The 72,089-nt window shown below is 35.3% G+C and overlaps 2 protein-coding genes across 3 annotated transcripts; both read right to left on the reverse strand.

Annotated features, from left to right (window-relative positions):
• Window positions 1–9,156: 9,156 nt before the first annotated feature.
• Window positions 9,157–12,177, reverse strand: RLK4 (receptor-like protein kinase 4). The gene has a single exon (XM_006827467.4). It carries the CDS (start codon window positions 12,149–12,151, stop codon window positions 9,779–9,781), a length of 2,373 nt encoding a protein of 790 aa, XP_006827530.1. The 5' UTR covers window positions 12,152–12,177; the 3' UTR covers window positions 9,157–9,778.
• A 14,493-nt stretch (window positions 12,178–26,670) lies between these two features.
• LOC18422967 (putative E3 ubiquitin-protein ligase RHB1A) lies at window positions 26,671–47,024 on the reverse strand. 2 transcript variants are annotated; one of them, XM_011626442.3, is made up of 6 exons: window positions 46,923–47,024; window positions 42,579–42,705; window positions 41,589–41,645; window positions 39,416–39,827; window positions 38,556–38,665; window positions 26,671–27,148 (listed from the first exon to the last, which is right to left on the reverse strand). In XM_011626442.3, the coding sequence occupies exons 2-6, from the start codon at window positions 42,642–42,644 to the stop codon at window positions 27,116–27,118; spliced, it is 678 nt and encodes a 225-aa protein (XP_011624744.1). In that variant the 5' UTR covers window positions 42,645–42,705; window positions 46,923–47,024; the 3' UTR covers window positions 26,671–27,115. The 2 variants fall into 2 exon arrangements, with proteins under 2 accessions (XP_011624744.1, XP_011624750.1); XM_011626448.3 differs by lacking the exon at window positions 41,589–41,645.
• Between the last annotated feature and the right edge of the window lie 25,065 nt (window positions 47,025–72,089).

Genomic DNA, 72,089 nt, shown 5'->3' on the forward strand with positions numbered 1-72,089 from the left:
TCCATAATGATAGGGCAATCGACTTTGCATCAAAATTCCCGGATATCTTCAAAGATAAAACTGAACTACAAAGTTCCTCGGATGACTAAATTATATTTCTAATTTCTATAAAAATCTGGCTTTAGATGCAAAACCTTTATTTCAGATATTAACAAAGAATCCTCCTGATTGGACTAATGAACATACAATCGTTGTTGAAAAATTAAAATTGAAGGCTAAAAAATTACCTTTTTTTATATGGCTACTATTTCAACATGGCTTTTTTCCCTGTGATCATTTTCAATAATAATCAGCGGTATATAAGTTGTCTCAAGAAACAGAGTTCTATCTGTATTTTGATTTTTTGTACTTAAAGGGGATTGTTGGAGAGATATATCAATCTCCTAAGCCTTCTTTCTTATTAAAGCTTTCGGAATAGATGACGATGCCGGGCTTTTTCTCGAGCTAGAACTATGTGGAGCCAGATTTTTTCTCGAGCTATTATGTTGGGCCAAAGCTTTGCCTTGGTTAAGAACTATATCCATTGGCTGATGTTGACTTCTCTTTCCCTCCCTATAAAAATTTTCGAGTCAAAAAGTCATGAAGATAGTTATATTTGTTATATATATATATAAACACTACAAAACGCCCATAGGTGAAGTTCTGCAGTACTTTACCTCCGGCTTTATCACCGTTCAAAGTTTATCACAAAATCATAGATGTCTGATAGTGTTTGAATTTTAATATTTTTTTTACAAATCATAATGATGTAAATTTTGTAGGTGTATGAACCTTAGTGAGATGCACATGAATAAAATAAAAAACAAATAATTTGAATGATAAAAATTATGTAAAATACCCCTATAAAGTCTCAAGGGCAATTTTATCAAGTTATTTTATTACTAATATTTTTTTAATATTTTATTTTGGTGAGACTTGATCATATGTACACACGACCCAAATTTTAAATAAATTTGTTTAGTACAACAATTATAAAAATTCAAATACTACAAAAAATTGTGACTTTGCCTAACCTAAAAATTCAAATACTACAGAAAACTATGATAGAAATTATCTAAAATACCCTTATAAAGTCTTCTCAATGCCTATAGGGGAAATAAACAGTGATTTTGCCTATCCTTATCATCATCCAAAATTCATCGCATGGTCACGACTGTCTGGAAGTAATTCATTTATTCATTTTTTTTTTTTACGAATCGAAATGATCTGAAAATTCAAGTGTGCGTACATCTTAGTGATGAGCACCTAATAAAAATATAAAAAAAATAATTCGTGAAAAATAAATTAACCAAAATACCCCTGAATAGGTTATTTTGGTCAATTATTTTCATGTCAAATATTTTTTTGATATTTTCATAGATTCACCTATTTTTTATGAACACACGCTCCAAAGTTTAGATTATTCCCGTTTGTAGAAAAAGAATGAAAAATAAAACACTACCGAATAATTGTGAATGTGCGATAAAATTTGGACAGTGAAGAGGATAGGCGAAATCATTATTTATTTTTTCCCATAGAACATTGGAAAGAATTTTCATATATATATATATATATATATATATATATATATATATATACATGAAGATACTATAAAATACCGATAGGCGAAAATGAACAGTAATTTCGCCTACCCTCATCACCATCCAAACTTCATCGCACGGTCACAATTGTCTAGTAGCATTTTAATTCTTAGTTTATTTCTACAAATTTAAATTACTTGAAATTTGGACCATGTGTACATCTTAGTAAAGCGCACCTAATAAAAATATGAAAAAAATAATTTGTAAAATATAAATTGATCAAAATACCCTCAAAAATTTATGAGGGTATTTTTATCAATTTATATTTTGAGAATTATTTTTTTAATATTTTTGTTAGGTGCACCTCACTAAGATTTATACACGCTCCAAATTTTAGATTATTCTAATTGGTAAAAAAAAATGAATATTTAAACAGTACTGGACAATTGTGACTGTGCGATGAAGTTTGGATGGTGATGAGGGTAAACGAAATCACTGTTTATTTTTGCTTATAAGCATTTTGTAGAATATATATATATATATATATATATATATATATATATTTATAGGGGAATGATTTCATGCAATGGTTGTATAGTAATATAATGCAACCATCTTTAAAAACTATTTTAGAGACATTTGTTTGACGTGAATTTTTAAATGTACACTTTTTTCATTTTGAAGAACAATCAGTAAAAGAAAATTTTGAAAAAATGCTCTAGAAAGTTTTCATTCTAGCCCAATTACTATAAGCCGTCCATTTTTTTGAGATTGTTAGATATAGGCCTTAGAAGGATTTTTTATTCCCAAAATTTTTTACATTGCGTTATCATCATTGGATAATAATGCTAAAAAAGGAAAAAGTGATTTTTAATTTGTTAATGCCTAGATCTTGAAATTCACCAAATGGATGGCCGAGATTCATTGTTGGAGATGCGCCTTAATTGGATTGTTTAAGGTTGCAACCTTATAGAAACCGCAACCTTATATATAAATAAATAAATAAATAAATAATATATATATATATATATATGAAAAATTTATAAAGAGCCGAGGCTCTAAACAATCAAATTAGAGCCTACTTCAAACTAGAAGAGGTTGTTTTGATACTCAAATTGATCATCTCAACATCAAGATGCATTGACATGAGAAAAAAATAAAATTTCAAGTTTTGGAAATAGGGTATTTTATAACGTATTTTTAGACCGTCAATTTTTAATATTTTTAAGTTTTCATGGATATATCGATCTACACTATTTTTTAAGTTTTAAAGTTTATAAAGAAAGATGAAAAAATATTTTTAGTCTATCACAAAGATTTTCAATATTGAAACCACATTTTTTGATACTATTTGAAGGTAGGCTCTAATTTGATAGTTTAGAGCCTACGCTCTATACAAACCACACCTATATATATAAGACTCAGTTTCTGTGCGGCTTGCTAATAAATGTATTTTTAGATTGATTTTTTTACTTAATTTTTAAGGACATGTAATATCTAACATGGAGATCATGAATATGAAAAAATAAATATATGTTAAAAACTAGAAATAATAATTCTAGTAATAAAACATTTGGACCGTTAGTTTCTATTGTTTTTAGATAAAACACCTACTTGCATCCAACTTTAGAATGGATGTTTTGCACTTGTTTAAAGTTACGTTGCCCAGCCTGCATGAGACAATTTTCGATATAGGAAAAGTCTTCCCAATGCCTATAGGAGAAAATGATAAGTGATTTTGCCTATGCTCATCACCGTCTAAAGTTCATCGCATGATCATGATTATCCGGTAGTGTTTCAATTTTTAATTTTTTATATAAATCAGAATAATCTAAAATTTGAAGAGTATGTACATTTTAGTGAGGCACATCTAATAAATATATGAAAAAAATATTTCACAAAATATAAGTTGACCAAAATACCCCCATAAATTTTCAAGGGTATTTTTGTCAATTTATATTTTACGAATTATTACTTTTATATTTTTATTAGAATCTCCTATTTTTTATGAAGACACGTTCCATATCTCAGATCATTTCAATTTGTAAAAAAAATTAAAATTGAAACACTAACGGACAATTGTAACTGTACAATGAACTTTAGATGGTAATGAACATAGTCGAAATCACTGTTTATTTTAGCCTATAACGTTGCGTAGTGTATATATATATATATATATATATATATATATATATATATATATATATATATATATATATATATATATATATTGCTTTTTTCCGTACAAGCCTGGTTCTCACACACAGCTTCTAAAATAATCTCTACGTGTTTCAAATGCTCCTCCCAGGAGTTGTCATAGAACATGATGAATTCATCCAAATAAGACCCTTTCATCAGCCGCATAAAGGTTGCAGGTGTGTTGGTCAGACCGAATGGCACCATTCATATATGGCGCACACACATACACGCACTAAAAAACATTAGTTGAATTTTAGGAGTTTTTCTTTATAGAACGAGAAAGTGAATGGAAAATATTGGTGGTGTTCCAAATATGAATTTTCTCTACAATTTTTAATTTTAGAATAGTGGATTGTATATACACACGCATAAAAGGTTAGTCCATTTTAATTTGTCCGTCTTTTCATTTCCAAGACTTTCCCGGGGAGATTATGAAACAACGTTTTTTAACCAAACCTGCTACCACGTATACTCCGTCAAGAGCATAGTTTATTTCTACTTCCTGGATTAGAAGACTATTTGAGAGGATTCTTTCAATCTGAAATTTGACAATCACTTAAGAATTATTAGATAACTATTCTCAAAAAAAAAAAATTTGAAATTTGAGATTTCTAACACTTGGATCTCAACATCTAAAAATTGAAAGGTCTCTATTCAATTTTGAGATATTGTTTTTTTCAAGTGCATAGAGGGTAAAGTTAGGAAATATTTAAGATCCTAAAATTAATTCCAATTGCGGGTTTATCCGACGGAGTATATGGATATGCTACTCCCACAATAGTTTATTATCTTTGGCAATAAAAATAATAATAATAATAATAATCCACTATTCTGCAATTAAAATTTTAAAGAATTCATACTTGGAACATCAATCATATCTTCCTTTCACTTTTCTCGTTTTAAAAAGCATACTCAAAAAAAAAAAAAACATTCCGTTAATTATTTTAGAGGACTCGAAAAAGCTATTTGGATAAGTTTTCTCGAGATTTCGTTGGGTTATTTTTCACTTTCATAGCGTTTGCCGAAATTTAGACTAAAAGTTGGGCTATTTTTCACTTGAGCCCAGGCTCTAAATAATCAAAGTAAAGCCAACCTTCAAATAGTATCGAGAAATGTGGTTTTAATACTGAAAATCTTTATAATAGCCTTAAATTATATTTTCATATTTAACTATAAAAATTTAAAGCTTCAAAAAATAATGTAGATCGAGCATATATAAGAAAACTTGAAAATCTTGAAAATTATCGGTTCAAAAATGCGTTACAAGATGTACTATTTCTAAAACTTGAAATCTATTTTTTTCTCATGTTCATGCATCCTTATGTTGAGATGGTCAATTAGATAATATTTGGACATCAAAACAACCACTTCTGCTGAAATTTTTGATGTGGGCTCTAATTTGATTGTTTTGAGCATCAAGGCTATGTAAACTTTTTCCTTTTTACCAACCCACGTTTCTATGTTATTGAGCACGCGGATCAATCACATAGTCATCTTTTACCTACTTTCCATTTCCCTTCCCTCCCAGCCTTTTTTTTCTTCTTTGTTAATTTATTTATTTATTTTTTGATAATTAATAGGGATAATGAGCCCCTACCCGTTTTTCAAATTGTCAGTGATTTTTTTAATGTATTAAGTGATAATAGAAGTCTAGACTTTAATTGATGTACAAATAGTACTACCATCATGACCTCAACCCCATCTTTCTTCACTAAGTAAGAGCATATGGGAGAGGGGCAATGGATTCAAACTTTTAAGATTTTCTACTCTGCAAGAGTATACCATCCATTTACTCCCTTGGGTATAGCAAATGCTAAGAATATGTTTAGATATCAAATTTTTGGGATGCAATATATGCAACCCATAAACTTATCTCAATACAAAAGTTATCCAAAATAAGCTCTCTATATACCACAAAAAAAAAAGGGAAATTATTCCCGTACACCTATTTCAAGGTTCCATTTCCTAACAGACCAAGAGTTTGAAATTATTTTTTGTCGTATAGAAATCCCACATAGTATATCTTCTAACCCCATAAATCCCATAAATCAACTTTGTTCCTTTTGGCCGTCATTTTTATCCCAAATAAAATAAAAAGTATGCTTGTATCGTTTCCTGTCTAAACGACACTCTCTATAATGAGATTCTCTCTCTCCCCCTCTATTTCTCCCCCAAAGCTCTCTCTCTTTCTCTAGCCCATCTCTCTTGCAACCCTTTCCTAGAGAGGGAAAAACTCGTTATAGGGAGGGTTTATAAAGGAATAGACATGAGCATCCTTATTACTTTTGTTTGGGTTAAAAAATAGTGGTCAAAAGGGTAAACTTTGGTCTAGGGGGTTAGACTGATTATCTGAGAATCTCTATGCCTCAATAAATTTTCAAACCCTTACTCTATTGAGAAATGAAACCTTAAAATAGGATGTATAGAGATATTTTTTCAAAAAACAAAACAAAAAACCTAAGATTGAATAAAGACTATCCAATTTTTTCAGAGAACTAAGTGTCGCAAAACTTACAATGCAAAATTTTTCTTGGGAAATTATAAAAAGTATCCCTTTTTTTAGGTTCTTGGAAAAAAACCCCAAATCTTTTAAAACAGCATTCATTTCCGTATCGTTTTTTTTTTTTTTTGAAATGTTAGGAGTATTTCATTAAGGTAATAAAAGTACTACAAAACAAACAAAACATGAAAAAAAAGGAAAGGAAGAAGAATAAAGAAAAAAAAGAGAGAGAAAATATTAGGGTTAAGGATGAAGCATAATATGGTTGGCAAGGCATGGGCATCCGCATTGAAAACCACGACGGACATAGTAGAAATAGACCTCGGGCGACAATAATGGCGTCCATGATTGAGCTGAGTTTCCAATATGTGCAATCTGGATTGCAACACCATTTGATGACGTTAGTTGAGTCCCCCTCAATGAGAACCTTGTTATGTACTGGATCAAGCCTTAGCACACTAAGGCTCATAGTTCAGTTTCGTTGATCGCAAAAGCATGCAAGGATTTGAAATAAGATCAAAGAACCTCAATACTGTTATTCCTAAGTATTCGGGTGTACACTACCATCAAAATTAAGCTTAACTCAACCCTCCAGCGGGCTGACCAAGAGTAAATACAATAAGGCCGAAGCTTTTTAAATACAATGAGGCCGAAGCTTTTTAATGAACATAAGCTCTCTAAAATGGGTAAAGAACAATTCTTTAGGAACCGACTTGAGGGGAAGAAAAGTATATCCCTTGTCATCACTGTTTGTGATTTTGTAACTAAAATGCCAACCTTCACGGTAATGTTAGGCCATGAAGGTTGTAAGAGATCTGTGATGGCTTTACCACCATTGATGTGTATTGAAACCATCATGGTAATGTTGTACCGTGATGCTTTATGTTGTTCACAGTCCACTTAGCACCGTCAGGATCATAAAAACCAATACCCTTGTACTTTTCAGGCATATTTCTAAATTCCTTTATCATGCCTCGCTGTCACTCTTACTCTAAATAATAATTGAGTTATCGTGTTTGTACAAGTACGACGAAACAACCATCATGGTCGAAAAATTATAGTGAAGGGGTAATTTAAGCGTAAAAATTACTGTGATGATATATAAGCTTAAAAAAAAATAAAACTAGGGAAAATATCATTCGGACCTCTAATTATCCATTTTATTTCTAATTATCCATCTTATTTCACTGTAGACCCTCCTCTTATTTTTCTTTAAAGCCGCGTAAAAAAAATCTTCGAGTACTTTACCTTATCAAAAACATCATTTCTTCTCTCTCACATTTATTCACTTTTGACAACAAAAACTAGTTTCAACAAATTGTTTTATTTCATCTCAATCCTAAAACCTTTTTAACCCTATTTTACACTTTTTAAGAAAGCTTTTGAATTGAAATAAAAAAAAACACTTTGTTAAAGCTAATTTTTTTTTAACTAAAAGTGAATAAACGTGGAAAAGAAGAGATGAAAGGATACGGTAAAATACTTGAAAGTTTTTTATACCGCTTGAAAGAAAAATAGAATGAACGTCTACCGTAAAATATGATGAGATATTAAGAGGCTGCACAAAATTTTCCCAAAAAACTATTGTGGTTCTAGTAGGAGCATGATGCTCTTAAACTACTTTAAAATAACCTTAACTATACTCTTACTACCGTGAGGGGGTAATTTAAGCGTAAAAATGCAAATGGTATATGGTCAGTGACCATATGGAGTAGAAATGAGGTCTTAAAAGATTTGAAAAAAAAACAAATTCCAATAATTTACAAAAGGTAAATATTTTTGATAATTTTCCTTTTTTATTTTGAAATTAATCATCTAATAATTCTTATGTGATATTCAAAATTTTAGACTAAAATAATAATCCTAAATAGGTATTTTTCATGAGGAAATAAACACATACTATGCTCCCGAGGGAGCGTATTATAAGTGCTCTGTAAAGATTAGCCAACCACGCCCAAAATTAACCCTATCAAAAGAAATAGAGATCACTTCATAACTCATCAAAATTGCAATTCAAGCTTTGAAAAACCTCATAAATCGATCATCTCATCTTGAACATTATGGTTGTGAAAAAAAAAAAAAGATTTCAAAATCTACAAAAATAAATCATCTAAACCAATGTTGTCATATTTGCTTCACTTTTTCGATTTGGTGAAAAAAATGAAACAAATTTTTGCTTTGGCCAATTTAATAGAAGATTTCAGGCTTTTTTTAAATTTAATATAAATAAATTAAATATTTATATAATATATATATATATATATATATATATATATATATAAATAATGAAAAAAATAAAACAAAATAAAACATAAAATAAAATACTTTTATAGAACTATTTCTATGCTGGCCACAGCAAACCAGAAGAAGACCCGAGTCATATCCCAAATCTGGCCAAAAAACCCGAAGCGGCCCGAATCTAACCAGAACAACAGCACCCGGCTTCACTTCTATTCGGTTTATGCCCAAAATCCGAAGGCTTCGACTTCTTCAACCAAAGCGAAGCAAATTTTATAGCATTGGTCTAAACTATCCATTTGCCCTAAAAATAAGTGTTCACCATTATTTTAGTTTCAAATTTCATTGTGATGTTGAAAATTGATTTCAGAGCTATCATGAAATTATGTTGCCGAAAGTACTTCACGAAGACTCTGGGTTAGGCTTTATTTTGTTTTCATAAAACCTATGCCTTGTAGAAACTTCATCAAATAAAAAAAAAACAAGTCTAGAAAAACTACAAAGTCTACTTACGCACTGACGAAACTAACTTCTTCCTTATTTTTCTTTCTTTCTCCTTCTCATCTTTCTCTTTCTTCTCTGGTTGCCTTTGTAATTTTTCATTCCCTCTTTCTTCTCTGGTTGCCTTTGTAATTTTTCATTTTCCCAATGAAATTACTGTTTAAAAAAAAAAAAGAAAAAAAAAAAAAGAGCAAAGTCTACTTCAATCGAGTTTACATCTTTCTTAAAGATAAAGAACTTTACTCCACCCACAAAAAATAAAAGAAAAAAAAGGAAGAAATTTGGAACTACTAACAAAATCCCTCCTATCGAATCTTACACGAATGAAAAACAACAAAAGGAAATCCCTTCTTACAACATATTACAAATAAATCAAACTTGCTGAAAGCCTTCCACCCATTCTTAGAATGGGAGATGGCGGCAAAATAAAGCGCAGGTCTTTCCTCCTTTACGCCATGGACAATCCACCCAAAAACCATATTCTTTTTTTTCTCAACGCTCTCTCTCTCTCTCTCTCTAAACAACATCATCTCTCTCTCTCTAAAAAAACATCATCTCTCTCTCTCCATCCATGTTTTCAGTCACAATATTAAGATGGGTGGCTTGGATTTCTCTCTTTCCAGCAATCACATTTAGCTTTCTCTCTCTAGAATCTCTCCCCCTTCCTCTTTCTCTCTCTAGGATGGGTCTCTCCCTCCCTGGTTCTATCTCTCCACCAATTACACGGATCTCTCTCTCTAAAATCTCTCTTTCTCTCTCTAGGATTGGTCTCCCTTCTCTCGCCACCACTATCCCAGCACCATTTTCTCTCTCTCTCTCTCTACACAGAGCATGAGGATTCTGACCCTGGACTCCCCCTCACCACCTCCTCCTCCGCCACCAGCGCCTTAAGCGACCGCGGCTGAGGCGGCACCCTCACCTCCACTGTCCCCTGCACCATCTTCACCACGTCCCCCATCGCCGGCCTCTCTTTCTCCTCATCTTGTATACACCACACCGCCACCCTACACAACCGCTCTGCCTCCGCCCTATCAAACACCGACCCCAGCCTTCCATCCACCACCGCTCCCTCCTCCCCCTCAGCCACCCTCTCCGACGCCCATGCCGGAAAACACCACTCCTTTGCTGGCAAACTCACTGGAAAATCACTCTGCAAATTCCGACGACCTGAAACTATCTCCAAAAGCGTCATGCCGTAGCTGTAAACGTCGGCTTTTGAAGTAATGGGAAGACCAGCTATCCACTCCGGTGCTAAATAGCCTCTGGTTCCTCTTGTTGTGGTGGCCACTCTGCTGAATTCTCGACCTAAAAGCTTCGCCATGCCAAAATCTGAGACCTTTGCGGTGAAATCATGGTCCAAAAGGATGTTCTCTGGTTTGATATCACAGTGAATTACGGTGTCTCTGCACTCTTCATGGAGATAGGCAATTCCTCTCGCTGAACCTAAAGCTATTTTGAATCTGGTTTCCCAGTCTAGGGTTTTGGTTGACTCTTGATTGAAATAAGAGCTTAATGGACCATTCACCATGAAATCATAGACCAGAAGGCGATTCAAGTTTTCAGAGCAAAAACCTCGAAGTCGAACTAGATTAACGTGTTGCAGGGTTCCGATGGTGAGGATTTCATTGATGAATTCTTTCTCGCCTGAAACTCCTGGTTTCTCTAAGCGTTTTACTGCGACTTGGGAAGAATCGGGCAAAACACCCCTGAAAACCACACCAAAACCGCCATGGCCAAGCTTCTCTGAGAACCCTCGAGTTGCAGTATCGAGTTCTTTGTAAGAGAAAACCCTAAGACCTGAGGCTGAGATATCAGCCATTCTTCTCCTTTTTGAGCGCCTCCTCTTCCAAATAATGGCTTGTAAAATCAAAGCTCCGGCCATAACTAAAGATAGAGCACAGAGACCTGCTATCAAAGTACGACTGGTTTTTCGGCAGTTTTCACCGGAAGTTATATAGAAATCCTGCGAAACCTTGACGGAAAGTACCTTTCCCGGCGACCCCGAGGTCAGGTTCTTCACATTGAAAAACCCTCCGTATAAATTTTCACAAAAAGCAATGTCTTCACTGTACGTGAAACCCAAGCAAGAACAATTTCTCAAACAACTTTCCCGGCAAGTTTTCGGGTCGCCAGAGAATGACACAGTGGCCTTTGAGCTGAAAGCCATTAACCCCATGTCAACAAACTTATCGTTTTCACTACATTCAAAAGAGTGGTCGCGTATGCAACCGTCACTGTAATCACCGGAATCCCAGCCGGAAATTTTTTCCGGCGAGAATCCCGCCATACAGCTGCAGGTTTTCCGGCCACTTGGGTCGATGCAAAACCCATTTTTCCCACAAATTCCATAAACATCACAGTGGTTCTCTGGTCTAGACCAAAACATATACCAGTTATTGATTTGAGAAGACCATGTTTGCTGCTTCATCACGCCTGAAAAATCAATGTAAAATCGGCTAAATGGCCGGAGATTTGGATCTGGCTCTGTATACACAAAGTAAGCATTAGGTGTGTATGCATTCATAAACCTGAAATCGTAGATATACTTCACTGTCATTTCTGGTATGCCGGAAAATGAATTACGATTCCATTTTCCGGAGGTCCAGTAAACCTCTCTATCTTCATACAAGAGAACAAACTGGCCGTATTCTAGCGGCTTTAGCCGGAAAATATATTTTCCAGCAGCCGGATTGGTGGGGCTTTCCCAGCTTACTAAGCTATGATTCACCGTAAAATTCATTTCAGGAAGCCATGAATCAGTAGGGTAATCGAAGCTTTGCCAAACCAGTTCCCTCTTTCTATTAAACAGAACCAGGTTTCCTGTATCAAAGAGCCCCGTCCTCGAAGCTTTGTCATGATTTGTTGTGGCCCAAATCGAGTTATTACCCGAATCAAAGATTGTAAGCTTCCCGGCCATCAGTTTTACAGTTGCAGAGCTTGGGTCTTTAATGGGGTTTTCTCTGTTCGCTACCCAAACGTAGGTTTTGATAGGGATCGCGCCGTACCAGATACCCAAGTACCAGAGCGAACCACCATTGGGGCTGAAGAAGCCGAGCTCGAAGGTCCCGTTCCTGCTCTTTAATGTCGAATTTCCGGCGATTATGGCGCCGGAAAGCGCAGAAACAGTTGAAAAATAGAAGAAAAGGTGGAAAAATCCGGCTAAAATTTCAGAGATGGAGGTTTTAGACGCCATAGGTGACTGGAAAAAAGAAGCTATTTTTCTTGGATTAGACCGCCCTTAATGTGCAGCACTGGTGATTCGAAAACGACGAAAGGCGAGCAATTTTTATGGGAAAGAAAAGACGGCCGCTTTTTGAAAAGCGGGAGTAAATTTTGGTGTAATGCTTTATCCCGGTAAAACTGACGAGAGTACCCTTACGAACGGCAGTCATGGTCGGTGGTATATGCGATTCGGAGGTACGTGGCCCGGTCCCCGTCCTTTCAAAACTAGGGTCTGGGTGGGTTATGAAATGTGAGGATTCGGTAAGGACTTAAAAAAATTACGGTCTACCAACAACAGACAATGGTAAAAGGCTGGCAATGATCTAACCAGGACTAATCGAACCCGATCTGTACCTGTAGTTATAGGTTATTTGATGGCAATCTTGTGTTTTAAAAGTCATACTACAGCCAATTTGAGTACATGGAAATCTAATACGTAACAATAAAAAGATATTATTCGAGATTTTTTCAAAAATCACGAAATCTATTAAGCATTCACAAAATCCATTTTGCCGTAAGAGGGGTGAAAGAAGTAAAAAATCTATTAACAGATTGACGAAGAATATTTGGAAATCTTTCGCGTGTCTCTCAGATCTATCCCCACTTGGAAAAATATTTCTCTCTTAAATATACACTCTCTCACGCATACATTATAATAGAAAGTGAAAATAGGGGATATAAAAAAGAGAATTTAAATTGATTTCAACAGCGGTAAGAGGACAATTTTTTACTACAATCATAATAAAAAAATTTCTATATCATTTTATCATCAATTTGGGTTGTAGTTCTCATCTGACTCACCTATAAAAACAAAAAATTTTAATAATTGGTAGGTGAAAGTAAGGAGAAATATAAATCGATTTGAAGAGTGGTAGAATTGGGTTGTAATTCTCATCTGACTCTCATATAAAAACAAATTTTTTTAATAATTGGTAGATGAGAATAAGGAGAAATCTAAATTGATTTGAACAGTGGTAGAATTTGACGAGGGATAATTTTCTAGTGCAATCATAATAAAAAAATATCCTACATCCCTATATTCCCAATTTGAGTTGTAGCCCGTCATCAGCTATCACATAAAAACAAAAATAACAAAAATAATAATGATTAATCAATGAGAAATTACACAATACAATCGTAATAAAAAATTTCACTGAGAGATTAATAAAAACCTCAATTAAAATAAGATACCTCTTTAGTCTCCTCCAATGCTTCAAAATTTTCTACTGTAATTATCAAACCTTCTAGTTTACTAATAAAACTTCTTCCCATTTTTTAACTTTGTATCATAAAGATTTTGATTTTGGTATCATAAATTTATTGCTTATTTGAAATTATATATAGAGAGACATTTATATAAAAATTAAATATAAATAAGAGTTATCACAATAAAATCATGTTATTCCAATCATATTATTTCAATGACCAATCATATTGAAACCAAAGTCTAATCATGTTAGCCAAACATAACCACATTTTTCATATGTGAATGGTAATGCATTTCTCATATTTGTTCTAGACATAGCCAAACAGTAGCAATGTATTTTCCAAGTTGCATCTAAATACTACAGTGACAATCTATTTTCAGGTAATGTATTACGCAGTAATGTATTAGGCCCGTAATATATTTCACAGACAATATATTTCGAAATATCCAAACGACGTGTTCATATTGTCACAATATTGGTAACTATTAGGGTATTATTAGCCTAAAAAAAAAAAGCTCACAATCATAGGATATATCATTAAAAAAAAATATAGGACAAAAAAAAAAAGAAAAACTCGTAGCCATGGGGTGGCAATAGATCGGATAGCCCCAATGACTAGACTCGAAACTTGACAGATCTAGGTATGGGTCCAAATTTTGGATGGACCCATTGCTACCCCTAGTTGGGCTGGTGTGATTGAGCCTCTACTATTCTTTTTTCTTTTGTTTTTTCATTTATTTTATTTTGAATTTTTTCAAACCCTGCCCGGTCTTGATCGGTCTAGGATCAGCCTTGGGCAAAGGCCTTCTTAGTCCGATCAGGGCACGCCAAGCCTATGGTCGGTCGACCTACTGACTTTCATACGAAACTTGTTTTCCGTGCTTGGTAAGGAAAGAGCTGAATCGCTTTCATTGCATGTAACCGGTGGTTTAAAAATCACCGAGTCGGCACGGAATCGGCCGATTCGAACCGGGAGTTAGTCATCCCGTGTCAATTTTCGAATCGACCGATTCCGTGCCGACTCTTTTGTAAAATTGGGAATCGCCTGATTCTAGAGAAGAACCGGCGATTCTATATAGTAAATCGCTGAATGACGTCATGACTCGCCCAGTTCTGTGCATGCGCATGACGTCATGAGTCACAAGGGGCATTTTTGTAAATTTTTGAGTTACAATGAAAATTTATAATGAGCACCCATTGTCAAAAACACGTACTCCATCACAAACCCACACTGCTACGTGCGTTTCGCACACGACTAACTTTGGTAGCAGAAGACTATTTGTCCTTACCAAATTTGTTATGTGGATTCGATGTATGACAATTGCGCCAAGGTAATAGCTCAGAAAGAAGTATGATATACTTATTCAGTGACTTCTTTATATCACAACTTAACATTTGACATGATGGTTAGAGTGTTGTTTTAGTACGTTGGACGTCGTATAATCAATTCTTGCCCAGGTGGCCATCATTCCTTCACAAGCAAATTAATTTTTCCAAAATAATTTTTTTTACAAAAAAAATAGAGTTTTTTTTTAAACAAAAATATTTTTTGTTAAAAAAAAATATAAGGTTCTTGTCAAAAAACAAAAAGGTAATACAAAAAAAAAAAATTTCTTGCAAAAAAATAAACGCTTATTGTAAAAAAAATATAAGGTTCTTGTAAAAAAAAAAAAAAAGTAATACAACAAAATTTCTTTTTCTTGTCAAAAAATAAAAGTTTATTGTAAAAAAATATAAGGTTCTTGTAAAAAAAAAAGAAAAAGGTTATACAACAAGTATTCCTTGTAAAAAAAAAAAAAGGTCCTTGTTAAAATAAAAAAAAAAAAATATATGATGAGCATTTCTTGTAAATAAATAAATAAAAAGTTACTGTTATAAGAAATAAAAGGTTTTTGTCAAAAAAAAAGATCAAAGGTAATACAACAAATAATTATTGTAAAAAAATAAGAGGTTGGATTTGTTATTATTTGTGTATTAAAATAATTATAAAATGTAAACCAACAAGTTCAATTTTAGTATATAATGTACTCCACCGATTCGAGATTGTGGTGGCCATTTTTTATCAATTAAAATCATTCTTTATTATAGTCCATCTATGATTATATATTTCATCCGTGATAATTCTATGATTTTTCTTTTGTGTGATGTAAATTTAATAGTCAAAATAAGTTAATACAGAGAAAAAATATTTCAATGTTCACATATTGATGAAAAAATACAAATTAATAACGTAGTACCCCGATTTCTTATCAGCAAGTGATAATTTGCCCTTTGTAGTAATCATTATTGTTTATTAATGGCTGTTTCGATTTTGAAATATATTTTTATGGAGTCTTTTTAATTCAAGTATACTATTTGTGTTGTAGAGCTTTCTCTCTTGTTTTGTTATCGGATCAGATCTATGCGTTTTGACCATTTAACAAGCCATCATAATTATGTGTCCGGTAAAACTTTGATTTTGAGAAGGATGCATGTTTTGTAAAACTTTGATTTTGAGAAGTACGCATGTTTTGTTTGTTTTATTTCTTGTTGAATTTGCAGTTTTGCAAGTAACTTGTAAGATGAGAAGACATCAGTTTTTGGGGTTTCAATATCGAAGGCCATTAGAGTATTTTATGTACCCAGATATACCGTAAATTTATTATGGTATTTTGAGTAACGTGAGTATATTGTGACATCTTAAAACGTCAAATATATCACGGTACCGTGATGTCATGATGCCTTTATATATATGACTCTCGTAAAAGTTATTTTAGTCAAAAAAAATACAAAAAAAGTAATAAATAAATAAAATAAAATGCTATGGGTGGGTATAAAAAAGTATAACGTTTTTTTTTCTGATAAGTCAAATATTCAAGTATATTTCTGATAATTTCCTATTTTATTATCAAAATTTAAATTTATACATTTGAAACTTTACCCTTAAATTTGACAATTTTTTAGTGAGTCTTCTATTTTAATTTTACTTTTTTATGCATCAAATTTGGCTCTAGAATTTATAAAAAATATCAAAGATGTGTTTTAAAATAAATAAATTGGTAAAAATACCCCTAAATTTTTAAATTTTGTAGGATATTTTGTTTATTTTTATTCCACGTAATTAAATTTATGCATCAAATTTAGCTCAAAAATTTATAAAAAAATATTAAAGACGTCTTTTAAAATATATAAAATGATAAAAATACCCCTAAAATTTTAAATTTTGTAGGATATTTTGATATTTTTATTCACATAATTAAATTTTTACTGTTTTTTCCAAGGGCATTATAGTAAGAAGTATGGGTTTCCAAAACTAAAGATTAATGCGATACCCAAAAAAAAAACAAGTTAAAATACAATATCCAATATAAAATATATAGGACTGTTTTAAATTTCAAAAATAAAAGGGACTTTTCTGCTAAGTCCTAGGGAACACAAAACTAATGAAAACTTTCAACAAAAAAAAAAAAAAAAAAGAAAGAAAGAAAGAAAGTGAAACACGAAAAAATGGTGAGAAGAAGGAAAAAAAATAACTTCCTAAAATTAGTTTTATTTCATACAAATATATATTTAATTTGAATTCAAAAATTGAGATAAACAAAAACAAAACAAAAAAAAACAAATTCCCATGATTTCATCTATAGGGCTGAGGACCTTAAAACTTTTCCTTAACTCGTCCTTAACGAGGGTAAAAGACGTGGGTCTTAGAGGGAAACTGGTATTAGAGGGCATTAGAGGGAAACTTCTCTCTAAGATGGACTCTGTTGAGGCTTTGAAGAATCGTTTTGTGCGTATTAGAGCGAAACTATTATCCCTTGACCCTTAGAGGCCGGATTCTCATCAATCATACCTACAAAAATGTAGCATGTGGATCAGACTATTGGGTGTTCTTGCCTATGCTTGGTCATTCCAAATTTTTCATAAACTCGCTAACAAATGTGGTGAGTTCTGTGATGTTGACAAGTCTTCTTTCACTGTGGCTGATCTTAGATCTGTAAGAGTTCGCATCTAGAAATTGGAAGGTGCATACATCCCAAAAATATTGACCTTGCGAGTGGGTCAAGAATTTTTCTCCATTTATGTGATGCAAGAAACTATTGAGAGAGGCCCTTTTCATTCAGGACTGCAGAAGGTTGACAATGACCCTAATGGAAAATCTGGGTGGAAGGAGGTCGTACACTGTCGTAAGCCTAGGCCAAAAAATTGGAATTCCGGCCAGCAGTGGGTAGGTCCTCGCAATTTCGGTAAGTAGCAAAGGAAACTTCAAAATTTTATAATTCGTAAGCGTTGGGTGCATGTGGGGCGTTTTACGAATAATACGGCGGGCTTGGAGAAATCTGTTATTGACCGTGGTGCAGGACCAAAAAAGTGACCGAGGGTCTATCAAAGATACGTTCGTAAGTTTCTAGGAAAGTTTCCAAAAAGGATGAAGGTGTAGGTATGGGAGTTTTATCGAGCTGCCTAAACAAGCAGTTTTCCTTGGGATGGACGCAATCTACGGCGGTTAGACACCTGGAGCTCCTTGATATTGCTAAGAAGGGGGGCGATCGGTTCATGGAGGTGAAGGTGGTCAATTATGAGAGGTTTGCCTCTCATCCCTTAAGTTCAAAGAAGGTGCTCCTCCAACATCTCAAATCTTTGGCATCACAGTGGAAGATGCAAAAGAAGGTGATAGTTATCCAATTGATACTTGCGATTCTGGCCACCATGTATCCTCTGTGGCATCGACGTTCGGCAAGGAAGACCCGAGCTATGAAGATGTTGCATTTCAATCCTCTGTTGGTTAACCCGCTAGCTTTGGTGGTTATAGATGATATTGAACCAATTGCTATGGCGGAGGATGGTGATGTTGAAGACCATGTGCTGAACTTATCAGATAATGTTGATGTGCCTCAGGAAGAAGAGCAGGAGTGGTGTCGAGAATGGAGGTAGTGGACATGGCCCCACTCTTTGTGATGCGTGAGGAACGTCCCCTACTTCTACATCTCTCTAAGACAGTGCCTGGTTCAGTGCCAGAAGAGAATCAAGACGGAGAGCCGTAGGGGATGGACTCGGCATCTACGGGGGATGGTAGGGTTGATCAAGTAGAGAAGTTAGAGGGGTCGATAGTTCATGACAATGGCATGGACTTCGATTTACCCATAGGGGTAGTTTTTAATGATATCATAGAGAAAATTAGGGTTGCAAAATTGGCTCCCACTAGCGGTGAAAATCAGAAATCCAATTCATTGATGTCTGGTGGAGATGTTGAGACTCTTATCCCTATTAAGGAGAAGTGTGCGAAGAAGAAAAAAGGTAAAAGCCATATTAAAGGTACTCGTTCATCAGCTAGATTGTTAGCAAAAGGGAAGTGTGATACGACGGCTGGAGTGGTCATCAGAGAGGCTCAAATTAATGATATCGCCACCACTTCTTCTTCCTCAGAGGATGATGCTGATGATGTGACCATGGAGGAGGCGATGCTGTTCAAACAAGTCTATTTTGGACCAAGGGAGGATGGTTCAGGTTCTTCCCATCCCAAATCTCTTTAATGTTATTACTTTCTTGGAATGTTAGGGGTTTAGGTGACCCCAAACGCAAAAAGACATTCTATTTTTTGTTCGTAAGTATAAACCTGCTACTCTTATTTTACAAGAAACCAAACTTCCAAGCCCTCTCTTTCTGGGGTTAGGGAAGTCTGAGGACATGGAGGAGTAGATTTTGTGGGCATTGATTTAGTGGGTAAGTCTGGTGGTATTTGGTGAATTTGGGACCCTACGATTTTGCTTTCTTTTTGTGTTGTCAAAAAAGATTTTTTATCGCTTGTTGGCTTTGTGGGTTTTGAAGTTGAGTTTCAATGGGGTCTGATGAATGTCTATGGTCCACATAGTTCTGCTCAGAAATTTTGTTTTATAGAAGAAATAACTGAAGTCATTTCTCAATTTCTTTATCATATTTGTATTGGGGGGGATTTTAATTTTAGCCGTTGGCCAGATGAATGTTTTGCTTGGGGAGTGATTACTTCGTCAATGCATCTATTTAATAGCTTCATTGAATCGCATGCCTTCATTGACCTTCCAATTGCAGGGGTGAAATTTACTTGGCCTAATGGGAATGCGACTTCCCTCTCCATGTCTAAACTAGATAAGTTCCTAGTTTCCCTTGAATTGTCTGAATTTTCCCTGTAGCCTCTGTTAAACCACTCCCCATGCTCTCTTCGGACCATACTCTGATTCTGTTAACCTCTAAGGGTTTTTTGGGAGGTACTAAACCTTTTCATTTTGAAATTGGATGGTTAAGGGAAAAGGATATTCTAGACCTTATCAAAAGCACATGGAAGAATACGATTGTCAGTGGGTCTCTTGATTTTCAACTCCATAAGAAATTGCTCAATATTAAGCATAAGCTTATGAATTGGAAAAAAGAGAAATGTTATTCAATAAAAAAAGGAAAGTTGATGAAGTGTTGCTTTCTATTGAGACCACGGACCAAGTAATTCAATAAACGGGATCTTGGACTATAGAGATGGCTGGGGAGAGAAGGGCTAAGTTGAATGAGTTACAAGAGCTTAGGATGGTGGAAGAGGTGTATTGGAAACAGAGGTCCAGGGTCAAATGGCTGAAAGAGGGGGATATGAATACAAAATTATTTCATGCTATTGCAAATGCCAGGAGGCACCAAAATGATATCTTTGGTCTGGCAGTTGATGGTGTTGACACGGATGATGGTGAGGGTATGAGTCGTGCTATTATTAACCACTTTCACCATGCTTTTACCTCGGAAGTAAGTTGTACCCCTAGATTGGGCCGGGGAGGCTTCAAACTTTTACCGCCTAACCTGAGTTCTATCTTGGATAGAGATGTTTCTTTGGAAGAGTTAAAAAAGGCAGTTTTTGCTTTACCTGGTGACAAGGCACCTGGTCCTGATGACTTCCCTCTAATCTTTTTTCATCAATTTTGGAATTGGATTAGTTTTGAGCTATTGGAAATGATCAGGGGATTCTTACGAAGTGGAAACCTTTTTAAAGGGGTTAACTCTACTTTTATTGTCTTGATCCCAAAAAAGTTTATGATTGCTGCATTGGGGGATATTAGACCGATTAGCCTTCTTACGAGTCTATAAAAAATTGTGGCTAAGGTCTTGGCTGAGCGACTAAAGGAGGTTTTACCTGTTATTATTTCTGGCCTGCAATCGACTTTTATTAAGGACAGAATGATATCTAATAGTGTTCTGATTAAACAGGATTGCATTCACTCTCAGATCCTTGATGGGAATCCGGGGGTGGTTATTAAATTGGATATGGAGAAAGCTTATGATAGGGTGGAATGGCATGTTTTGTTAGAAATTATGAAAAATATGGGTTTCAGTGAAAAGTGGTGGCAATGGATTTTGGGTTATTTGTCTTCAGCTCACTTTTCAATTCTTTATAAAGGGAGCTCGATGGGATTTTTTAAGACCACCAGAGGGCTACGTCAAGGGGATCCTTTTTCCCCTTTCCTTTTTACTACATATGCGGAATGCTTCTGTTTGATGCTTACCAATATAATGAGGAATGGTCACTTTACAGGCTTTCAAATGCCCAATGGGGGACCATGTGTTTCACATTACAATATGTTGATGATACCCTTTTTTTTTGTGAAGCACAACAGGTGCAGGTTGCAAATATTGTTATTTTTTTGAAGTATTGTGAAGTTGCATTGGGTTTAAAGGTTAATTTTGGAAAAACAGGTATGGTGGGTATAAATTGTCCTGATGCAGAGGTTTCCTTTTTTGCACAAGAGTTTGGTTGTAAGATTGAATTTTTCCTTATTACCTACTTGGGTATGCCAATTTCAGATGGTCGTCTCCCTATTGCAGTTTCGAATAAAACTTTGCAGCGTATTCAAGTTAAGCTAGATTTGTGGAAATTTAAGTATTTATCTTTTGGGGAGAGGATTACCCTCATTAAGGCATGCTTGTCAAACTTGCCTATTTATCAAATATCTATTATACAAATCCCTACTTCGATAGCAAAAAAAATAAAGACTATGATGAGAAACTTTCTGTGGGGGTCCTCTGTGGAGAAGAAGAAGTTTCATCTCCTTCGTTGGGATGGAGTGTGTATGCCTAAAAAGGAAGGAGGGCTTGGGATTAGAAAAATCAAACTGGTTAATCAAGCTTTGCTTTGTAAATGGTGGTGGAGATGTCTTACTCTTAAATACCACCTTTAGTACGAAGTGATTGCTTCAAAGTATGGCACTGATAGGTTTGGTATATGGGTGGAGAATAGGTATGGAATAAGGGGCATGTCAGCCACCTGAAAGGCTATCCATTTGTGTAAAGGCTTTATACATCGTGATATTCAGTGGTGTGTGGGTAATGGCTGCAATATCTCCTTTTGACATCATAAATGGTTGGGGGACTGCCCATTGAAATTAAGTTTTCCTTTGATTTATCATTTGACAACTAATCAAGAAGCCACTATTGCCAAGCTTTTTTTCGCAAGGGTAGTAGTTTGAGTGGAATATTACTCTACTTTATAATAGGGTTTATGATTTGGTTTTATCTCAGTTTGCTGATCTTCATATACTATTAACATATGTTTATATCCTGCAAAATGCTTCTAATGAGGTAGTTTGGGAGATTGACAAAAATGGGATTTCTTTAGTTAAATCTATGTATCATTTACTCTACCATGATAGGGTGCGATGGTCTATATTTGAAATAGCTATCTTGTGGAAATAACCCTGACCTCTCAAAGTGCAAGGTTTTCTTTGGTTAGCAGTTCAAAAAAGAGTTCTCACGGTTGATAATCTGATTAAGAGAGAAAATTTTATCGAATATACGTCTCATGTGCAAGGAAGACGGAGAGGCTGGTGATCATCTCTTTCTCCATTGTCCGTTTACCAGTCGCATTTGGAGGTGGTTTTTTTATAAGCTTGGGGCTGCATTGGTAATACCACCGTCGATGATTGGGGTTCTTCATAATCTTTCAGTTACTTTACCAAGGACTGGGAGTGTTGTATGGCAAATCTCTAGAGGTGTCATTCTGTGAAAGATCTGGAGAGAGAGAAATACAAGAATGATTGAAGGTATCTATTTGTCGGTTGGAAAAATTGTGGAAAAAATCTTGCATTCCATCTGGTTGTACCTCTCTGTTACGAGTTGTAGACAGAATATTTCTGAAGTGGATGTGAGATGCAATTCTTTTAACCTTTTCTATTTGGGTTTCCAAAAGTGTAGGCCCAAAGGCAGATGGATGGTCCCACCTTTGAGGGTTTATAAGCTCAACTTTGATGGTAGCTCATTGGGTAACCCGGGTCTTATTGGTTTTCGAGGGGTTCTTCGGGATTTGATGGGTAATGTGATCTTCTCTTATGCATGGCCACTTGGGGTACGGACTGCGAATTATGCAAAAATCTTTGCTCTTCTTTTTGGCCTTCGTTCCCTTGTGGAGAGGAATTTGGGGACTTCTTACATTATTTGAAGGGGATTCCCTCAATGTTGTGAAATGGTGCAAAGGGGATCAGAAACTTCTTTGGGAGTTGAAATATTTGTTATTTCAGATTTTGGATCTCGCCTCCTTTTCTGCCTCTTTTGTTCATGTGCATAGGGAGGTTAATGTACTAGTTGATTCCCTGGCCAAAGGAGATTCTACCCTCTTTGAAGCCGTTATTTTGGATTCTCTAACCTCGTTCTAGATTAATAATATCTTTGAATTTTCTCTCAAAAAAAAAAGACGTGGGTTGCATTAGGCAAAAAACCAGTGTAAACCTTTGCCATTTTAAAATCAAGTCTTGACCCAAACCTCAATTGGGTCAACCCAATGCATCAACAAGTCCAGGGCCAATTAGCACCCCCATATTGACCACTTATTGGAACTTAATATATGAAATTTTTAAGCTAGAGACGAAATCTATGGGATAAAATTGGTGTTTATTTGCACTTGACTCATTTCATGCCAGAGATATCAATCTAGAAATTCTAACGTAACGTCCCACTCTCCATTCCTACTGTTAACATATATCAAAAAAATATCGATCTACAAATTCAACTGAAAAAGATATGCGATCATGAAACGAAATAAATTGCCTCGTACATGTTGATCCTATAATGCAACATCAATTAGTCAGGGCCTTTAAATAATTGAGTAATTATTTTAAAACAAATACTTGTTGGAATGTTGTTGAGGTCATGGTGGTAACGTGATTGAGGTCGTGGTGGTAACACTATTTGATCCTCAACTACTAGTAGAAGTTTTCATTTACACTGATAAATTTGAAAACCTCTTTTTTTAAAACAGGTAAAGCCTGTATTCCCCACGAACCTACCCAAAAAAAAACACACATACGCACCTTGCTTACTTTTAAGGCCTTAGTTATAACAAGATCTTTTTCTATGCCAAAACTTCAACTTCAACTCAGTTACTAAGGAAGAATCAACCACTTCCGGACCTCGGTTCTCATTTTTTTTTTCTTCCATTGCAATCTTAAACAGCACCCTATCTTTAAGATCTACATGCACTCATCTACATTATTATTATTATTGACAAAACAGAAACAAAAAAAACTTTATATCATTGGAGAAATGAATAAGAAGACATTCAGAAAATATGAATAATTTGGGGAAAAGGGAATTGTCCCAATTTGTAATGTATGACAAGCATAAAATGTAAGGAAATTTATCAAGAGATTAACTATTCATTATTTTATCCGATTTGGAACGATTTCAACTCAAGACCGCGTAACTTTTATGGGTATTTTTTAAATTGAATTAAACAATATAAAAAAATGTCACTTATAAATAATTTGATTAATTTTCCTAAAATAAAAACATTAGTTTGAAAGAGAGGAGGAGGGAGATGAAAGCATACTACAAACAAAACTTGCTTTAGTTTAGTGATTGTAGCTATCCATGTTAACCTTTTGGCCATTTTTAGTAGTATTTTTAGATTTTGAAAATCGAGTCAATACTAGAACGGATTGGGATGCTTTACCTCACTACTGGGGACCAAAGACTGGACTCGATGAGTCATGGGCCCTGCTATGAAAATCAGACATGAGCATCCATACAAAAAAAAAAAAGGAAAAAAAGTATTGACACATATGATGTCCAAGTAGGAATGCAATTAATTTTGAGATGATATGACAAATTTTTTGTCAAATTGGGGGCCAGGACAGATGTGTTTCCCTAAAAGCAATGTTTCAAAACTCAGATGGTGGAGCGGATCATTCACTTATATATCCATGTCAAATCACTGTAATGATGATCCATATCATGTTTGAATCAGTCTAAATCAGTAATCTAAAAAATATTAAAAATAAATTAAACAAAATAAAAATCGATAGGGTTTACATGGTGGGGATTTAGAAAGGATCAAAGATAATATAAGATAAAACTTCAAAAAATAAAAGAATAAATAAACAAGATTTTATTGGAGAACCGTGCCGAGACCCATACCATAAGGAGCAGGTTCGGTCCTGACTGAATTGGTGATCCTGATTGAAAATCATCGGGTTCTAAACACTGCCCAAGAGTGAATACATATATAGGATTTTTTTAGAATGTCATAATTCTCATTGCATCATCTCTCATGGAGAATTGGATTAAATTCCCATTTATGTACATTTATAAACTAGTGCTTCAAGTGTCGGCATACGAGGTAAATTTTTTCTAGCAATGGGTTTTTGTAACCTTGGATGAACTTTTGAACAACTCGATCTTCTCGACATTCATTTTGATCATTTCTTCACATAAATGATCTCATACTTAACTATTTAACCCCTCATCGCTCATGTGTGTTTATCTATCATCGCGATCATCTATTTGCCTTTGGCACTTAACAATTAACAATGTAATCAGAATCTACTTGGTTTTTTCAATTTCTCTTCCTCTGTGTGACTGCAAGTCTCGGTCGTTTTTCTAATGCAATTCACATGGGCAATTCTCTCATTCCATTGAAAAAGTTCAGGTTCTTGGTTTTACTGTATTTTTTATTCATTTATTATGGCTGATTTTTGCAATAAATATAACAAAATATCCTAATAGCATAAAGAATTGCATACTATGAGACAATTTATCTTTGATACAAAAAACACATACTCTTTAACCATTAGATGCCTAATTGGATGGCTTGAGGTGATTTACGAAATTTGAAAATTTATTTGAAATTTTAAAATTAATAACACAACCACCCGATTTGAAATAAACAAGAATTATGAGACAATTTATCGTGTTACAAGGAAAAGAGATCCCAAATACTCTTACCTATCAAATGTCAAATTGGATGGCTAGAGATGTATTTGAGAAATTTATTCTGAATTTCGAGTTCAATAACACACAGCCACCCGATTTGAAATCAAGTGGACAAGAATAATTGTCCTCCCTATACTAAAAATAAATTTCTTTGTATACTTTAATAAATGATCTCTGTGTATACCTTCTCCATAATATAATGGTTGCATCGCTACTCAAAATAGTAATGTATAATCTTGAGCTATTTGCCCCTCCACACATTCTTGGGTTCTTTGGTCATGAAGATAATACATAAATATCGAATAACACCATCTGCCTAAAACATTTATTCTTCAAGATACATACACATTGATAAACAAAGCTTATTATTCACAAATGAACACTCAATAAACAAGAATACACTAAACAAAGCTTCAGCACAAACACATATCGGGTTCATTGTCTAAGCCGTCCCATATAATAAGCACATGGCTCACCAATATTACTCTTTTTTTTATGAAAAATATTACTATTTTTTCCCTCAATATTACTATCGATTTTATGTTACTAACCATATATGAACAAAGTAATACTTTCATTTCCATATGTTTTCCTCCAAGACAATAATGTGTGTATATATATGGCCATCAGTTGATGAATCATAGATAACAGCAACAAGCCATATATCTCACACAGCTCTTACTGCCTCTCTTCTGCTCTCTGCAATGGATGTGTCCCTGCTAGTGTGTGTAAATACACATATATATACCCTGAAGTGGACAGCTCCATCTCTCCACCATGACGGAGACTAGTGTGTGTATATATCCATATATATACCCTGAGGTTGACAACTCCATCTCTCTCACCATGACATAGACCTCTCCTCTCTCTCTCTCTCTCTCTCCCTCTCTCTCTCTCTCGCCAATGCAAAAGCGAGCTAGTGCTACCCCCCCCCCCTCCCCTCTTAGTGAGCAGCACCTCCAACCATCCCTCTCTAAGCAACACGTTCTCACAATTCCCTAATGTTCTTTAACATTAATTAAATTTGACAAAAAACAGGACACCATTTCCAAGTTCAAATCCCTATGGGAATCGATAAAAACCAAGTCCATCACAAAGCAAACTTTTATTGATCACATTCCTACAACACCTCAACAGCATCTCCAAAGAATCAACCACAATTTACAGCAGCAAAAAATAACCAGAAGATAAGAAAGAAGGGAAGGAAAAAAACAAAAAATAAGACAACCAAAAATGAAATTAACCGAACCTTCATGCTGAGGACACGGACTGACTTTGATGAATTTTCCCATTTGAGGGACCAAAAACCCTAAAAAACAATATTTGGGGTTTCTTTCAATTACAACTATGTTTATGTACAAGTAACCAACCACGTGCCTGCACAGTTAATTACAGAGGCAAACATGGAGCATTCAGAAAGGCATCCGAAATTTACCAGATCAAAGAACCCCTTCAACCTTTCCTTTGTGAAGCTTTGGCTCTCACATATACTCACGGGTTCTTGTCATTAATGAAAATCTTGCGGGAATAAAACTCTACACACCAAATGACTCATCAATTATCATTTCCTGCACAGTGAAAACATTTAAGATCCATGAAAAGCTTCTTAGTTTCGCATTTCCACAATGAAAAGGTTTATTTCACTAGAAAGAGAAATGAATGAAGGCAAAGAAAAACCGCATAAAATCCAGAAATATAAATTAAGCTGGGATGAAATATGGATAGTTCTATTTCCAAAGAATAAGAATCCAATGATTTCATGAAATCACAATCAAAACGCAATAATTTTCATTACTGCAACCTAAAGGCAGGTTTACTTACCAGGAAAGTACACCATAGTCGTCCTTATATGTGTTATAATTATGTATCAGGGGCACATACACATCTCAAGATGGTTTGGTGGCAATGATAATGTTCCTAATTCTGGATATTCAACTTGGAAGTACAGTTCATCCTTATCATTCATATTGGGGCCAGTTGCTGGATGCCTCCTGTGTTCTATGTACCATAAACAATATCTGTAAGGTACACAATACCTTATATTCTCAGAGAGAAAAAGGCTAAAAATATCACTGAGACACTTGTATATGTGATTCCACAAGGGCAGAAGCCCCGCACCTAGTGCATAGCCTTGGTACTTCCTTTTCCTTTTTCTTTCTTTTTAATTAATGGAGATTGTTGGCCTCAATGTTTTCTTTCCACAAGATCTCTAACTCACTGATGATGGAGATTGACACCCTTAATATAGTGAAGAGAGAGTCGGCTTTTCCTCAGAGGCTGGCTTGTTCTAGGAAAGAAATGTTTGATTGGTACCATAGGGAACCTGTTTCTCTCAACCGTATGACTCACAAGAAAAATAAGTTTGCTCTCTTTTCTTTTGGGTAGCTCAGCACTTCAAGTAGAAATTGGAACATCGTGTTGCAATCATCGATGCCTTAAACCAACCAATCAAGCCCAAGCCCGACTTGTATGATTGCTGACTCTTATGGAAACAAAAGCATGAGTAGTCTCCTTGGCGACTGTAAAACCTCCCCTTGTCCTGATACTTTTCATTTTGGACATCTATGTACACCTATCCTTGTTTAGTTATGCATTTTTTGCTTGTCTTCGACTTCTGCTCAAGTTCTAATATTGTTTTGCACCTTTATATGCACCTATGTTTGCTGCACATGCATATATTGAACTAATACAACGATACGACACTTATAAACATTGAATGAAAAACTGCCAGATCTAACCGGTAACCGCGCGGTTAGATTGGAACCGGCCCCTTGCCGGTTCCGGTTTCGGGTGGTTTTGGTGATCAGCCGGTATTTTAAAAATAAAAATTCAAAAAAATGTCTATAAAATCCCAAAAATAAGGAATTTGGTTTGTAATACATTTTTTAATATTTTTTACATTATGATAAATATTAAAAATTGTTTTGGTCATTAATACTTACTTTTAAAATCCATTTTTTCATCAATTTTCAACTTCATTTGAATGTGTTTTGTTTTAATCATTCTTTATATGCCTTTCATATTTTAATAGATATTTTTTTGCATCTTTTTTATTTTTTTCAACAATTTTTTGCCGCCAGGGACTTGCCCAGTTAGAACAGTTGAATCAACTGGTTTACCGGTTAGGCCGGTTAAACCCGCTTCTGGCCCCATGTCCAGTTAACCATTCCAATTCGATTTTGCGAACACTGCTCATAAATAAAGTACCAATGATTCAAATGCTCTCCAAAGTGAAGAATGGTTTGCCACACGTGTATATTGAACTAATACATCGAAATGACACTTATAAACAAACAATTATTCAAATGCTCTCCAAAGTGAAGAATGGTTTAGGGCACGCCTACCTTGCCCTGGCTTGATAGAACCATAATTATCAGGAATGGGAGCGAGGGGAGTTCCGAGACCAGAAGCAGGAATGTGGGAGAGAGGGAAGCTCGATGATTAGTAATTGTGGAAGGACCTCCATACATTGTGAGGTAGAGGGATCAAGATCCCAGACATTAAGGGAACCTGTTCCATAACTACCTAGGAGAAAATGCTAAACTGGAGGGGATCGTAGTCCGTTGAGTTTAGGATTGAGGCTCCAAAAGATATATAATTCCAATTCAAACGCAAATTCTATTATATAATTATTTAAGCTAGTTTCACTCTAAAAAATTACTCGTGGATCTATTACAAAAATTGCACACCTACCTACATTAATCTGCTTAAGTAGCAGACAACCTCATTTTTGCCACCAATGGGGTTGGATTGGATGAGTCTCTCAAAACTATAGATTGATGAATATATTTAAGAATGCTGCTATAGATTGTTGTCAAAAAAGGCATGCTGCGATAGGTAAGCTTTCCTGTGGTTTAAAAAACAAAGGGATAGACATTGTCACATATAATTCTCAATAGTTCCTGTCCATCAAAGATTGCTAGAGGCTCAAGGACATAAGACAAGAGAGACCTCACATTCCAAGCATATATGTTATTCCATCACCCAAGAGGCAACCCTATCAGGCTCAATTTAGGGTGGACCAACAATCAAGGGATAGAAGTCCTTCGAGAGGTGGACAGGGCCTTAAGGAAGTTAAGCTTATTGATTGCAACCTCTTCCTTGATTAGAACTGCAACTCAGCTATCTTTTTTTTTGATAAAGTTAACATTGTGTTGCTGTAAGGAGAGAGAGTACAAAGATGCGGGGGGGAGGATGGGACTGGGAGTACCCACGAGATGGGTCTCTCAATCAAAAAATTGGTCCAGCAGCCTTACACAAAAATTGACCTTGGGACCTTCCTTATTACAGAATATGTACTTGTATATAACAAAAAATGGGGCTTATAAGAGTGCCTGATTACAAGAGGAGTAGAGATGTGACTAATTACACTCCTAGGCTCCCTCTGTGGTCCAGAGCAAAAAAGGAGATGGACCAAGCGGGGTCTTCAGCACAGGCCCGTGCTCCGTCTTTAGCGAGCAGATCAGCGAACTCGTTCGAAGTCCGCCAAGTATGCCTCCAAAAGACGTTCATATCCCTGCGTATGAAATCAATTTCATCAAAAATCATAGGTACCAAGGAGGTGTTGTAGTGCCTTCAGCCCAGGAAATGATATTTTTGGAGTCTCCTTCCACTACCAAGTTTGGGCCCCATGAGGGGTCAAAATTTTTGAGACCCATAAGAAGAGCCATGGCTTCTGCAAACTAAGAGTCTTCCTGCCCCAAGTATTTTGAGTTGGTAAAAAGGACATTGCATTTATGACCACAAAAGACACCTCCAGCTCCAACCGGGCCCGGGTTACCCAATGAACAACCATCGAAGTTGAGTTTTATGGCACCTTCTGGAGGAGGCTGCCAGTTGTGAGGTCTTTGGGTCTTATGTGGCTGGAGGTAAAGAATGTTCTCCCATTGGCTGAGAAACGTATTTGCTGGGATCCCCAAAAAAGCCCTATGATTCGAGGCCCAAAAAGTTACTAGGGTTGTAACCTTATGCCCTTGGAAGATCCTCTCGTTCCTTTCTAACCAAATTACCCAGATGGTTGCAGCAATGGCGGACTTCCACAAAATTCTACCGGCTATCAGCCAGTGGCACGCGTAGAATGAAGAGATGAGAGCCTTGACCGAGGGTGGGGTGACCCATTGAACGTGGAACAGCTGAAGCACCATGCTCCACAGGTCATAGGCAAGACTACGATGAATGAAGAGGTGAGGGTTCGATTCCTCCTCACTCATACACATGACACACCTATTGGGGAGTGGAATGCCTCTTTTTTTAATCTGGTCAACTGTGAGAGCCCTTTGACAAGAGGCAATCCAATTGACGCCTGAACTTTTGGTGGAGCCATGGTGTGCCAAACCTTGGACAGGATGGAGATAGGATTAAGACCGAAGGTAGGAGGTTGGATGAGTTTTTTATAAAAAGAGGCCACTGAAAATGAACCGGATGGAGTGAGAGTCCATACCAGAGCGTCCTTCCCAACCGGAGCTAAGAAAAAGGTGTGCAAAGCTGCCGAAAGACAGATGAAGAGTCTCGTTTCCTCTTCAGTGAGATTCCTTCTGAAAGTGGGGTTCCAAACTCTTCGGCCCCCTGAGAGGACCATTTCTTCAGCTATGGTGGAATCTTTGTTAGAGGCTAGATGAAAAAGCGATGGGAAGAGGTTCCTAAGAGGAGTGTGGCCTATCCAGAGGGCAGACCAAAATCGCACTTTTGTACCTTCTCTAGGATGGAGACGAATAGATTGTTTGAACAGAGAGAGAGGTGGCAAAGGATTTCCAAGCTCCAGAGCCCCTACTCCGGGAAATCAGGTCGAGCACCCACTTATGTTCCGGAATCCTATATTTATTACGAATAACCTGGGCCAGAGGGAATTAGTTTAGGTGGCCAATCTCCACCACCATTTGCCTCATAGAGTCTGGTTGTGTTTTCTTAGGTCTCTGATTCCTAGACCTCCTTGAGGTTTAGGTAGTCAGACTCTATCCCATGAGATTAGGTGAAACTGCAACTTAGCTATCTTTCCTATCTCCTTCTGTCTTCTTCCAATTCCCGCTGCCACATTCCTCAACAATTGGCAAACTCTACTCTATACCTGCTCTCTAAGCCCATCCTGGGTTCATCATTGGATCCCACCTCCTCCAGGCCAAACCAAGTTCAATTTCGACGGGTGCCCCCACGAGAACCCCGGTCCGGCAGCAATAGGCAGAACTTTTAGGGACCACGATGGTCTTATTTTGGCCTCCGCCTCCAGCCAGATAGGCCACGCTGACTGCCACCTAGCGGAATCCATGGCCCTCCTTACTAGCCTAAAGCTCATCGACTCCTCCTGGGGTCAACCGCTGATTATCGAAGGAGACGCCCAAAACATTATTACCTGGGCCACCAGATCCAAACCTGCCCCTGGTACCTCACCCCAGTTTTTGACGAAATTACTCATCTTTGCAGGGATATGGTCGTCTTACGGAAGCATTCCTGGCGGGAATCCATGCCCTGCCAAACACCCTAGCTAAGGATGGAGCCCAAAACAGCGCCACTTCACTATTTGAGTCTCTCTTTTTGTATCTTTGTACTTTTGTTTATAATTACTAGGTTACCCTTTTGGAAGTAACCCCATTTTTTGTATTGGGCTACTACCATTATCAGGTAAGCCTATTTTTTGGCTAGAGCCCCGGCCTGTGGCTTCACTCTTCTATAATACATTCTCACTAACAGAACAATTTAACTACTACAAAAAAAAAAAAGAACTGGATATCCACGCTCCATTGTATATGAACCTGAAAATGTGGTGGTGAAACTCACTCCCAAAGTAGACGATGCTTGATTCCAAGTTGGTACAATCACAATCCCAGATACTCATGGAACCATGATTTTGAGCATAGGGTCTGATCCCATTAACTTAGGATCCTCAATAAGGATCAAGATCCCTAACTCAAGGAAACGCTCAGAATCGAGATCCCATGTCTCAAAGACCGGGATTGATCTTCTGGGGCGAAAGCAATCCCTCCTTAAAAGATCCCAGTAACTATGGATAGAGCTACACAAGTCATAACATTTTTATCTTATTTCCTAAATGATATATGTCAAGTGTGAGGTGTAAGAGATTTTTTTTTTGGGTGGCTAAGTTAGCAAGGGGTTTAAGCGAGTATCCCACTTGTTATATTAATATGAGAAGTAATTACAAAGTACATATATAAGAAATAAAAAGTAAATAGCTCTTAATGTATTAAAAAGTGTCCACACTGCCAACAGTAAAAAGCTACACACTCGGAGCTCTCAATGTGAGGAGGAAAGTTCCCACAAGGCTTTCGCAGGGAGTGATATGCGAGTCTCTAAAATGCTATTTCAATTTTCCAAGTTATTTCTCTCATCACCACTTGAAAGGATTGATTTTGCCTTTGTTTCACCATCCAGTTTGTTTCTTGCCAAGTTTGTGATAATAGGGAAAGCTATTCTACACATCTTTTATTAAGGAACTTATTTGAAATTTCTTTTTGAACCAATCAGCTATGAGGTCCTAGGTACTAGAAATGGCTATCGAGCAAGTAGTGAATCTCCACAACACTATTTGCTTGAGTATTATGGATAAAATCATAGTACTTGGGATCGGGAGTGGGAACAGTACCGGGATCAGGGATCAGGATCGGGAGCGGGGCATCATGGAATGCCAACTAGATCCTATGGTTGGGAACGTCATCCAAACAATGCATATGTTAGGGATCGAGATCCCCACATGTTAGGGATAGGGATTCCAACCTTTTGGCGCTCTTGATTCCAATCTTCTAGGATCTTGATCCCAACTTTTTAGGGAACTTACAATCAACATTAAAGTGTATGATAATCTACGATTACGTACACTCTTTGAAGTAGAGATATCATTATTTATAGAAAGCAAACAATGCAACTATATCAAAAGTATGGTTGTGCTACGAACTGGCTATAAACAAAAAAAATCATTAGTTTGATTGTTGTCTTGGTCTTCAAGGTTGGGATCGAGATCCCTAACAACATGAATCAAGATCCCTAACAATGGGGATCGAGATTCCAAGATTTAAAAATCAAGATAACTAAGAGATCCAATCTAGGACCGACAACATCAAGATCCTAAAAGGCGCCTACAAAGTAGGAAATCCCCATAACTATGGGCAAATTTACAATTGGAGATAGATGATTGTGACTCTCATTTTCAGATTTGCACAGGTAGCATAGTTGTCCACTTGAAAAGTCCATCTTTGGATTCTATCATTTGTGAGAAACCTATTTCGGTACGCTAAGCAAGAGAACCATGATGCCCTAAGAGGACTAGGGTTTTCCGTATAGCCTTCAAGACATTGATTTTACTTCCATGTTGTCAAATCACTCCATGGACACTTTTGAGTGGGAAGTATCCATCTTGAGAGGAAATACAACTGATTTCTTAAACTCCAGGCGAATGCTCATCTATGATAGATAAGGAGCTATGGATGCCTTTCTAAGCCCATGATCCCTCCTTGTGGTCTTAGTGTCCCACATATAATGGCATCCAAAGATACTTTTTCCTAATCAATGATGACTGCAAAGAGTCATCCCTACTTGCCAACTGCCATCTTAGCTTCGTTAGTGGGGCCAAGTTAATGTCCTTAAATTCTTTGGATACCAAGCCCATCTTCACTCTTAGGTTTACAACTTGAGTTCCGTTTAATAACGTTTGGGTGTTTTTGGTTAGGTTGGTTGCCCCACAAGAAGGAACATTTGGGGCTTCTCAAGGGTGTTGGTTGGTATGGAGGAAAGGTAGTACATCGAACAACAATGGAGAATGATTGAGGTGAGGTAAATATTTATGAGGGTTAATATTACTAGCTATGAAAGGGTTTCAATTTTCAACCCTCGCGTCTAAACATGAATTCATCAAGTAAAGGTCGGAAAAGGTGATTTGTGAGCTTCCCTTTGGACAGTTATAAACCAAATTAAGTGGAAGGTAGTTGTTAGGAGGTGCACAGAAACCAAATTAAGTCGAAGGTAGTCGCTAGGAGGTGCACAGGAAAAAAGAAACACTCACATCAGTTTTGACAGAGTTGGTGGAATTGAAGCAGAAAATGTTGGTTTTGTAGTGGTTGTTCTAGAGTCCTTATTGACTTTGGAAGTGTCATAGAGATGCTTTAAGGGATTGGTGGGTTTGTGGGTGAGTGGACATTTCTAAAGATCAAAAGGTCATCTTCTTAGAGTACGTGTGAAGAGGTGTTGTGCACGGAAGCTCCAAAACCCGATGAGTTGATTTTCGGCAAATAAAGAGAGAAAAATAGAACCAGTAATAAGCAAATAACAAGCACAAAAAATAAAACAAGAAAGAAGTAACGCAAAAAGAACACCGGAATTTACGTGGTTCGTCCAATTTTCCCGTAAGGAGACCCAAATAGAGCACACATTTTCTCTTTTTAATAACCCACTTATAAAGAAAAGCAAAAGCCTGTAAAGTGCTACATGAGAGGCTCCTCCCATATTTTCCCAACTTTATGGGAAACTTCAACTTTATATTTTCTTGGTCCTCAAGTTTATCCTAAACCATATGGAGCTTGCCCAAAAGATAACTTCTTACATAATTAGAATTATCCAATTAAATAGGAAACCCAATAAATATGAAAATTCATCAATATTAATACCAATCCAATAATCATAGGATTTCCTTAAGAAGATGATTTTAGATATCACCAAATCCAACAATCTCCAACTTGATATCAAAAATCACTCACTCGTCATTCTAAAATTCATTAAATGACATTATGAAATCTTCCATTTTTGCAAAATAAATTCATTCGCAATTCTTGCTAAATTATATACACCATCAAATTTCCCCACCTTGAACTTTGCATTTGAAACCTTTACCGCTATACCGACACCCCAAATCAGGCTCTGACACCACTTATTATGCATGGAAGCTTTAAAACCCCATGGGTCGATTTTTGGCAAATAAAGTACAAGAAAAATAGAATCGGCAAGAAGCAAGCAACAAACAAGGAAAATAAAGTAGAAAATAAATAATGCAGAAAGAACACTATATTTTACATGGTTCGTTACACGTATGACAATATCCATGAATGAAAACTGATGGGTTTTCACTAGCCAATAAGTGAAAATTACAAAAGACTCGTACATAAGAGAACCAGAGAAAAGAACCCAATCTCCCACAATGCCTCTCTCTATAATTTTCTCTCTCTAGAAAACCAAAGTTTCTCTCCTCTTTTCCATACTCCCTCTCTACAACAAAAACCATGAAAAAAAGTAACCCGTAACCCAAAAGCAAGTAACGTGAGGCTTTCTACAAATTTTTCCTACTTTTTAGGAAATCTAACTTTATCTTAATTTTGTCCACAAGTTTATCCTAATCATAATTGAAATTACCCAAAACAAACTACTAAAAAATAGTTAGTTATTAAGAATCCTAATTAAATAGGAAACCACCTAAAAATATGATACCCAAAAAAAAAAAAAAGTAACCCCGCAACTTTGAGATTCAAGTCAAAATAACAAATCTCCACCTTGGCTTGAATTCCAAACGAGATTCCCATCAACCATCTTCTCCACATATGACCTATGGGCGCTCACCTTGACAACACATTAATGAAGTCCAACCACAACTTGAAGTTCTATAATTCGAACCGGCTTTGTCAGCATATCTACAACATTTTTCTTGGTGTCTCAAGGGATTAGTTTTCTTTTTTTGGGGTCTCATATTTTTAGGTGGTTTCCTATTTAATTAGGATTTCTAATAACTAACTGTTTTTCAGTAGTTTGTTTTGGATAATTTCAATTATGATTATGATAGACTTGTTGAGCAAATTAGGGTAAAGTTAGATTTCCTAAAAAGTTGGGTAAAATTGTAGAAAGCCCTATATACTTGCTTTTGGTTATGGGTTTACTCTTTCTTTTTATAATGGTTATATTGTAGAGATAGAAAGTGTAGAAAAGATAAGAGAAACTTGCATTTTCTAAAGAGAAAAATTTGTAGAGAGAAGCATTGTGGGAGATTAGGTTTTATCTCTGGTTTTCTCAAGTATGAGGTTCTTGTAATTTTTCTCTCATTGATTAGTTAAAAATCATCAATCGTCTTCGCCTATGGATGTAGTCACACCTGTGACGAACCATGTAAAATATAGTGTTCTTTTTGCATTATTTATTTCCTACTTTATTTTTTTGTGATCGTTGCTTGCTTGTTGTAGGTTGTATTTTTCCCGTACTTTATTTGCTAAAAATCAACCCGTCAGATTTTAAAGCTTCCGCACACAACAAGTAGTGCCATAAGAGCCTGGTTTGGGGTGTTAGTGTTTCGAATGCAAAGTTTGAGCCAGAGAATTTTAATGGCAAGTTTCAGCAAGAATTGTGAAGGAATTTATTTGACAAAAAGGGAAGATTTCAATAAGTTTTCCAATGAATGTTGGAATGGCGAGCAAGTGATTTTTTATGCCAAAGTAAAGATTGTTAGATTGGTGATATCCAAAATCACCTCATTAAAGAAATCCTATATTATTGGGATTGGTATTAATATAGATGAGTTTCCATATTTATGGGTTTGATGTTTAATTGGATAATTCTAATTATGTAAGAAGTTATCTTTTGGGCCAGTTCCATATCGTTTAAAATAGACTTGAAGACTAAGAAAAGATAAAATTGAAGTTTTCCATAGTGTTGGGAAAGATGGCAAGGAGGAGCCTCTAAAACAGTATATCGTCTTTGCCCACGGATATAGTCACACATTTGACGAACCACATAAAATCTGGTGTTCTTTTTGCATTATTTATTTCCTGCTTTATTTTTTGTGCCATTGACGGTACTATTTTCACATACTTCATTTGTCAAAAATCAACCTGTCAGGTTTTAGAGCTTCTATGCACAAAAAAGAGGTAGAGGTGACTATCGGGATATTAAGTGGAATGAATTTCCTTTTCTAGGGTCCTTTTATATGATCTTGCTCAAGCATTCCACAGCTAGAAAAAAGGGATAAGGAGAAAGTGGCTCTCGTTGTCTAAGACCATTTTGTCCTTTAATGTAACCAATGTGGGTCCCAATTCAAATTATTGAGTATCTTGGGTTTGTGATGCACATTAACCAAGCTAATGGTTCCCCAAAAGCATCTCTCTTTATTTCTTTCAAGGTCAACCTAGTTAACCTTGTCAAAAGCCTTGTCAAGGACAATCTTAAGGCAAAAGAAGCTTTCTCTATTGTTGTTGCCACACCATGGATAACCTTGACCAAAGATTGATCCTACTCTTTTTGCCTTGACCCTCAAATGAGAATTACAGAGGGGTCCTTGCTTATATAGAAGGTATCCTGCGAAGAAAATGTGAATCCATCCAAATTGTGAATTTAGACCCCCTTGTGGGTATACTATCGGCTGTCTTGCGAATGTATTGAGAGAACAAACTAAGCATGAATGTGGTAAGAAAGGGGTTGATGAATGCCAATTCTTCTCGTGTGGCACACTTTTAACACGCAGCAAAAGATCCCTACAAGATAACATTAAAATTCTCGAAACCAAACTTCATAAGAGATATAGGCAAAAAGGACCAAAAAAGGGGGAAGGACACTTTTTTATGCCCATTGGTTGATGGTTCTTCAATCAGGATCTCTCATGTTGTTTTCTTCAACTTGGGTGGAGAAATATTTTCCAGCAAAGTCAGATGTGGAAGCCATAGAACGGTAGTGAGAGCCATGAGAGATTCAATTGTTACTAGATAGCCATTTCACTCAGAGTTCAAACATAACTGAAATGTGTATCTCATAAAGATTATGTTGAAAACTGGTATCAACAAGTCAAAGGTAAATGATTGAGATAACACTATCATCATTATAAGATCAAAATAAAAGAACTATTCAAAAAAGATTACATGATCAAAATAAGAAAACTGTTCAAAAAAGATTACATCACATATAGAACAAGAGCTACCTCAAAATCAGTGTTAGGTCCAGGAAGGTTTCTATCAATGGCACCACCTATAACCTAAAAATGGAGATAGCAATTCAAATACAGACCTTATCACAGACAGGGCAAGTCTCGCTCCTTTCCATCCATTCAAGAATGCAAGCAAGATGAAAATGATGTTCACATTTGGTAATAATTCTTGGATTTTCTTTGTCGTATTCTGCAGAACAACAAAGCAAAATATGTCACTAACACTTGCTTCTAATATACCATAAAATCACCCAATCAGTCTGAAATGCAAGGCGAATAACAAACATTGATGTGTTAATAGGATATCAGAGATACTGAAAATGCTATTTATTCACATGGGGAAGTGAATAATGAGTTCACCTACGTGGTTTATCTAGATAAAGAAAAACATATATAGCTATAAATTATCATTACATGGAAAGTTTTTACACAGTTTTACATTGACTGCCTACCTAACACAACTCACCTCCTTTACATGGGTTAAGGGAAGGTTTAAGGTCCTCCCCTTAAGTGCCTAATACTTAGAAAACTATCCAAGGAACTAGAAAAAGTTTGACCAAAAACCCTAATCCTTCCGAAAATAGAATTATTGGTGTATCTTAGTTGAAAAATTAAAACATTTCAAAACCAGAACTCATGGTGCGTTCAACAACAATAACAGGATAGCACTTCATGATCTCTAAGAATTTAGAAAATTATATAAGAAGACCACCTTATAAAAGATGGTATACTTATGATATGTGTGTGAGTATAACAACCTACCACATGCATAAACATGTAAAATCAGCATATTATCTTTTTATCAATCTCTTCCTTTTTTTCTTTTTTTCTTTTTGTTTGTTTTGGGTTGGGGGGGTGTGTTTAAGCCCACAATCCAAATAATTAATGAGGAGAAATCATATTCCAAAACATTTTGTTGAAAGAGAACACTGGACTCGACCTTCAAGACAAGTGGGACAGACATCTTCCTCGTCTGTAGTTGGAACAATAGGCTCGATCAACTTAGATTTTTCTACATTGCATGCTTTTGGAGAACTCGGATCATATTCAGTTTCAATCTTGTTGGACTCCTTCTGATCACCACCTGAAACTAAAGTGTCACGTCCACCACCCCTAGCTGGTTCTCCAAGAGATTCGGCCTCTGATGTATCACGTACTGGTCCAATCTTGCCACTACCACGTGAAGTTTGCATAAGACCTGTACCCTCATCATATGGCAATGGTGGTGGAGGTGCTTGGAAAGTGTCGGGTATTGAGGAATCCAAATTCGTATCAACCAAAAGCCCTGGACGAACTGCAGAAGCAGTACTTCGGGGAGATGGCAATGTATCATGGCCTTCTGAAGATGGATACTGCAAAAAGAAATGAGCAGATTCAATATATCAATGAGGAATGAGTATTAAAGAAGGAAATTAATTAAAAACGATTCACTTTCCACAACAGAGAATAAGTACCATGGGCAGTTTTCAAAGGTCAAAATTTCAACTCTCATTAACCGGTCAAAGAGCAGAATATACAATTCCAATAAGCATATAATTTGATAGCTCTGATTAAGCATGCACATGGCTCAGAATTAATTACGTAGGCATCATATCTGGATGTGTCTACTATGTACTAAAAGAAAATATATAGCTACACAAACAACTTCGGAATTTGTTAACTCACTTCCCATTGGGACACTGAGCTTAACATACTCTTATATGATGGACGCTAAATACTCCCAAGCAGAAAAAAGGTACACCAGAGGATGGGGGCATTCTACATCACTTGTCCTTGGCCAATGCAACATTGCCAGTGAGAGTAAATCATATGGCTTACACAAGTTTAACATTATGTTAGTGCCAACACAATAAAATAGTGTCAGCCCAGAAAGTATGCGCCCCACAAGTACATTCCCCCCAAGAATATAGTTTTCTTGAATTCCAAAAAAAATGTTAACTAAAATTGCTCTAAAATCTCAATAATGCAAATGGGGAGCAATTTGCACGGAATTAATAATGGATATACAAGTAAAAACTATTATTATGGATAGTGATTGCTGAAGTTTTGTTAACATAAGAAACTATTTTCATCATCATCATCATCATAGCCTTTTCCCAATTAATTGAGATCAGCTATACGAATCCTGAGCCGCCATTCAGCTCTATTAAAGGTCATACCCTCAGTAAGGCTATAAGTCTCCATATCTTTTTGGACCACTTCCAATCACATTCTTTTGGGCCTAACCCTTGCCCTTTTCAGACCTTCTACTTGAACTAACTCGCACCTCCTAACAGGTATTGTACATGGTCAGCGCCACACATAGCCAGCCCACCTAAGTCTACTCGCTCTCTCCTCTTATCACCTATTAGTGCCACACCTAATTTCTCCGAAATGTATTGTCAACTTTATCATTTAAAATATTTTTAACATATTTATGTCTTTAATTGTAGATGATATGAATTTATGTCAACCAATTTTAACAAATATTTATATTAATTTAATATATCAAAGTCCAATTGATTATTTGAAAAATCTCACTCACTCACTCACACGCACACACAATAACATACTGATGAAACTCCCCACAGATAACATCCCAATAATGATAATTATCAAAATTTATTCTCCACATACTTGGGAAAAGAAAGAGCATTGAGAGTTTACCATGGGACATGAGCTAATCCTTGTGCCTATCTAGCTTTCGGCATTCATAGGTGGAACCACAACCCCCACCCCCCCCCGAACAAACAACAATAACAACAACAAAAACAAAAACAACTTTCTTCCTCTTAAAAGTTGGAATTTCTTTAATTTTTTGAAAGTGCCTCACAGACTTTTTTCTTTTATCTATAGGAACCATGACTTGATATAATCAAATGGTACATTGTTTCATTGGCATACGCTCGTGGTATTGAATATCTTAAAGCATCATAGACCTTAATACTACAAAGACAGAGATCAAAACTACAAGCTTTCACAGAGAAGATGCCGCCAACCGAGGACATCATTACGATAAACTTCTTCCATGGTCCAGCCAGCAACCGCAAGTCTATTAGAGACATGAATGAAGTCATTCTAGTTTATGTAAGACCATAGCATATTGAATATTGAATGGTCAAAACCAACATGACCTGGAAAGAAGTGCGCATTATGACAGAGTTCGCAGCCCAGATATCACTAAGGGAAATCTGAAATACATAACCAAATGGGTTAAAGGGTTATCTAGATTCCATCTTGGAAATTAAGTAGTTCTGTAATTCCAATATAACAGATAACATTATGCAATGAAGGAAGTAAATACAATAGAGGATGGCTAGCAAATGTAAATAAAACTATCGAGACATTGGGTTTCTGGGATCATTCACCACCCTAGATGCCTCTTTTAGTATGTGCACTTGTTGTTTTATGCAATTAATACCTTTAACCTTTTAACAAAAAAGGACATCTTGACCCAAGTACAGAGTCAAAGGTACTTGAAAGTAGGAAATATAAAGGCATTTCCTGAAGGACAGCAGCTTATTTGGAAATTTTTCTTAGAAGACCATACATTATTTACTCCAAAATCACATCAACTTTTTCAGAATCTTTTGGCAGTAAGTTTCACTTCATATTCCAAAAGCAAAAACAATGAAGCTTGCCCAATTTGCAAATTTTTACATAAATTATTGATAAGTTTCATTAAATTATCAATAACTGCATTAATGGCCTTAAACAACATATTTAAATAATGAATGAGAAGTAGCAAAAGTTCCTCAGAATCTTCATCCTGGCTCAGCTAATCAATTATCTGAAGATCATATGTAACCATGTTGACTGCTTGGTTGTAAGACTGGATGCAAGTATATGACATTTAGCAAAATAGTCAAGTAATGATGAGAAGTTGCACAAGTTCCTCAGAATCATCCTCCTGGCTCAGCAAATTAATTGCCTCAAGGATCATACATGACCATGTTGACTGGTCAGTCGTAACATTGGACATGGTCAAATCATGGGTCAGCCAGCAGATATCAAAGGAACTTTGGTCAAGAGTACAAAACCCATTTATAGGGTACCAAAAAAATAATGATTCAGTACTCATATTAAGTTATCTATCAGGTGCAAGAAAAGTATAGGCAACTCACATAATAATATCTTGGAACCCCAGTAGTGACTTCATCGCTTCTAGGATGGCAGCAGCACCCACCCATACTCAGTTGATTTGCTTGTAGGATTGCTAGCCACCGGGGAAAACCATGTGATTGACTATTCCTGCCATTTAACACGACAGAGAAAATGGATCACAAAGTGGAAATGCTAATTGCTCTTGCAGAAACTGCACATTTTCATATATAAATGCGGCCCGAGAAATAGAGCAGGTGACAGATTCTTTCCATGCTGCACTCCTTCCAAACATTTCCATTCGAAGTGACTTAAGTAAGCAATGCAAACGTGACAAGGGCCATGAGCAACGGAAAAGTAAATGCTGTCACAGTGTATATTTATTTTTTATTAAAAACATGGGATTGCTGCAAATGATATCTAAAGGTAGAAGGTGCTAGAAATAGATGCAGAAAGCAATTTGCACGTGGCCGGTATGGGCATGGCCAATTAGACAATATGCTTACATTGCAAGCATCTGTTTCAGAAAAGCAGAAATTATCATGATTTAAGAATCCTATAACCAAGTGAGGAAGTCCACAGGCAAATCAACAATGTAATGCACCAAAACTATATGTTAACCAGAGAACAGGGTCTAGAAAGAGTCATAGGTGTCAAAGCATGCCATAGACACAAATACGAGAGTGAAAAATAGCATGGACACAGCACTACTTGGAATTATAGCTATGGGAACATCAGATTTTTAGGCCTAGATAATTATAAGATATTGCAAATACATTTCAAAATTAAAAATCAACAATATTCAACTATGGCATGGCCATTACTATGTTGTGTCCAGCTTAAAGTCAACTAGGAAAATATTCTAACATGAGGAATATCATCAAAGGATCCAGAAGATCTGATTTATCATGTCTAAAAAGCCCTAACTAGGCCTCATGTTTTACTTAATTACTTTCTTTTTCCTTTGCAGGTTAACTGGATTCAAACTTGCAGGTTGTGTGGCCACCTCATGAACCACAGAGCCAATCACTTGACCCTAGAAAAGGGTAAAGCTAGTTTGATTTGTTTCGTAGATAACCTTCAAGGTTCAAACCCTTGACATCCTTCATAAAAACCAGCCATCTTATCACTACAAAAGCTCAAGAATTCTTTACTTTGTTGTTTATTTCCTCATTTTCCCAGGCACGATTAGAGATGAGCGATGTTGCTTCCCAATACCAAGGCTTGAATATGCATGTAAGCAGATAGACATTGGTTCTTTGCGAACGCATACCGTGCATGAGTTGGGAAAAGATAGGAGAGGAGCCCTTGTCAATAATTATCCTTCTCTTTATCCTTCCTGGTACAAAGCTATCTCACGAGACCCAAACTGAGCATAAGGCTGTCAACATGGTTGAACATACTGAAAGCATGTGGTGGAGGTTAAGTTAGAGCCCAGGAGGTAAATTTGGAGAATGGCATCAGATATGAACTATATCAAAGTGGGTAAATAAGAACTCAAAAAATATCAGCTCTCATGTTCTTTTCGCTGAAAACTTAGGATCCGTCACCCAAATTTGGTTGCACTATAGAGGGGACATAAGTAAAGATTGTGGAAGGTGGAGAGGGGTTGGTTATTGTTCCAAATCCAAAACGAGGGCCAAACTAGTTGTCATCCTAAAAGGTGGGCCTTGGTTCCGTGATAAATCAAACTGGACATAATTTTCTTATCTGAAGGAGGGTTTCATTTGTCTAAATTGGATTCATGTGCATGAGGCCCCAGCCAAAGCTCTGACCACAACCATGTTGTAGACCATAAGTAATCTAATGCAATGGAATCATGAAAGCAGTTAGATTTGTTACTGTCCCAAGAGGACTGAGGATCAATGAGGTATGAATGGATTCTTCAAGGGATTGCCATGCAGATATTCACCTGGTGGACCAAAGTTGGATAGTGAAGATGTTCACCCTCATTTGGTAGGTCCAAGAGGACCGAGATGATCAGAGATGGATTGGGTTTGAAAAATAGAACAAGAGGGTGATTCTATATTGGTCATAACCCATGACCAAGACAATGAGGACTGGCGAAGATAGAAGAAGAAAAACAACAAGAACGACAAAGCCCCTAGTTCTCTAGCAAGGCCAGCAGCTAAGGTCAAATGAGAAACTTTAGGATCGGTGAGGGGTCACATGGTCCAAGGATTATGTAGTAAAAGCAGCAAACAGGACAAAAAGTTGGAGGATCCATGAAGAAAAATTGTGGTGTGGTTTCAATGTATCCTAGCAGGGTATTCCCTTAAGGACCAACTAAGACAAACTAACACCTCATCTTTCTTCTTTCATGGCCACATACCTCAAGTCAAGAACAACCCTTACGCCCTACAAACCTAAAACACACAGATCCTCCTCAATAACCCCCTACCCCCTCCCACCCCGCTCTCTCCCTCCCTCCCCCTCTCCCTCCCTCCCTCTCTCTCCCCCTCCCTCCCATTTCCACCACTTTCATCAAAATAAGACTATTAAAACCCTCAACTTGCCCTCAGAAGATTATGAGATTCCCTAGCCTCATTGTCTGTCCATCCTTCAAATCGACTATAAGTTCAACCTTGCTTCACAAAAAGTAGTCACAGAAACACCACCCCTCTTTTTTAACCAATGTGGCTCATTAATGGTTCCTCCAATTTGAAAAAAAGACTTCTCAAGATTCCTGAAACCATGCATCTAACCATCCAAAACTATGAAACAGCCCCACCCAAGACCATTCCCCCAAAAACAACTAGGAGCCTCTTCTTTCCAACCTTATAATTCAGCAAAGTCCCTCCTACCAAAACTCCTCCATGCTAATGCCAAAAAAGAAAAAATACATCCAAATCTGAGTCCCCTCTTGACAAGCCCCGAATTCCATCACAGACCCCAAGTCAAGTCACTCTTGCATGTTTAACCAATCAAAGTTCTTTAATCCAAGCCTAGCTGGTAAGAATTATGAAAAACCAAATCCACATGCCCTGAAAGCATGTTGCTAAAGAACTCTCCCAACTCTACGTTATTGCTGATCTAAAGAAACCACTCGGTCCATCCACTCTACCCTTCATTAATGATGGTGATGAATCTTAGCTATAGGAACCATGACCTCAGGTGGCCTTCACATTTCGAAGATTAACACTTCCATGGAAACCTTAGGTAGTTCTCATGGAAAACCATTTGTTCTCCACTCCCTATGCTGGTTTGCAAAAGGTCCATTATGTTATTGCAGTAAAAAGTAATTTCACAAAGTGCTTTACATCATGCTTCCCATACTCCAAAGAAGTCATATCAATATGATCAAATGTTATTGCAGTAGAAAGTAATTTCACAAAGTTGTTTGCATCATGCTTCCCATACTCCACAGAAGTTATACCAACATGATCAAAAGCAACACATCCTGATTGCTTAGAAAAAAACACCCTCGAAACCACTTCAAAATATGCTACAAAATTCTCAGTTATGTAGGGGATATCATTAGAAAAGGCAACCCACCAGTTATCAAGAACCCATAGTCCCTAAACAGTAATACCCAAAAAGCATAAGTTGGGAAATGAACTAAAATATGGCATCCACATTAACGAAGAGTTGAACACAGACAGCTGCAACTTTGTTACTTAAATTCGGGTCGAAATTGATAGAGCTGAGCTCTGCGCTCCTTTATATGGGAAGCACGCGCCATGTCTATTGAATTTGACTAATTCTCTAATAATGATGAAACAATCAGCATGGTATCAACTAGTGAAAACTAAGAACCGAGAATAAGCCCCACGACATAAAACCTAAATTTTTAGAAACTGTGGGAAATAGTCCCTCTTTAAAGGAAAACAGAACAAAAATAAACAGAAACCACCCGCAGAGAATACCATACCCATTTCTTCACCAATGGTCACAAACATCCATTAAAAATCTACAAAAAGGATAAGTGATAATAATAACACGGTAAACAGGGTATAAAAAAATAAAGAATATCAATCTAATATAAAGTTTCAAAATCCACAAAAACCTAAATAAATAAACCAATAAATAGCCCAAAAGAGACTGTTAGTTACCCTAGAGAGAAGATCCAACACCAAAAATCACTTAAAATTTCACAGAAATCGCAGAAAAAACCATGCTCTCCAGTCCTAATAACCTATACACACAGTTAATTTACCCAAAAAAGAAAGATATAAGCCACTATAAACAGTAAGAATAATTGAAATATGAATCAGGGACAATAATTCAACAAAAGAATCAAATAAAACTATCAAATAAACCAATCAAACAGTGAAAAATAAGAATTCTCATACGCCTAAAGGCAACAAAGAAAAAAAAGATCACTCTTAGCGCAAAAAAAGGAGATAAAGAAGCTTTCTGATCGCTACCTTGTTTGAAGAGAAAAGAAGCTTAAGAGACAGACTGATAAGATTCAAGAAACGAAGGTTAGGGTTTTATTTAAGGAAAAGAAGCCGACGGCTTCTTCTGCGTCTTCCATGCATGGAGACACAAGGGGAGAAGGAAGAGAGAGAAAGAGAGAGGAGAGAGAGAGGTAAAATATCGGGAAAGTTGAGAAAAGAGCGAAACCGGCGATAGCCAGTGAAAGGCGTAGCGTAAGGCGGCTGGGGAGGGCGGAGAGAAAAAGCCGACGGCCGCAGGCAAGATAGGAGAGAAAAACTCCGTTGATATACTCATTACTATGGTCTAGGAGAGCAGGGAATACTATGTTCCTGCAGGATCATATTGTACGATTACTGAGGTGAAAGATTCGAGCAAGGAGATTTCATAATACTATTTTCCACCCCCGGTAAAACCTACGTGTATTTATTAGGATTAAATTTTGGGATCTAACCTTAAGGGAATGATCTAATGTGGTAACAATAAACAAAGATGTCGTGAGATGTAGCTTTTGGTACTTGACGGATATTTGTTAGAAAAGTATATTTTGGGGTAAAAATTGAGAAAAACAGTTTGGTTGAAGGTAAGTTGTATAGGAAGTCTATTCTCTTATTGCAGTATAGGATTTCATCAACAAGGGTAACAACAGTGGGAGGTGGGGGATTGTTGAAGCTTAGGTCTAGGGGATCGTGGATGGATTCCTCGCCTAAGGTGATCGTTGATAGCAAGTTCGTGGAAGATACTAGTTTCAAAACTTGTTCGGTGGTGATGGGTTCCTTCTCTCCACCATCAAATGATGTTTTCGGCTTGGGAGACTGTGTGAAGACGAGTTAGGGTCTTTCCTATATGCCGGAAGTTCACTCACTAAGAGCAAATAGAGTAATTTTCTTTCTTAGATGTGCTGATGAGGTTAAATTTGTGCTTTCTCTCTCTAGATTTGCCAGGGTTCGTGGCAAACTACTCTATTTGGACTCCTGGGTTCCTTCATTTCATAGTTCACTCGTAGAAAGGGAATGTGTGTGGGTACGCTTCTGAAGCATCCCTCTACATACGTGGAAGCTTGCTATTTTCCAAAAACTGGCAAATGTCTATGGGTCCTACTGTGATATCGACTGGAACCTGCTGAAAGTGGGCCATTTGGATTTTGTTTGAGTTAAACTTTGGTGTCTGGTGAAGATTCCCCTTCCATCAAAGATTTATCTGATGATTGGCTCTAAGAGCTTCATCATTGATTCGGTATTAAAAAACTCTGTTGATAAGCTTGTCCTAGATCCTAGGGGAGTTGAACCTAGTATCGATGAAGGGTGGACGGTGGTGAGCCATAAAAAGAAAAAGAAGGTCATCAATGGTGAAGGTTCGTCACTGTAGAGCCACAGCAAGCACCAAAATCCACAGTTGAAGAACACACGTGCAGGCTTTTTCGGCTTCGAGTTTTGGAAATTCAAAAGGAAATGGATTCTGGTGGGCCGTTTTCCTAGCGACTCGTTTGACTACCTCTACCCTATACCAAAATTTATGCAGGGCACGCAACCCGTTGTGGATGACGGTGTTCTTGATGGACCACCTAAACAAGTGCATCTCTCTTTAAGGGATAAATCACAGTTTATCGAGAATAGCGGCCTTGCACTGAAGACTGTTGAGGAGATCGTAGAAATCTTGCCAGCGTACCCTATCCTCTTTGGAAAAGGTCTTTCCCCTTCCTCACATCTTCTCCCAGCAGTGATGGGAAAGGGGCTACAATTCCCCATAAACAGCGCTGATAAATGGGCTTCTTTTTCGAACTCTATGGCGGTGGGAAGGATCTTTGAGTGCTACAAAGTTCCTCCACCCAAGCTTGCTAGGATCCAATGTAAACAATTAGCTATCGTGGTGCTGCTTTGATGTAGCTTGTCGATGAAGATGAGATTCCTCCCCTCCCACTTGGCGGTGAAGAAGAAGAGACCACCACAAGATAGGGAAAGGGAACCTCGTGACCCGTTGGCCTTGATCGTGGTTGAAGATGCTGATGAGGAGCAAAATCATGATTTGAAGGATGAGCTCAGTGCTGCTGAAACGGGGGGTGGTGCCGAGCCAGAAAGGCATGCTTCGTGGTGGAAGCTGGCTAGGAACAATCGATTGAGATGATTCCTCAACTTGAGCCCTTGCTCCTCCACTTTGTCAATGAGGGAGAGCGATGGGTACGGGACCATCTTGGGAGATGAAGGCTGTTGAAGCGAAGAATGATGGTGATGTTGTTGGTGCAATAGTACCATGCCCTGATGCGAGTTGTGAAAGTCCAAATTTGAGGGCCCCAAATCTTTATGGTGGCCTGCGGGATGCTGTTAATGAAGATGAAAGTTTGGTCTCATTGATTGATGATTGTAGCCTCTCCTTTGAGATTCCCTTAGCTGTTATACTACAAACCCTCAAGGAAAAGATGAAGGTGACGAAGAAAGCAAAATCAGAGGCTGCACAAGGCTCTCTCTTGATGCCTCCGAACAAAAAGTGTAGCATGCAAGGCTTGCGCCGAAAGGAGAACCATGCTGTCAAATTCTCAACTCAGCTGCTCAAGGACCGAGAGCAAAGACTATGAAGGGAATCAGATTGAAGGAAAATGTTGTGATCGATGTGAGTAGTGATTCCTCATGCTCGAGCAATCGTCTGGAGGAGGATTTGCCCTTTTCAGATGGGGATGGTTTTGGTTCCTTCTTAGAGAGGTCATGTTCTACTTCTCACTCTTAATGTTATTTTTATCTTGGAATGTTAGAGGTCTAAGTGACACCAGATGTAAAATGGATATAATGTTGTTAATTCAAAAGCATAGACCTGAGGTTGTTCTTTTGCAAAAAACTAAGTCAAATGCTCCAAATTTTGCTCTGGTTAGGGAGATATGGGGACGTGGGGCTATTCAGTTTGAGGGAGTTGATGCAATAAGGCCCTCAAGGGGTTTTTGGATCCTTTGGGACCCCCTTTCTTTGCTTTATCTGATTGTAGTGAAAAAGAATAGTTTTATTGCTATCTTTTTTCGAGGACTGGATCCTGAAACTTCTTAAGGTATTGTTAATGTCTATGGCTCAGTGATGCCTTCTTTCAAAGAAGGTCTTCTTAATGATCTAAGTGATATTTTGCTTTCTCATAATATGCCTATCTGTTTTGGTGGTGATTTTAATTTCATTCGCTGGCCAGATGAGACCTCCTCAAACACTACTTTCAATTCTAAGATGCGTCTTTTTAACTCTTTTATTGAGCTCCTTCAGCTCCTCGATTTACCTTTAGCAGGAGCCAAATTTACGTGGTCCAATAGCAATGATAATAACCTGATCATGTCCAAACTTGATCGGTTCTTAATGATTCAGGATTGGATAGAACCTTTCCTCTAGCAACTGTCAAAGCATTACCGAGGCTCTCATCTAACCACATTCTGTTATTGCTTAATACTAATTTAAGTAATAGTGGGAGATTGCATTTTAGATTGGAGCTAGGGTAGCCAGATTAACCTGGAGTTATCTACCTAATTAAATCCACTTGGGAGAATTCTTATTAGCTTTGGGTCGATGGATTTTCAGCTTCACAAAAAGCTCATCAATGTTAAACGCAAACTGTTAATTTGGAGATCTGAGAATTGGTTGTCGATTAAAACAATTAATAATGTCCTTTCGGAGATTCAGAGATGGGATCAGGATATTCATCAATCGGGCATCATTTATGAGGCTGACTTGGGTTTGAGGACTAACTTGTTGTCATCTCAGGATGCTCTTTCTAGACTGAACGAGATCTATTGGAAACAAAGGTCTAGGGTGAAATTGCTTAAAAAAGGGGATTGCAATACAAAGTTTTTTCATGCTATTACTAGTGAACGCAGGAGACAAAACGACTTGTCTGGTCTAGTAACTCCTGGTGTTGCTGAAGATGATAATATAGCAAGGGAGACTAGTATTATTTCTCATTTTCATAAATCTTTCTCTACAGAAATTCCTTTCAAGGCCAAGTTGGCAAAGTTAGCCTTTTCCTCTATCCACTCTTCAATAGCGGACAACTTGGAAATAGGGTATCGATGGAAGAGCTCAAGCAAGCTGTGTTTAAACTCCTAGGAGATAAGGCACCTAGTCTGGATGGTTTCCCTCTAGCTTTCTTTCAACAGTTCTGACCTCTGGTTAAACTTGTTACTGAATACGGTTAGGGAGTTCATGGAGATAGGGGAATTTTTTAAAGGTGTAAATGCTACCTTTATAGCTTTAAAATTCTTACGAAGTCAGGTATTTCTTCTCTGTCTGACATTAGGCCTATTAGTCTTCTTATCAACCTCTATAACATTGTAGCTAAAATCATTGTTGAAAGACTGAAATCGGTCTTCCCTTTGCTTCTTGCGGATACGCAGTCAACCTTTGTTCAAAACAGGTTGATTTCGGACAGTGTACTAATTGCTCAAGAGTGTATCCATTCGAGATTGTTAAGCAGAGAACCTGGTGTAGTGATTAAGTTGGACTTAGAGAAAGCTTATGACAGTATTGAGTGGTGCATTCTGAAGGTAATGAAACTGATGGTCTTTGGATCTAGATGGAGAAACTGAATCTTTGGATGTCTTTCGACAGCTCATTTTCACTCCTTATTAATTGAAGTCCGAAAGGCTTCTTCAAGTCCTCTAGAGGCCTGAGACAGGGTGACCCTCTATCACCTTTCATGTTCACGTTGCATGCGGAATGCTTCAGTAAAATGATTTGCAATATTGTTGATAGAGGGTATTTTACAGGTTTTAAGGTTTCTCAAAACGATATTCGAATTTCTCATCTACAATATGCTGACGATACATTGCTCTTTTGTGATACGAATAGAAAACAAATTGATAAGATTAAGAGCTTCTTGCTTTGTAGTGAGGTGTTAATGGGGTTGAAAGTCAATTTTAGAAAAACAGTAATGATTAGTGTGAATTATGATGAGGAGATGGTTAGAGATCTTGCCTTAAGATATGGATGTAGGGTGGACAAGTTTCTTTTTAAATATTTGGGTCTATCGATCTCTGATGGGAGTCTACCCATCGCTAAGTAGGACAATGTCATACAAAGAGTTCAATTAAAGCTAGATCTGTGGAAGTCAAAGTATCTATCTTTGGGGGGTCGAGTCATGTTGTTGAACTCTTGTTTAGCAAACCTTCTTATTTACCAAATGTCTCTTCTACGTATGCCAAGGGCAGTGACAATGCGTATCGAATGTATGATGCACAATTTTCTATTGGGATCTTTTGGATACGAAAGAAAATTCCATCTCATCCGGTGGGATAAGATCTGCACACCTAAGGGCGAATGAGGCTTAGGGGTAAGGAGATTGCCACTTATAAATGCCGCATTGTTATGTAAGTTGTGGTGGCATAGTCTTACTTGTAAAGAACAACTGTGGTATAAATTGCTCTCATCTAAGTATGGCGTGGATGGTTTTGAGATGTGGATAAATAGAGGAGAGGGAAGGGTGAGCATGTCCCATTTATGGAGAGATATTTATGCTCTCAAACAGATAGTAGACCAAAATATTCGATGGCTGGCGGGCAGGAGAACTACGGTTTCCTTTTGACACCACAAGTGGTTGGGAGATGAACCTTTGAAATATGTATATCCTCTTTTGTTTGAAAAGGTCAACCTCCCCCAGGCAACGGTAGCAGATTTGGTGGAAATTAGGCAATAAGGCCAGCTAGAATATCACCTTCCCATATGGCAGGATTTATGGTTATCTTTATCCACCGCTTATCAATCTGTTACGAGAGCTTGCAAAAACTTTCATAAGGCAACAATATGAGGATGAAGTGGTGTGGGAAATTGAAAATGATGGGCAGTTCTCTGTTAAATCTGTCTATAAATTACTCTTCTTTGATAAAGTGTGTTGGACTCTTCCGAAGATAGCGCAAATATGGAAATGACATATTCCTCACAACGTGTGAACATTCCTATGGTTAGTGGCTCAAGATAAAATCCTAACTGTGCATAATTTGATTAAAAGAGGGAATGTTATCCCAAATGTGTGTTTAATGTGCAAGGAAGATGGCGAGACTGAGGAGCACTTGTTTATCCATTGTCCGTTTATATCCAATGTTTGGTGGTGGTGTTTTCAAATAATGGGGATGGGCCTGATCTTACCACAATTTACTCTAGACTTGATAACTCAACTTGAGGTGCCTCTGCCGAAGGTTGGGGGATTAATATGGAAGATTCGTCGAGGTGCTATCTTGTGGGAAGTGTGGTTGGAAAGAAATCATAGAACTTTTGAAGGGAGAGGTAGTAGCTTGGCAGGGTTTTAAATAATATCAAACTACTCTTTGGCTGTAGTTATCTGTGACTAAGAAAGAAAGGGGTTTATCAAAGACTAATGTTACGATTAACCTCTCCAATCTTTTTCTTTTTGATGTGCCTAAGACTAGACCTTGTACTAGATGGAAGCCACCATATCAAGGAGTGATAAAGCTGAACTTCGATGGAAGCTCGTTGGGCAATCCAGGCCCAGTGGGTTTCGGGGGAGCTATCCGGGATTGGCAAGGAAATGTAATAGTCACATATGTTAGTCCATGTGGAGTTACAATGGCAAATCATGCTGAACTCCTTGCAATTCTTCATGGTTTGAAACTATTAGTGACCAAAAATATTGTGGAAGGTGTTATTGTTGAGGGAGACTCGCTGAATATGATTAACTGGTGTAAGAAAGAACAACGTTTTCCATGGAAACTTAAAATGATTGGGCTACAGATCATTGAGTTGATGTCTTCTTTAACCTTATCCCTTGCTCACGTGTATAGGGAGGCTAATGATTTGGCTGACTCCTTGGCTAAAAAAGGCGTAGTTCTTAACAGGCCTGTGTCCTCTGACAATGTCCTTGCTATTTTGTAATTTGTTCTAGTATCAATAAATTTTGAACTTTATCAAAAAAAAAACAATAAACCATGTTGTGGTGCATGGGAGTATTGTTCACCCTTTCTTTTCGTTAAATGTCATGAAAGTCTTCTGTCTAACTATACTATTTTAAAGATTTTTTTAGGATTAAACTTTGGGGATGTAACTTTGAGGGAATGATCTTATGTGTTTTCCCTTAAATTTCAAAATGGGTAGTTGTAAGAATGTCATTGAATATACAAAGTTTCAAAAAAAACAAATTATCAGACTTTGTAACTCGTCCCAAGCCGTCCTTTTTGATATCGAGAATGACTGCGACCTCCATGTAAAAAGATAAACGGTCTCTTTGTAGACAATCTCATTAACAATAAATCATCTTTTGGTGTATGGCAGTATTTTTTACTCTTTCTTTCGTTAGATGTCATGTAAGTCTTTTGTTTAACGATACTCTTTTAGAGCCAACTCTCACCTTGCCATGTTACCAGAAATCTCTCTTTTTATAGGCTTCATTTGACAAAAACCGGTCTATCTATAAGTTCCTTCTCTCTTTTGTTTTATCTCACTGTAAGGCCAGTAGCTTGAGAGTACACTAATAAGGCTATTTTCTATATTTACATTATTTTTTTCAAATAAACATGATTCACAAAAATCTAAATTACAATATTTTATAATAAGGAGGGGATTTTTATTGAGAAGCACCTTGAATACATACTCTCTTATATAGCCCAAACGTGCATGCCATGTCGTTATGGAATCATCTATATCAGCCTCTTCCAAAATTATTTATCCAACAAATCTTTACAAATTGTTTACTTACCGTCTTTTTACAATCACTAGTACTCCTTTTGCAATTCTCAAACATCTATTGCCTCTTTATAAATATTTTTACTTATAAAAGACTCGTTTTGAGACCTGGAACATATCTAACACCTAGGATTGTGCATGTTACTCTATTAAACATTTTAATTCTCAAATCTCCAACTCCCACATGAATCATTATTTCTTATGTAAACAATACCTCGACATAGTTGGTATTTATAGAACCAATCCCGATAGGAGTCATGTGAAAGGATGCACCTGAATCAAGTAGTCAATATCACAAGACTTCCTTCTTATCTATAGACAAAATTTCTCCATCTTCAAAAACTCAATTTCTTCTGTTATATTTGTTTGATACTCACTTGAACTGTGTTTCTCAATAGAACCAGATTTGGGAGCATCTTTATTTCTTTTATATGCCTTATAGTACTTCTTCTTATAATCTAAATTTCCATAGCTCCAACTCTTCACTTTCTTGTACCCTCTCGACTTGGATCTTGATTGACACCTTTTTGTAATTATATTTATTTACATAATCCGTGCCACACATATATTCCTAGAGAAATCCTGACCAGAATATCTCCTAAACTCTTCTATAAAAAGTGTTGAAGCAATGAAATCAAATTCAAGAGACTGTGCACTATTCTAATTCATGATTCTGGTACAGAACAAAGTAATATGGCTACCTTATCTTTTTTATCAATTTTCATATCAAGTGACATCGACTTGCTAATCAAGACATTAAACTCATTTAAGTACCCTTGTAAAGAAGCATCATCATTCATCTTGAAAATTTTTATTCGGAAGGAATCTGGCTTTGGGCTTGAGTGGTTAGTGCTATGTCTCAAATTCGATTTCTACCATTGAACTACCAAAAATAGATTTATTTGAAAAAGACTTTTTTTCATAAGCATTTTTCATCTTGTCCCATAAATATTTTATTGCATTTTCTCAAATAAAACATATTCATCTAAGGCCAAAAGTATATATGCCTTGACCAACTTTTCTTTCTCATTAAATTCCTCATCATCCATCTTTTAAATTGTTGGTTTTGGTCTTTTAAAGTTACTATACACCCATCTTTCACCAACGTCACACGCATCTTTAATTCCTTGTTGAGAAATTTGAATCTTCGGATTTCGGAATTCCATATTTAGCTGAATATCCACTAGTCATCTTCAACGATCTACAATCTATTACAAACCTTGTTCCCATCAAGGATCTTTATGCCCTAAAGCTCTAATACCAATTGCATAGCATAATAACCAAGATTTGGACCAAAAAATAACGGAAACAAAAATAGTGTAGAAAATAAAAGATACAAAACACAAAGATTTACGTAGTTCGGCAAATTGCCTACATCTACAAAGCAACAAAATTTTCTTCCACTAATAAAAATAAACACCATGCAAACATAGAAAATACAAGTGTATACAAGCTATCTCCGAAGCCTTAAGACATGGTTCTTCTATCTCTAGAATACCCACCCAACTACTACAAGAAAACTCATCATTCTCCTTCTATTTCGAATACACTAACCTCCTCTCTCTTCAAAGGTTCATTTATAAAGAGGAAGAAACCTAGATGTCCCACACGAGGCCTCTCTCTATTAGTTTCCTATACCTATGGGATTTAGTTTTCCACAAAATAGAAACTCTTGTTTCGCCTATCATGTGATTTCTAAAATCATATGGATTGACACCCTCTAATAATATGATGTCCACAAATATATGAAATACAATATTATCCAAGAATGTCAAATCTCCCTTAATTAGAAAACTAGACTTCATCATATAACATAGTATGCTCTACCAGGAGTGATAATGTGGTGACCAGGAAAACGTGCATAATAAGGTTGGGCCGCCACAACATAACCCCAATTAGTTAGGAAAAGACTTTGACTATAATAATAATGACTTCCTCATGTAACAAAATATGCTCTAGCATGAGTATAGTATGTTTCGCATAATAAATTATTATTTGTGAAAAAGAATCTGAATTTTGAGCTATAATTACTTAGATTTGACCATTCAAAAATTGGACAATCTTTATTCAATTTTCGGAATAAATCTAGATCTAAACTAGATCGCCGATCCAACAATCAATCTGATACGAGTTTCTTTATCCGTCCCACAAAATTTTGGAAGTACACTTGTCCTTCTCCACTTGTCTAACAAAAACAGGGGTCAATATAAAAATAAGAAAAACGAAGTGCCTGTATCATCTTCCTGCCGGTTCACGATGTACACAGCGGCTCCGGCAGAGAATAGAGGATTATTTATGTTTTCCACGATTCATACTCATGGCGTCTTAATCGCGGAGTGAATGCAGGATATGGTCCCGCGGGAGCGTATGAATTTTGGCATACAGGCGTCCAGGACTCGGGGGTGGAAAGCAGTCACTATATTATATTGCCACGTCATGGCACGCGTCAGTGTAGGAGATGGGAAAATGGGCTTTAACATTTTCTGAAGGGCATTGAGGTCCCTCTAAACACACTCTCCTCCCGAGTTTGAAAACACTATTCGGGGCGGTGCTCAGCCATGCCCAATGAGCACTTGGCCCGAGTCCAAGTAACTTGGCCCAATTAATGTCGAGTACTGTAGTATTTTAAAAATTAAAAATTATAAAAATACAAAAAATTGGAAATTTATGTTTAAAGTTGATTAAGCAAAAAAAAATTATATAGGGGTGAAGCCTGAAATAATCAATTAATGCGCTCATCAAAAATTCATTAGAACATGTTGTTTTGATGCTAAAAAAGCCCTCGATTCGATCATCACGACTTTAAAATGTATGGATATAAGAGAAAATATATTTCAAGTCTTAAAAATAGTGCCTTCTGTAATTTATATCAAGACCGTCAATTTTCAAGATTTTTAAGTGTTTTAGATCTACTCGATTCACCCTGTTTTTTAATATTTAAAGTTTTTAATTAGAGATGAAAATAAATTTTTAGATATCATAGTTTGTCATTATTTGAAGGTCCGCATTGCTTTGATTGTGGCCTTATACAAACCACACATTTGAGCAAAATACTTCAAATTGAGGTTAAAAGAGCAATAAAAAAAAGTAAATTTTAAAAAATCAACTTATGAATAAGGGTATTTTCGAAATACTTAAAAAATTACAGGAAAATGTGAAAATAAGTATACATGATTAAAACACTTTCTAATTTTTGTCAAAATGATAGCAAGAATAAAAACTATATCACAAATAAATTCTTTATTTTTTGATTTTTTTATAATTTTTTAAAAAATTTAATATCCCGAAGTGAGACACATAACTCGAGATAATTCAAACTCGTGGGAAAGAGGTTAGGGTCGTGGTGGTAGTACCCCACATCCTGGTCACCACGTTGTGGTTTCCATTCCCATCACTAACACCACCTAACTAATACCTTCAAAAAACTAATTTCTAATCCACTTGAAAAAATAAGTAGGGCCTGATTTCCCCATTGAATTACCCAAATAAAAAAAAAACAACCTCGAGCTTGCCGACTCGGACCTAATAGTCAAACATTGCTCTCCTCTCTCGTTTATAAAGGTTCCAGGATCGGAATCTCTCTCTCTCTCTTAACAATAAAAAAACTTAGAGAACAAATTCCACCAAAGTAGGTCAACTATCATAGGTTCATTCCAGCCTAAGAGCTCACAAATTCTAAGTTGTGAAGAAAGGCGATTCCTCCTTGATTGCTTATCACTAAACCTACCTCTCTCTCTCGCCTCTCTCTCTCCTCTCTTTCTTCTCTCTCCTATGTTCTCTCTCTCTAAGTTAGGCACCGTTGGTTTGAATTCATTCAGTATGAAGAAATTCGCAATGCATATCAATAAACGAATCAATTAACAAACCAAGGAATACCAACAAAACAATATAATAAACCATGAATACTTGCAAAACAATCAAGTAAAACATTTAAAAAGAAAAGGCCAACGATCAAATATACTAGGGAATATAAACGATTGATATAATAGTGAAAAGATTCCCTGCTTCCCACGGTGCATTATATCCATTTGTTCCCTCAGGTAAAATCCACAAATTTTTAGGATGTTAAACTTTTTTTTTTTGAGATATAACTTCTTGAACCTAGCGACCAATCTAAAATATTCAGAACATCTTTACAAGTGCCTGGAAAAATTAACATCGGATTAACTAACGTTTTGATGATTAGATCTAACCGACTAGAAACTCTAAATTTATATTTTTAAAGTATTATTATCTTTATCATCTGAGCTTTATTCTAACTATTTAAGGTAAACTACATGTATTCAATTCCGTTATTCAATGGACTCATGCCTGACCGCAAAAAAAAAAATTTATGCCGTAACACATTGGATTCTAGTAACTTTCATTTGCCTATAATACGGTCATGTACCGGACTGCATTGTGGGCGTATGAGTGGTAGAGAGAGAAAAAACGAGGGAGGGTAGAGAGAGAAAGAGAGTTAGAGAGAAAAAGTGAAGGAGGGTAGAAAGAAAGATAGATGGAGAGAGAAATGATGAGGGAGGGTAAAGAGAAAAAGTGAGGGAGGGTAAAGAGAGAGAGATAGAGATAGAGAGAAATGGGTGGAGAGAGAAAGAGAGGGGACCGGTGAGAGAGAGTTTTTGGGGTAAGTAGTGAGAGAGAGTTTGAGAGAGAAATATAAAAAAGTGTTGAAAAGGAGAAGAGGGAAAAAGAGCATTTTGGTCTCAAAATGTTTTGATTATTTAACAAGGAGATGGGTAAATACAATGAACAATAATATTTGGGTTTAGGGTATAATATACAAAGTATTGAGGGTAAGATGTGTATAAAGTTGAAATTCGGGATATCGATAATTTTTCTCATCTTTTATCACTATTTCTATCTATATCATTTTGGGCTTTCTTCTTATCTTTTTAAAATGACCCACCTGAGCCAAATTTATATTTTTAAATAAATATTTGATTTTTAAGTAGATCTCAAACTTTTAAATTAAAAAAAAAAACTCTCCTTAAAAAAAAAAGGAGGAGAGAAAGAGCGTAATATATTCACTCTTTATAATTAACTAAATACGCTTGGAAATGTAAAAATAGAGGCCTTAGCAGCTACCATAGACCATACTCCAAATGGCAAAAATAGACTTCATTGATATGTTAGTGGACCATCTTCAACCTAAGAAGAGAAAATAAAAATAAAAACCAATTTAAAAATTTGACCCTTATTTAAAGGCACCATTACATTTCAGTTTCTTATACATGCGGGTTAGGATTCTCTTATTCCCACCCCGTCCTGCTTTTTGGATCTTATTCCTAATTTTCAATTGACTAAAGAGTGGACTCTTAATTAATAAATCTTTATACTAACTTGGGGTCTCAATAGAAGTCAATACTATATTCTAACACTTTCTCACACAATAACACAAAAATGAGGAGAGAGACGAATAGAGAAAGATGTTTAACATCTACCAAGCAAAATATTGCTTGTATTGTGTCAACATGAGAGAGAGAGGGATGTATTGCATCATATTATATTGAAAAAATTATGTAGGCATTCGTTATATTTACTGTTATTATAAAAATACTTCTAAATTTTCATTATTACACATATATCTATTTTTTATTAGAGATGGCTATTCGATGAAACAAAAGTAGTATTATGTTGATTTTAATAGAGAGAGTGTGTGTGCTATGTTAAAAAAGAGAGAGAATGTCCTATTTTTATAATTTGTGGTAGTTTTATTTTTTTAAAAAAAAAGAAAAAAGAAAAGAGAATGTCCCATTTTTATGAAACAAAATATGGGTTGTATCTTTTCTATTTTTATGTCAAGCACCCGGTCGAGAGAGAGATGAATGGAAGAAAGTATGTATAATTTTTATACAATAAAGATGTTATTTAATATATATATATTTTTCTTTTTTAGGATTGTCTACAATGAGACCATTTATCTTTGGTACAAAGAAGTCACAATCACTATTAACAATCTGATGTGAAATTTGATAGCTTAGATGTATCACAAAATTTAAGAAAATTTGATTTTGAATTTTGAGCTTGGTCAATGGAATAAATAAATCCACCCAATTCCACATCCAAAAGTCAAAATTAATTGTAATCATCTTGTACCAAAGGTAAACAGTCTTATAATTTATTTTTCCTTTTTTCCTTTGTGTCTTATATCTGTACTAATTCATTTTATCAATAAAGCTTTATTAAAGTGATTGTCTACAAAGAAATCATTTATCTTTTATACATGAAAGTCATAATCATTCACATTCATTAGATGTCAAATTGGATAGCCTAGGGTGAGTCACGAAGTCCGAGATTTTTTTTTTAGAACTTTTTGTCTATTCAATCAATGATATTTTTATTATTACACATTTTGAAATTTAAGAGATAAGGATAAATGTGACTTCCATAGACAAAAGATAACTGGTCTCTTTATAAATAATCTCTTTATTAAAGAAAATTGTTTCATGCACATTTCTATATTTGCGGTCTCCAAGGTACGAAGCTTCTATCTTAAGTGGTCCATCTAAAAACAATTGAAGAAGGAAAATGGTTTCATGCACATTTCTATATTTGTGGTCTCCAAGGTACGAAGCATCCATCTTAAGGATGGATGCAAATAAATGGTCCATCTAAAAACAATTGAAGAATTATTTTTAATTTTTAAACTTTATTTATTTATTTATTGATCTTCATGTTAGAGATTATATGTTTTTAAAAATTAGGTACAAAAATCCAATCTCAAAAAAAGATTTTTAAAAAGTGTCTCAATTCTACATGGACTCATAGAAACTGTGTCTTTTTATTAAACGTTATATATATATATATATATATATATATATATATATATATATATATATATATATATATATATATATATATATATATATATATATATATATAGGTGACTCATTTCTACATGGACTCATAGAAATTGTGTCCCTTTATTAAATGTTATATATAATAATAATAATAATAATAAAATCTATGCAACACAAATATTGGGTTCTATTACGTTAATTTCCCATCATGCACATGGCCACATTTGTCCATTTTGGTTATTTTCATAGAAGGAAAGCTTCATATCATGTTATTTTCCATCCAAGCACTTCTACTTTTTGATAGGTTGGTGAGCTATATGGGTAATTAGCCTAGTAACCTTTTACTATGAAATGACAGAAAAGGATGGTGCCGGACCATGCGGCTTTTGTGAAGTGTCCAATTATAAAATAGTACAATTGTGTGGTGTGTATAATGCTGCAACTTAAACAATCAAATTAAAGCGCCCATCAAAATTTTGTCCTAAATGTAATTTTGGTGTCAAAATTCTTTAGGATGATTTGAGAAACTATTTTTATCTATAATTATAAATTTCTAAATTTCAAAAAATGACTCAAATCAAGTAGATCTATAAACATCTGAAATTTAAATTTCAAAAAATGACTCAAATCAAGTAGATCTATAAACATCTGAAATTTTAGAAAATGGACGATCCATATAATATATTTTGAGATGCACTATTTTTAGGACTCAAAATATTATTTTTATTTTCATATTCATGCATCTCAACATTGAGACAATCAATTACAGAGTTTTCTAACATTGAAACAACCTTTTATGATGGATTTTTGAGATACACTTTAATTCGACACTTTAAGGTTGCAACCATATGTAAGCTTTTTTTACTGTAAAATCACCTTGTCTCCATGAGCAGCATTGGGATTTAAACTCGAAATCCTCATGAAATTGAATATTTGTATGTGCAAGAGTAGCAATTGGATCAGGTCGATCGCACTTTGTTGTGGGTCTAGATTCAAATGTTAGATCTGGTGAGTTGGTTCTAGGCTAGATGACTTGGACCTGACCTGGGTTGGGTCCAGATCTGAGTCCATTTTGGGACCTTACATATGCATGTAAAGTAGGATTTGGATCAAGGCCGATCTGATCTGACCCAACCCAACTCAATATTATATATATGTATATTATAATATTATTTATATATTATAAAATATTTATTATAAAATATTTGAATACAACGAGGGATGGGTAGCAAGACAAGGAAGGAAAAAAATTGAAATGAATATATATGAGGGAACTTAAGGGCGGCTCCTATAGGCGATAAGATGAGGGAAAGCATACTTAGGTAGGCTGACCATGTGCAACGTAAACCTAATATATCACCGGTTATGAGGGGTAATTTAGTATAAGTGGAAGGACATAGAATGGTGAGGGGAAGGCCCAAAATAAATATGGTGACTTATGGTCTGAGTAAGAGTATGACATTTGATAGAGAAGAATGACGGAGCAAGATTCGTGTAGTTGACTTTAAATAATTTGGATAAGACTTGGATGATTATAATGATGATTTATAATAAAATATTTATTAAAAATATTTTTCTTTTACCTAGACTCCGATCCAAGTTGACCCTAGCAGGTTGGTCCGGGTCCAATGACCTAGACCCAATATGGATCAATGGGTCTATTCTCATTAATGCCCCTATTTGTATGTTAGGGGTCACCCATTATTTTCTTTTTGATACCATATTCTGTATCTTTTACAATCTCAGGGGGTTAAATTTTCAAATTTTGCTCATAAGTTATTACCCATTATTTTCTTTTGGATACCATATTCTGTATCTTTTACAATCTCAGGGGGTTAAATTTTCAAATTTTGCTCATAAGTTATAACCCTCATATGTGAAACGTTGGGCTTTATTTTTTAGGTGTAATTCAATGAGGAAGACAAACCCTACTTATTTTTTTAAACAGATTAGGGAATTAGCTTTTTTGAAAGTGTCAATAGGTGGTATCAGCAGGATTGAAAACCACAACGTGGTAACTAGGTACAGGGATACTACCACAGCGGAAATTAGAGGTTTACTTCGTTTGATATTTGCATTTATGTACATTTGCTCATGTCCTTGTTTGGCTGCTTTGAATCTGTTTTCTCATTTCTAATAATAATGTCGGTTTGTCTTGGTGTTCCTTTGGTTATAAGGTTTCTCATACTAAGAAACATGAACGTTGCGTGTGAAAAGGAAGAAACCCTTGATTCCTAACTCATAAGAAAACGACTCTGTTTGGCATGTCAAATTGAAAAAGAAAGTGATGGTTCGACAACTTTGAAAAATGGGACTATAAAAGTATTTATTGGTATAAATAATTTCTTCTGGTTATTTCCAATTGAACGGATTTGTTAGGATGATAATGTATTCTATTGTATACTATTAGATCTTTTATTGGTGTAAAAAGGTTATAATTACTCCTAGTCATGTGATGCTAAGTAAGATGGCTAGGCTTGTGGCAAAATTCGAGAAATTGTTTTTGGAATTTTAGGTGTATTATTTAAATTGAATAATTTTACATCTAACAAATAAAAATAATCGTGGTTTTCTTGTATCAAAAATAAATAATCTTATTATATACCTTTTGTAAATAAAAAACCTTGGAAGTATGGAAAGATGTACCATTCGTTACATGTTGGAGACTTGTAAAAAAATTCAATATTACTACCATGTATGATATGCTTGTTTGAGTCCTCCAATGATAACTATGAAATGGATTTTGGGAACTATTTGGACGACAAGTGCGAAAACCCAAAGAAAAGGTCCACTCTGATAATCATGGCATATTACAATAAGGGCATGGTTTCTATAAGGTTGAGGCTCTAAACCATCAAAGTAGCGTACCTCTAAATAGTATTCAAAGATGATTTTTGAGTAGTAAAAATATTTGTGATTATCCGAAATTTATTTTCATCTTTACTTATAAAATTTACGACTTCAAAAATAGTATAGATTGAGTAGATCTACAAACACTTCAAAAGATTCAAAATCGACGGTCTAGGTAATACATTTCAAGATTTCCCATATTGAAAATCTTTTTTTTTCCACATATATACATCTTGAAATCGAGATGATCGATTTGAGGGTTTTTCGACATCAAAACAACCTCTTCTAGTGAATTTTTTAATGTACCTTAATTTGATTGTTCGAGGCCTCATCCTTATATAAACTTTTTCTTTTCAATAGTGAATGTTGTGAAATAATGATACAAAATAACAAAATATTATAAAGAAAAAACAGGAAATAGACTTTCTACTCATGTCCTTTGAGAGGTTGTGGTAAGGTTTAGTTTTCCAAAATTTGGTGAAGTCACCTATCAAAAAATTGAAGAGAAAATTAGATTCAGTGCTTAAAAACCTTACGATAGCCTTTAATCTATTTCCACTCTTGATTGTAGAATTTGAAGTTTCAAAAAATTATACAAATTCAGCAAATCTAAAAACAATTGAAATAGCCTAGAAAAAATATTATAGTATAGACCCTTTTTAGGGCATAAAAACCACATTTTTCCTAGAATCCCTGAGGTAGAAATGGATTTCTAAATTTATGTCATTGATACTCCAATTTTCCCATGAGATTTGAGTTGCAACTGTATAAAGCCACTGCATCACATACTTTTGTGGCTTTATCATATCCTTGTGATTCTTTAATTTTTATTTTTTAAATGAGCAATGGTGTCCCATCTAAAATCATAAGTGGCTAAAGGGGCTGCATCACTAAAAGTAACAAATCCAAAATTATGACATTCAGTCCCAATAATGTATGTGGCTAGTTAGGGGCATCATATCTAAAAGAGTGCAAACATATAAACTTTCCCTACTGCCTTTTATTTAGGGACATTTTCACAAGTACATATTGAGTCTCAAAAAGTGCTACGTGCTTGAAATTGAGTTGTAGCGAGTTTTTTTTTTTTTTTAAGTAATTAAGTACGGATAATAAGCTTTTGTCCATTTTTTCAAATAGTTTAAGAATTAGTGTTTTAAAGGTATTAGAGGGGTGGTGTCAATAGAAATAAAAACCACAATATAGTGACTAGGATATGGGAGTGCTATCACCAGGACCCCAACCTTTTTCCCCAATTGTACTGAGTTACTATTGCAAATGCAAAACATAAAATCAGTGATTGGAAAAAACATTAATTTGGATGAAAATTGTCGATTTGGATTGGAATTAGCGATTCGGCCATATATTATAAAAATAAAAAAAATAAAAAAATAAAATAAAATACCCAATCATTTTTTAAAATTGACGGTACAAAAATGTGTTACAAAATACACTATTTCCCAAACATGAAATCCATTTTTTTTTCCATGTCAATGCATCTTGATGTCGAGATGATCAATTTGAGGATATTTGAGTATCAAAACAACCTCTTCTAGTGAAATTTTTTGTGGTAGGGTCCAATTTGATTGTTTAAAGCCTCTGCTCTATATAAACTTTTCCCTAGGATGATTTCCACTTGATTTTAGCTATTTCTAGCTTATCACATGTGGTTTCCACAAGTTATTTTGAATAAAATAAAAATAGATTCTCAAAATTATAAATTTATACATAAATTTATCTCAGATAACTTTATGATGTACACCACCAAGCAGATATTCATTATTCGAACTAACTTAATTGAAATAATGAATTATCCGTGACAATAAATACATCCAAACATGTCCTAAGGGTCTTCATTGTTGAATGATATGACCCAGAACCTAAAGAGCTCAAAATTAAACCTTGTTTAAAAATCAATCACACAGTGAACAAAAATCTTATAATTCTTCAATTCCTAAAAATCCCCATGTTATTAACATGGAGTTTGGCCCATAGGGTGGTATTTGACTAATGGGCACAGAAAATGTGAACATAAGAATATACCAAGAGTGGCTGCAACGACTTCAAAGGTAGTTACAGTTACCCTCGAATATAAAACCAATCGTGTATTTTGTTCTACCCTCCTTGATTAAGACGACTTTGAATATTAGACCTCAGCCCATAAAAACTGGGGTGCGGTTTGTATAGAGCCAAGGCTCCAAACAATCAAAGTAAAGCACACCTTTAAATAACGTTGAGAAATGCGATTTTGATACTAGAAATATTTGTGATAGTCTTAAAATATATTTTCATTTCTAATTATAAAATTTAAAGCTTCAAAAATAGTGTAGATCGAGTAGATCTATGAAAATCTTGAAAAATGATCGTTCAAAAATTCATTACAAGATGCATTATTTTCAAAACTCAAAAATTTTTTTTTTCTTGACGGCGAGATTATCAATTTGTGGATATTTGAGTACCAAAACAACAAAATATTTTAATTGATTGGGATAAGAAAGAAGACCATCGTGTTCTTTGTCGGCCGATTCCCACTTGGATGCAGTTACCTTGTGAAAGAAAAGGAAGAGCATTGCTTTAAAATTTTGTCCAAAAAATACTTTGGGAATGCGAAATCCCTATCGTGTCTCAAAAATATTTTTCTGCCACTGATAATTAAATTTGTAGCTCACAAAATAATATAAATCTTGTAGATCCACAAACAATTGAGAATAGATGAGATAGACAGTGCGTTACGATGTACATTATATTTAAGACTTGAAATCCCAACCATAATGATCATGATATGACTTATTAAAAAGTTCTAAGACATAAAACTATGATTTTCGGCTTTTGAGGTAAAGCTTTACTTTCTTTTTTTATTTTCGGGGCCCTTTTATGACCCTTTTATTTGCCCACTTACTATTATTATTTTTTGATTCCATGCCAGTTCTTTGATCCGAATTGACCATTAACCTTCGGATCTAATTTTTGAAACACATTTGGTACACATTAAAACAAGTAATTTTTCAAATCTCAGGTTCAATTAATGGTTCCCAAATAGACTTGCTAGAATTTTAGATAGGTTGTCAAACACAATTGTATTACTCCCGGTCATCAAAATATCTTGCTTCTAGAAGTTTAAAACTTCCACTTACCCCTAGGGAATTTCCAATTTCTAGTTATCAAACAGGCCCTTGATGAACCGAAAAAAGAACCTAAAGTTTCATGTTTTCAGACACGATAACTACACTTTTACGAGACAATATTTGCTCTTTACTTTACTATAAAAATAACTTCTCCATGCAAATTTATTCTCATAATATAATGAAACGGAAATTTGAAATGTTTTATCTTGCTCGTACAAGTGGACATGTATAACAAGATCTAAATCACCAGACTTGCCTCCTTTTTTAGAGAGAAAATTCACAAAAAGCATGAAATTTGATGGTAATGACCCTATGAGACCTCTCACACCCATGTGTGTAGGCACAGATCTCTAGAAAAGTCAAATCCTACACCCATGTGATAACTTTTTTAGAGATCTATGCCGAATTTAATGGTGATCTTTTGGGGTCCTACACACATGGGCGTGAGAGGGTATCATAAGATCATTACTATATATATATATATGGGATAATCTAAATTTCACAACCCTTTAAATTACAAAGGTTCAAGATAAATATAGTTGTAAATGGTGGATTTATTAATTTTGTAGTCTATCTTTTAAAAAATTACTTTTGTGGGGCAATTTTGTAAATTTTACTACCAGACAAAGAGTACTTTTGTCATCTCCAAAAGGAATAAAGTTTAAATTTTAACTAAAAGACAATAGCACTCTACAAATAAAGTTATAAGATACAAACTTCCAAAATACTATTGTGTTTTTTAAAAAAAATTTAATTTTTCATTGTTTAATGGTAAAGTTACTTATTTAAGTAATTTTTTAATGCAAAAATAATGATTATTTTGATAAATACACCTATCACAACTCTTTCTAACTTCAACCTTTGTATTTTGAAGGGATGTTAACTCTAAACATACCCTATATATATATATATATATATATATATATATATATATATATATATATATATATATATATATATATATATATATATATGGAAAAAACTAGTATTAGCCCACTAGCTCATATAAATATATGAGCCCATGGCTCAGATTGAATATGGGTTGATTTGCGATCACCGATGTCTGGTAGTATTTGAATTTTATTTATTTTTCTATAAATCCAAATCGTTTGAAATTTTAGGCGTGTATTTATAAAAAATTGATGAATCTTCAAAAAATATTAAAAAAATATTTTACATCAAATAAATTGACCAAAATATCCACGAAAAGTTTCGATGGGTATTTTGATCATTTTATTTTTTGCGAATAATTTTTTTTATATTTTTATTAGATACACCTTGATGAGAAGAACTCATACTTAGAATTTCAAATGATTTGGATTTGTAGAAAAAACAATAAAATTCAAGCACTACCGGACATTCGTGATCGTTAGATCGGATTGCGCTCATATGTTTATAGAAACTAGTGGGCTAATCCTAGTTTTTTCCTATATGTAATATGTTTATGTAAGCTAGTGGGATAATCTTAGCTTTTTCCTATATATAATATGTTTACGTGAGTTAATGGGTTAATCCCAGCTTTTTCTTATACATGTGTATTGTAACAATCCTAAACTTTCAAAAAAAAAAAAGAAGAAAAGAAACTTTTAATACATGATGATTCGTTTGAACATGATGGTCCTTAGGGACCATCACTACTTTTAAAAGCTTTTCGTTTAAAAGCTTTGTTGCGTCCTTCCTCTTGGATTAAGAATTTTAGGAAATTTAAAATCTTTTTCAATAGTCAGGTACACAAATTTAGAGGACTAAATTTCTTTAAGGGGGGGAAAAATGTAAAAATCCTAAACTTTCAAAAAAAAAAAAAAAAAAAAAAAAACATTTAATATATGATGATTCGTTTGAACATGATGGTCCTAACGACCATCGCTACTTTTAAAAGCTTTGTTGCTTCCTTCCTCTTGCTACGTCGATTGAAGGACATGGGCTTTAGGCGTTTAAAGCGTAAGCTAACGCTCACACCTGTAACAAAATAAAAGAATAAAATAAGATGTTAGTAGAAATTAAATTCAGAGAGGTGAGGACTCTTACCCTAGAAAACTTATGAGATTTTTCTCTCTCTGGTCGAAACAAAGTGAACTTTTCTCTCTAACCGAATTTTTATCAAAAGCTCCCTCTCAAATATATTATGTGTAAGTGACATCATCTTCTTGAAAAATAGTCTGTTTTTAATAAATAGTGATATTTTCTTCCAGGATCTTTACTTTATAAGTTTTGTGTGTAAGTGACTTCATTATCTTGAAAAATAATCCGTTCTTTTTAAAAATGAAATCAAATAATTACTTCTGCTTATTATCATGAATTTTAGGCGTGATAAATTTTATGCCCAAGTGACCTCATTATTTTGAAAAATAATCTTTTTAATAAAATTATAATATTAGAAATTTTAAATGCTGTAAATTATTAGAAATAAATTTATTTATTTTTCTTGTCTATTGTTAAAAAATTTTAAATACTGTAAAATTATTTTTCTTTCTACTGTTTTTGAATATTTAGATATTGTAAACTTCAGGTGCAAATCACTGTCTTATTATTTGAAAACTGATATTTTTGCAATTGATTATAGCATTGTTTGTGAAATATTGATTTGCGAATTGACATTCCAAAAATTGTGATGATTCCATATTTTTGAATTTCTATAAGAATTTTTCTATAGATATTAGATTGGCAATTATGCTAGAATGTCTTTACGAATTGCTACCTTTTTAAATTTGAGCCCAAAATATTTGAATGGTTATTTTTGAAATGTTATTGAAAGTGACTGTTATTAATGATTTCAATGAAATTCATATTAATGATTTCAGTGATATGTTGAGTACATGATATTGCTGCGCTTTCGAATGTTTAAAGAGATTTAGAAATATTTTAAGTATGCAAGTGGACTCATCCGGTTCGCTGGTGAGGTATAAGTGGACCTATCCGGGACACCGGTAGGGATTAAGTGGACTCATCCAGTACGCCGGTGAAGTATGAGTGGACCTGCAGGGATTTAGTGAACCTATCTAGGACACCGATAGGGATTAAGTGGACCCATCAAGATGCTGATGGGGTATATAAGTGACCTACTTGGGACGCCAGTAGGGTATTTTGTGAAATCCTTTGAATTATACGTTGCCGTTAAAATGTTATATGCATTTCAATTATTCGGATTATACTTAATTGTGCATTTTTGGAAGTGAAACTGTTAATGCATTTCTGTTAATAGATATCCTTATTGGAAATATTGATATCTTTCAACCATGATTATTTTTAGGATTATGATGATCACTTACTGAATAGCCAAACGCATCAAACTATGGTAAACATTTTTCAGGATAACTGGGGTTTCAATTGAGTGCTCGTCAGGATCAACTTTGGGAAGATATTGCAGTTGTGCTTGAACTTTCTTTTGTTACTTTTTAAAAATTCGTCATTGTAAATTTGTCCTAAAAAGAGATGTATATATATGTTTTGACTGTTACATATCAAGAATATCAGTATTGTAAATATATATATATATTCTAAACTTCAAGATAAAGAGAGTTATGAAAGGTGGATTTATTACTTTTGTAGTCTATTTTTTAAAAAAAGTTACTTTTGTAGAGGCAATTTTGGAAATATTACTATAAGACAAAGATACTTTTATCATCTCCATAAGGGGTAAAATTGAAATATTAACTAAAAAACAAAGGCAGAACAATAACTTCTAAAATGCCATAATACTTTTGTGAAAATTTCAAATTTGTCGTTGCTTAATAGTAAAATTACCTATTAAAATAATTTTTTAATAACAAAATAATAATTGTTTTGATAAAACTCATCACAACCTCTTCTAACTTGAACCTTTGTATTTTGAGAAGTTATATATATATATATATATAAAATGATGACATAAGTCCATTAACCTACAATGGGCCCAATGGCCAAATTCAATATGGATTGATCTGACGATCATAACTTCATTTCGTATTTTAATTTTAAGTTTTTCATACAAGTCTAAATCACATGAAATTTTAAACGTATATTCATGATGACACATCTAATAAAAATATTAAAAAAATAATTCATAAAATATAAATTGATCAAAATACTCCTAAAATATTTCCAAGCTATATTCGTCAATTTATTTTGCACGAAATATTTTCTTGATATTTTTATTGGATTCTTCTATTATAAAAAAAAACACATGCCCAAAATTTCAATAATTTAGATCTATAGAAAAAAAATTAAAATTAAAATACAAAATACACATATAAATATTGAATCTACTCATATTAAATATGGGCCATATATATGTATATATCTATAAATATAAGATGCGGCTAGCATGCAGCCCGCCCACATAATGTAAAAATGCAAGCTTGACAATAAATATATTTTAAAAATATAATTTGCTCTTAATTTTTAAATAATATATAATCTCTAACATGGAGATCATGAATATGAAAAAAATAAAAATAACATAATAATAACAATAATTAAATTAAAAAAATATTTAAACCATTAAGCACAATTGTTTTCAAATGGACCACCTATTTGCATGAATGCTTTACCATGGTAGAAATATAATACCGCTGGCATGAAACAAATTGTTCATATATAAATAGCCTAGATGAGAATGCGAAAAAGGAAGAGAATAAATAGTTTATATACATATATTTATATAAGAAATGATCCTATAGAACCTTCCCCCACCGATTTATATAAAACCTTAAAAGATCACCATTAAATTTAACACAGATCTATAGAAAAAT

This window comes from Amborella trichopoda, chromosome 7 (assembly GCF_054954075.1).
Source record: "Amborella trichopoda isolate Santa Cruz 75 chromosome 7, AtrichopodaSantaCruz75HAP2 v2.0, whole genome shotgun sequence".
Taxonomy (NCBI): Eukaryota; Viridiplantae; Streptophyta; class Magnoliopsida; order Amborellales; family Amborellaceae; genus Amborella; species Amborella trichopoda.

Bases quoted from the DNA above. Each gene is read 5' to 3' on its own strand.
- RLK4 (XM_006827467.4), bottom strand. From the start codon at position 12,151: ATGGCGTCTAAAACCTCCATCTCTGAAATTTTAGCCGGATTTTTCCAC.
- LOC18422967 (XM_011626442.3), bottom strand. From the start codon at position 42,644: ATGGGTGGGTGCTGCTGCCATCCTAGAAGCGATGAAGTCACTACTGGG. The intron at 39,828-41,588 runs GTCATGTTGGTT...TTCTTTTTGCAG, and splicing joins TAATGCGCACTTCTTTCCAG to TATCCATCTTCAGAAGGCCA. The intron at 38,666-39,415 runs GTCGAGTCCAGT...GTTGTTCTGCAG, and splicing joins CTGTCCCACTTGTCTTGAAG to AATACGACAAAGAAAATCCA.